This window comes from Fundulus heteroclitus, chromosome 20, assembly GCF_011125445.2.
Source record: "Fundulus heteroclitus isolate FHET01 chromosome 20, MU-UCD_Fhet_4.1, whole genome shotgun sequence".
In the NCBI taxonomy this organism is placed as follows: domain Eukaryota; kingdom Metazoa; phylum Chordata; class Actinopteri; order Cyprinodontiformes; family Fundulidae; genus Fundulus; species Fundulus heteroclitus.
The window spans coordinates 38,821,237-38,874,171 of record NC_046380.1 but is presented as its reverse complement, the minus strand read 5'-3'; the positions used below and the strand labels follow the sequence as shown (position 1 = coordinate 38,874,171).

At 45.5% G+C, this 52,935-nt stretch overlaps 1 protein-coding gene across 1 annotated transcript; it reads left to right on the top strand.

The window, feature by feature from the left end:
• The first annotated feature begins 17,482 nt into the window (after nucleotides 1-17,482).
• Nucleotides 17,483-38,229, top strand: rybpb (RING1 and YY1 binding protein b). Its single transcript, XM_012874435.3, has 5 exons — nucleotides 17,483-17,660; nucleotides 18,346-18,471; nucleotides 33,148-33,453; nucleotides 33,547-33,645; nucleotides 35,232-38,229. Exons 1-5 carry the CDS (start codon nucleotides 17,635-17,637, stop codon nucleotides 35,479-35,481), a joined length of 807 nt encoding a protein of 268 aa, XP_012729889.1. The 5' UTR covers nucleotides 17,483-17,634; the 3' UTR covers nucleotides 35,482-38,229.
• The last annotated feature ends 14,706 nt before the right edge of the window (nucleotides 38,230-52,935 follow it).

Sequence of the window (52,935 nt, the reverse complement as noted above, 5' to 3'; positions counted from 1 at the left end):
TGGGGAAAAAACTAAACAGGTCAATATTTCATCGTTTAATATATTAAGTGAGCCAAGAGCCATTTGTTGTGGCGCTTGAACTGCAGGTTGCTGACCCCTGATCTTATCTCAATACGCTGGAGAGCTAAATGTGAAACAGCTTCATTTTTAAATTATTGTTAGAGTAAAATTGTAAAGGTAAAAAATACAATTGGTCAAACTGACCAATCAGTTACGGTATCTTTGTTAGCATATATCATCGTAAGAAATTATGACTTTAGTACAGGGGCCATAACAGGGCCCAGGACCAGTTCTACAGGGGCACTGGCACCTGTTGGCCCCTGTCTAGAACCGCCCATAACTGAACTATTGAAATGTCCTGTGACCTTTGGAATAATACTTCTGTTGAGTTCATTACATTAATGTGGTGTTAGCTGTTTTCTAACAATTTTTTCTAGTAACAAGCCGATGCACATTTAATCTGTTTCTGTTTCTTGGTAGAACTGCATATCATTAAAGCACCCAACCCCTTTTACTGATAAAACAACAAGCTGACGTTATTTCTTTAATTAAACTCTTTGGAGAATTTACATAATTAGCAATATCAACTACATGACACGGTTTATGCAGTGATGTCATGGCACCTTTAAGAGCGGCCAAGTCTGATGGGAGCTGTGTCACTATAAGCCACCATACGCTCAAACATGCTCTACATTGATTTGTCTTGCTGCCTGCTTCATTAATGATGTTAGCTGTATTTACATGGCTGCTTAACTCAAGTGTAAAGTGTTATCAGTAGCCTCTTAATTAAATCAAATGCATTGTTGCACTCTTGTCTAAATATCCCCCAACAGACAGCAAAGGGCAAACTGTCACCCAGGGCAAGGAAATCAGGTGCATTAACAAGTCAATGAGAAATTCATGTGTGTATAATTTCACAGTGAGCACATCTGACCTTTGTTAATGATGCCACTCAAACCCCGCAGGTGGTGTTTCTCAAATAAACTCCCGAGGGAGCAGCGTGCATCACTGGAGCTGCACGCTGCTCCTGACGAGAAGGAGGAAGGAAGAAAACACGCTCCTTTTAAAGGGAGGAGTGGGAAAAAAAAGGGAAAACAACAGGAGAACATTGTCCAAATCACTTCTCAACAGAAATCAGCAGGTGTTTGCTTTGTTTTTTTGGGGGTTTTTTTGCGGTTGCCCTCCCAACCCACCCACCCTCCTTGCAGCATCAAAATGGAAACGTTGTGGCAGCAAATTCCTGTGTGGTACGGAGGCATGTTTTCATTTGAGAGAGCTCATGCATGTTTTTTTTCTTCCTCCCAGCAGCTAGAAAAGAGAGAGCTGAAGAGTGGGGGAGGGGTGGAAGTAGCCGCCCATTCACAGGCTGGCTTTCTCCTCCGCAGAGAGACGAGAGAAAGAGAGCGCGTGCCCAGGCTCCTCCATTCACAGTTGCTTAGATTCACTCTTGTGCTTCCGCTGTGATGGATCGCTCTTGAGACCCCCCCCCCCCCTGCCCCCCCTTCTCTTTGGAAATCACCCTCATATTGTGTCTACTCTTCCCAGAGTAGTTTTTGAGCTCTTTTTAAGGGTGTGGTGGTGGGAGGAGTGGGGGTGGGTTGCAAAGTCCTTGAAAAGCTATTTATCCTCTTCCATCCACCGTCTCATCCTACTTGCTTCCCTCTTACAGTCATTTCCAACCATCTTCCTCTCTCATCTCCTGAAGCCCCGTTACTTTATCTTCATTTCTGCTGCTTTCATCACCTGCTGACTCACCCCCTCAACTTCCCCTCCTACTCCCCCTCACCTCCACCATCAGCTTTTGTATCTCCTTTATTACTCCCTTTCTCTGGAGCTGCATCACGCACTTATCACATCCACTACTGTAAGAACGAAATGTGAAGGCCGGCCACGTTCGCGCTGCCTAAATCTCCCCATAATGGAGCCCAAGGGTGTCTGAAATTGAGTGTGAAGACCGCATCAAGGTCAGTTACTCCACCCTACAGGATCATGATGGATGTCTTGTCTAATAGCATGATTTGGCAGCCTTATTTGAAGAGGTGGGAGGGAAGCATACCCCTGTCCGCTTTTGCAGCTTGTTGCTTTATCAAGGTAAAAGGTCATTTCTCCAGCGCCTTGTAAAAAATATTCACACTCCTTGAACTTTCCCCTCTTTTTTTTTTTGGCAGGTCAAGACGACACATCTATGTTTACTACTGAGATGTTTTGGGAATGACCAACACAAACGACTGCAATGAAAGTAAATGTGCATTTGATACAGCCTCACCAGATTACAAATTAAAGTAGATATATCATGCAAAATCTGCTTTTTTAGCTCTTAAATACATTTTGTTGTGTACTTTTAGTCACTAGGAATGCAGAAAAGTTGAATTTAGTATCTCCAGTTGCTGTGTAGATATCTTTTTTATATTTTGTTGGGGTCATATTTTTCCAGCCATTTAGTTTTTTCTATCCTCTATTACGTTTTTATGAACCATTATGTCACAGTATTTGCTGTGGGGGTGCTACACAAGGTCATGGACCTCTGGCTTACCAATTTTGAAAATCTGCCCTTATTATTATTTGCTGGTATTTTGTAGTCCAAGCTGAACAATGTTGATGCTACAAGTGGATATGTGAAAATGTTTGGTTTTTGAGTGTATTAACCCACACAGTTCATTTTCAATCCAATTCATCTTTAATATCTTTAACATTAGTCTGAAACAGGGGAGATTACTGCAGCTGTGGAAAACCTCCTGTGGTGTACCGGTGTCCAAGACCACACACCCCAAAGACCTCAACAGTTACAGGCCAGTAGACCCTAGGCTGATTCTGAACCATCTTCACCCCCTGGTGAGGTCTTCTTTGGATCCACTGCAGTTTACCTACCAGCCTGGCATCGAGAAGGATGACTCCATCATCTACCTGCTGCATCGAGTTCTAGCCCGTCTAGAGAATCCTGGGAGAACAGTGAGGATGATGTTCTTTTATTTCTCCAGTGCGTTCAACCTGATCCAACCAGGACTCCTGAAGGATAAGCTGAAGAGGTCAGGAGTGGACCACCACCTGTCCCAGTGGATACTAGATTACCTCACTGGTCGACCGCAGTATGTGAGGACATGGGCCAGTGTTTCTGACAGGCTGGTCTGCAGTACAGGTGCTCCACAGGGAACTGTGCTGGCACCATTTCTGTTCCCTTTCTACACCGCAGACTTCTCCATCAGCTCACCAGAGCAGACTCTACCCGCTGAGGAGACGAGGTCTTTTGGACTGCAGGGGGCGCCTCTGAGGACCTTCTTTGACTCTGTGGTACCATCAGCCTTCCTCTATGTGGTGGTCTGATGGAGCAGCAGCTTATCGGTGGCTGAGAGGAAGCAGCAGGATAAACCCACTAGGAGGACCAGCTCTGTCCTGGGATGCCCCCCTGGACCCAGTGCAGGTGGTGGGAGACAGGAGGACTGAGAAACATACCATCACTGATGGACAATGTCTCCCACCCCATGCATGGGAGCTGTTGCACAGCTGGAGAGCTCTTTTAGTGACAGACTGCTGCACCCCAGATGCTCTAAGGAGTGTTTCCGCTGGCCTCCTGGCTGCTGGTAGACTTTACAATCTCTGCTGCCCACAACAGACTGGAAAGGTGTTTACATCATGCTAATGGTTGCACGGGTTCTGATCTGATCATGAATTGTTTGCACTGTCTCCCGGCTGACGTGCAGTGTTGGTTTTCTGACTGCCACGCGTAGCATTTTGCAAACAAAGTGACATTTTCTTCCCGTCCTATTAATAGGACGTTTTACTTGTACGACGTGTTTGAAGTTCAAGAGCAACAAATCTTTTGCCACGGCACTTTAAAGCCAGACGTTTAAAGACAGAAGAGGAGACGAGGGAGGGAAAACCATGCGGTTGAAATAACGGACGATTCTCATTCCAGAGGATTGAAATAAAACCTATTGATTGCAGGATGGATGGCCGGCCATCTGTCAATACACTAATCTAGCAAATTGACAGAACCTCCCAATGCGTCGTGTGGATCCAAACAGCTGGATTCACTCACAGAAAACCATAAACTTCAGCCTTAGTCAAGCTGAAAGCTTTTCCAAGTCTCTGTGATTTACGGCCCCTGAGATCTGGTGTTTGTGCCCACATGTGGGAAATAACACAGGCTGTGGTTTGACATGTAGCGCTCAGCCCATTCACGCAGCTGTGAGGAGGAGGGGAGAGGAGACTTATCCACTCAGATAAGCAGGAGGACGACTAAATCGTGTCTCTGTGCTCGGTCCGTCCGCTTTGTTAAAACACAGCGGAGAGCTGGGAACTGGTGACCCTGGATGAACTTGTCATTTAATCTCGATTGTTATGGCTTTTTGTGACCTTTCTTGACTTTACTGAGCTTTGTATTTGTTTGATTATCATAAATAATCTAGATTAATTTTTGAGTGTCATTAGAATTTACATTTTTAATGTAAAGATATCCTTTAAAATCTACAGCTAAAATCTTTATCTGTAAATGAATTGAGCAAAGCAAGAAAAGCCTAAAACAGTATTTTCCTTAAGTAGTTGCGTGTGCATGTACTTCGCATCTGCCTACCAGCTCCACAAGCTTTGCAGAGGATTCTGTGGGCCAAAGAAGTTTCAGGACTCCCGACCTTCAGTAGCTTTCTCCTTTTGTGCGTTTGGTCAGCAAATAAACTGCTTTGTGAGATAAAACTGCAGTTTTATCTCACATCGCTGTGGCCATTAGCTGCAGCGATAGTCAGCCCCCTGATTGGGATTATGTGGGTGCAGATAATGGATGGCTGCAATTTGGCAGCGGCACTGTCCGGAGACCCAAAGGTGCTGTATAAACCCAACAGTTTCACGGTTACAAACAATACAGCGCTCACCGATCTGGTTTTGATCCAGGAACAGCCTGGTGATGCTGGACAAGCCGTGTTGGGTTCTGCGCCAGCGCTTCACCTGGGCAGAGGAAAGCTGCTGTGCTGCGGAGTAGAATCTGTCACATTCAGTATCGGAAATCTTCTCTCATAATCCACATTCAAAGATGCTGGCCCAGCATTCAGCCCCGGAGAGACTGCTTCTGTCCCACCTTAAGGGTAACCAGTTGAGAGCGTCTGTGTATCTGGCCATCCTGGGGTTTGAAGATGGCCGGCAGCAGTAAGGATCACACATTTTGATTTCAGTTTAGCTGTCAGGTTGGGAGCAGGGGAAAATCCAGATGGATTGTGGTCGCCTCCGTAAGAATCTGGACGTTAACCGTTACTCCTCACGCTGCCCGTCTCAAGCTTCCTGTGATTCTCAGAGCTCTGCTATCAGCAGGAAAAAGCTCATTTTCTGCAGATAACAGTTTAAGCTGTCAGTCGGCAGGTAGACAACAGGAAACTGGAAGCCGTGCTCCTTTAATGTTTTGCAACAGGTTGTTCCAGAGGTCTGTTTGGCCAGTGGCATCAGGACAAAAAGAGCCTGAATGAAAGGAATAAAAAGGCTTTATCAGTGCTAATGAAGATTGCTCTAAAGCTGAATGTTTCACAAGTCATGGTGAACAAACATTAGTGTCCTCCGTTGGCTGCTTCATCAGCTCAGCAATGCAAGAATTTGCTCTTTGCAAAATGACTTTTGCATTAATGTTTGTTCATTTCCAAATTATTCCTACTGTAACAGTACTTTTTTCAGGATTAATAAAGTTTCTTTCAGTCAAAACTTTATTATTATTAATAACACATATTTCATGTTGTATTTACAGAGTGCCTCTCCCCTCTGCAAAAAAGAGAAAAAAGAAACACATTAATAATCTCAGTTTGGGGTTTTGCCACTGCACGTCGCCATGCATGATGCTGTGGGGATGCTTCTCTCCAGCAGGGACAGGGAAGCTGGTCCGAGCTGATGGGAAGATGTACAGAACCAAATGCTGGGTGATCCTGGCAGAGCACCCATTGGCGGCTGCAAGGGACTGACATCTGGGTGGAGATTCACCTTCCAGCAGGTTAACCCTAAACAGCCAGAGGTACAACAGAATGGCTCAGATCGAGGCATATTCATGTTTTAATGTCCTAGTCAAAGTCTGGACACAAATCTCGTTGACAACATGTTGCAAGTCTCAAACATTGCTGTTCATCTACACTGTCAATCCAGTCTGATCGAGTTTCAACTCATTCGCAAAGAAGAATGGACACTTTCAACTTTCGCAATTCAGCAATTAATATCAAAACCATCTAAAACGAAAGCTTCGACCATTTTCTGATGTTTTTTTGGGTCAACATTTAATCCAGCCAGCTGTTGGCTCGCAGAAGCACCAGGTGTTTCCTGTCACTCTGTGTGGCCGTGCTGGCGGAGAGTAACTGAGACGCCTGGTTGTAAAAACTGCAGCCACCTCGCTCTCACGAGACCCAGGCTGTCTGCAGCCGAGAGGCGATCCGAAATCTTCCTATACCCCGCGGTTCGGCCGGCGGGGCTCCCGCGTGAGGCTGGAGCCGCTCTCATGCGCGAAGCCTTCCAACCGAGGTGGTGAGCTGTCGGGGTTTTCAATCAACAGGCAGGTAATTGACAAGCGAGGCGTGACTGTCTCGGTCTTTATTCGGTGTTATGTTTGAGAGTTAACAAAGCGTGAGATTGGGTCGTGCCCAGAAACGCTGCACATTCTCAGCTTGCAGGCCTTTTGTTCTGGATCTCTTTGTGGCGACTGCCCCGGATTCATTGAAACTCCCCACTGCTGAGTGAGCTGAAGGAGCTGCTTCTTTGCACACACACACACACACACACACACACACACACTCACAGATATGCACATATATACAGGCACGCACAAAGGGTGACGCTCTGCCAGCATTTCGTGGGATAATCTACCTTCCTGAAGGATTGCTAAAGCGCCCCTCCCATCTTCTCCTCCCCTCGCCCCTTCTTATCAGCCCCGCTGTAAGGAGCATGTGGTTTCCTGCCAGCTTCTGGGAGCTGTGAGTGGCCCCTCCAAACAGGAACACGCAGGAAAACATTCCACAGCTGAAGGAAACTGTGTCCTCAAATGTCCCCCGTCCCACCCTCATCTGCCTATTTTTCCTCACAATGTCCCCCCCCCGGAGAGGTCCAAAGGTCTTGTGCTGCACCTACTGGAGCTCCGGTATTGGCACGAAACACACAGAGGCACACAGAAGACGGCACCGCCATGGATGGGACGCGTGCCTGCATGAGCCGGATGGAGATGGACAGAAACGGTGTGAAGCAGACTCTCAAACACCTGGAACCTTTCTACGATATGTAACGTTACAATCCAGCCATCCATTCTCTACGCCCGCCTGTCCTTATAGGGTGGCAGGTGCGCTGGGGCTTATCTCCAGCGGTCACTGGTCGATAGGCAGGTTACACCCCGGACAGGTCGCCCATCCGCCACAGGGCAATACGGAGACACACAGGGCAGACAGCCATGCGCTCACATCCCTAAGGTCAATTTTAGAGAGGCCAGTTAACCTAACAGTCATGTTTTTGGACTCTGGGCGGAAGCTGGAGAGAACCCGCGCATGCACGGGATAACCACGTTACTTTCTCAAACTTTAAAGGATTATATATGAAATAAAATATTTAAATGGAAAAAAAAATCTCTTCATTTACATAATGCCCATTCAGAAAAAAAAAAACATTTTCTCAAGGCACTTTACAAAAAATGTCCATTCAATCCAATCCTATAGACAGATTCAAAGATTCTTCAAGGTCAAGGTTATTTATTATCCAAATTGGTAACAAGATTCCAATCTAAAGAAACCCAGCCAATTGCATTGAGCCACTACCTTACAGCAATCACTCCTGAACAAGCACGCAGCGACAGTGGACCCAGTCATTAAATTAAATCAATATGAAGAGTGCGGTGGGCATTTGTATTTGCGCCCCCCCCACATTCTTTTATACCACTAAATAAAATTCAACGCAAACAATGTTGATAGGAACATCTATTTGTCGTGCACTCAACACGTTTCGCTTCTCCATTTGCACTTTCAACCCCACAGCGCTCTGCTCTGCAAGTTACCCGTCGCATTTCCACAGAACCCACTGGTGACTGGAGCTTTGGCTTTAAGCCCCACCTCCAGCCATCCGTGGTGTGCGCTCTGCCGTGGTTAAGCATCACTGTGTGACATTAACACTTCAAAGAAATCTGGGAGAAACAGGTAAATATGCTGGTGAAGATTCTCAGTCATCCAGGTCATGGTCATTCCAAAAAAAGTAAAAAACAAAGCAACTGGACTTGTTTTCCGTAGTTGAAGATGTTTCGCTTCCTCTCCAAGAAGCTTTCTCAATTAAAAAAATAATTTAATTGAGAAAGCTTGAAACAAAATGCAAAAAAAGTTTGTATTACTGTACATGCAAGAATGTCTTGAAAATTGTTTTAAGGATAAAATAACCCACTGGGATAAATATGTGGATCACAGTTCAGCCTGAACTAATAAATAAGGCCAAGCTTCTCTCTGCCTGCACAGGTGGGTGGCAGAAGCAGAGAAGAAGAAAAAAAAAAAAAAAAAAAGAAGCAGAGAGGGTTCGATCTGCTCCAAAGTTTGCCTTATGGAGTTAACATTCAGGACTTTATGAGGACATGCCTCAGCCAAGGGGAGAACGTTAATGTGCAAAACCACGCACTTTTACCCCGCATTGAAATTATTTTTATAGGTTTCACATTGGATATTTGCGCTGCGTCGATTTGGCGGAGTGTTCTTTGATTTAGATCTGCTTGCAGGCAGTCTGCTGCGGTGCCTTCTCGTTTCTCCTCGTCCCTCGGCCAATCAGTGAACGGCAGTCTGTTCACGTCACATTTCAGCACTACCTCCTGAAGAGGGATGGAATGAGCCGAAAAATAACATAACTGGAATGCTCGCAAAGCAGGCAAAGCCAAGTAGAGCCGGACCAAACGGAGCTTGTGGAAAAGGGGCAAAAGAATTGGCCTTAACACAGGATTGGTAAGAAGAAAGCCATTGTTGAAAGGACGCCACAAGAAGTCTTGCTTTTAAAAATTACCACAAGTCATGTAGACAGCAAGGTTTTAGCCTACATGTAAAACACTATGTGTAAAGCAAAACTAAATTGCACCCAGAACACAACATCCCTATGGTGAATCATGGTGGTGGCAGTATTAAGCTGTGTGGATTTTTTTCTTTAGCTCAGACAGGAAAGCTGGTCAGGTTTGATGGTTGTTTGGGGCGAATGAGATCGGGTTGAAGGTTCACCTTTCAGCAGGACGACGGTCTTAAACTCACAGCCAGATGTACAGCGGAGTGGCTTAGATAAACCTGTGCTCACTTGTTAAGGTTCAGACCTGAATCTAACTGGGAATCTGCAGGAAGACTTGAAGATTGCCTTTCTCTGTCCAATCTCAGCTTTTGTTTCGCCAACGAAAACGGAGACAAATCAAGATTTGCAAAGCCTTTGGAGATATTCCTGAGGAGACTTGAAGCTGTAATTGGAGCCAAAGGCGCTTCAACAAAGTGTTGACTCACAACAGCTTTCAGATTTTGGTTTGATTTTTCACAGTTATGCATTACTTTGTGTTGTTGGTCTATAACACAACCCCCCCCCCCCCCCCCAAAAAAAAAGAAAAAGATAAATACTGGGAAGTTTGCATTTGTAACCAGATGAAATGTGGAAGTTCGTGGGATTCGTTAACTTTTGCAGAAAACCGTGTGTCATCTCGCAGCGTCTGCTCTCCAGTCAGAATCTGCTCGGTGCAGCAGAAGTGGAACGCTTCCCTTTAGTGTACCTGTTCGCCCCACTTGTCTTTAAGTTGTTGGAGAGCTTGTTTGGAACTGTAGGGGTTTTCATGGAGAACTGAGCAGAAAACGGCTGTTCAAAGCTGCCACGGCAGTGAAGAGGAGCGAGTTTGAGGGCTCCGTTTGAAGAGTAAATTTGTTTAACATCACACGAGCGCTCTTTGAAACCAGACAGCAGGTGTGTGTGTGTGTGTGGGGGGGGGGGGGGAAGCTTAGTAGGCAGAACAAACAAGCATTGAATGCTGCTAATTATGTGAATGCAGCGACTTCCAAGGACAGCAGACAGATTGGGCCTCACGTAGTAGACATTATCTGCCGGGGAAAAGGTCAAGTAGATCTAACCGTGGAAACGTAACGGTGCTGGAGAAAACATGACAGGAGTCTGGACGCTGTCACAATAAAGCTGACAGCTGATTCCTGACGACGAGGCTGTCATCGCCGCGAAAAGAAACAAAGCCAGCCGCATCAAAGTCAATAAACAGTCGGTTTCATGTCAGCATGCAAGCTCCGCACAAACCGGGTAAATCTCTGTGGTCTTCTCTCTTGGCATGCCAGAACGGGCTGGGAAACGTGTCAGGGAGTTCTTGTGAAAGGTGTTTAATCACAACTCTCTCTCTTCCCTCCAAAGTGTGCCAGAGATATAAAGATGTCTTCACTCGGCGTCTGCATTTGCAGTTCCCTGATCTCCCTCTCGTTCATCCTTTTGCTGCAGTTTCTGGCGGATCTCCGGGAGCAAAGCGAAAAAGAAGCAGGCGAAGATGGAGAGCAGCCGGGTTCTACCGCCGTGTTCCCGGGTTCAGCGGTGTTCACCAGACGACGTCGTGCCGCAGCATCTTCCCGGGCTCCCACATAAATGATTCAGCTGCATATTGAAATCACGCAGCGTGCTCCTCTGTTTAAATTGCAGAGGAGTCTCCGCAGCTCGCTGCTCAAGTACTTGAGAAAAGAGGGCTTTTAGAAAGGGGAACAGACTCTTTGCTTTATTAAATTTAATTGCCAGACAGTTTGCCGCTTGGGCTGTAAGTTACGTCCTAGTGGAAATGTTGGTCTAGCATAAAAAGCGTCCAGCCGCTAGTACAACCTTCTTGTTTTCACTCCGCGAAGCCTATCAAAATACAGTTTTAAATTGGCTCCCACGATTTAGGAAAGTGACTTCTAGGACACACAGAAACACACAGGCAGCGTCCTCCAGCTCGACATCGCTCGAGCTTCTAAATCCTCGGAGTTCAGTAGATTGTTTTGTTTTTTACTTTTTTCTTTAACTCTTTTTCTGAGTTTTTAATGGGACTAGTGGCTCATTTTTACACAGTAGGCTGACAGGAAAGGAGGTTTGAGAGAAGACATGCTGTAAAGGACCTAAGGCCAGAATTGGACACGGGTCAGCCACGTTGAGGACTAAGCCCTCTGCATATGGGCCGTGCTCACTACCCCGCACCATCGGAGCACGTCCCCTTTTTTACTCTTTTTAAGTTTTTTTTCCCCCTTACACTTAACATCAAACCTCTGTTGTTGTGTCTCTGCTCTGTCTTCTGTAAACCCCAGTCGGTCGAGGCAGATGACCGTTCATACTGAGCCCGGTTCTGCCGGAGGTTTTCCTTCCCGTTAATGGGGAGTTTTTCTTCCCACTGTCGCTTCATGCTTGCTCAGTATGAGGGATTGCAGCAAAGCCATGTACAATGCAGACGACTCTCACTGTGGTTCTACGCTTCCCCAGGAGGGAATGCTGCTTGTCGGGACTTTGATGCAATCAACTGGTTCCCTTATATAGTAAATTTTTGACCAATCTGTATAATCTGACCCAATCTGTATAATCTGACCCAATCTGTATAATATGATTGAACTTGACTTTGTAAAGTGCCTTGGGATGACATGTTTCATGATTTGGCACTTTATAAATAAAATTGAATTGAAATTGAATTGAACATCTGGAGTAATCCAACTTGGGCACCTTCATTTATTCCCCTTAAATTTACAACAGCAAGCCTCTGTGTATTTATTTATTTTATGTGATGGGTCAATACAAAGTAGAGCATATTTTTGAAGTGGAAAGACACTTGCACACGCATTTCAATATTTTGTTGTAGAAATAAAAATCTGTATTGGGCGTACATCTTCAGCCATCTTTACTCCATTACCCATAATTACAGGTCACCAATAAAAAAGGTCCGGCCAAATAGCCTGACTGTTCTAAATCATTGCGATGGCTCAAACCATAGATGGAAACAGCAAGACAGCTGATTACCTTGGCCATGCGTCATTACGAGATTTTAAATAGTTTTCTCTGCCGCTTTTTGTGAAAAATGTACGATTTTAACAGTGAGAAAAAAACATGAATGTATGAATAATTGATTTAATATTTATTTATTTCATAAGTGACCATGATATGAGTAGGATCATTTCCTTTGAGCTGTCCAATATCAGAAATGATCAGAAAATAATTAACTTATAATTAACTGATAATGGACAGCTCGTCGGGCATTATCCCTTGCATAAAATTCAGTGCATTTGCAACGTATAGTATGATTTACAGTCAGTTGGAATCAAGTTCTTCTGTGAAGGTTTGCCAGAGAGTATTAGTGAGCCAACAACACTGGGACGGCCAGGAAAACACAGCAGACACCAGGAGCTCTGTTGAAAGCAGTTCAAGTTCTACAACCAAGCCCCCAAACTTTGACCATCTGCGAGAGCAAATGTTTGACGATACAAAGAGTGTGGCGCTACCGCAAAACTAGCCAGACCTGGACGTCCCTCTGAAAGGCCAAGAAAGTCGAAGATTTTAATCAGAGAAGCTGCCATGGGTAACTCTGGAGGAGCTGCAGAGATCCACAGCTCTGACGGGAGAATCTGTCAACTATCAATCGTGCACTCATCAAATCTGGGCTTTATAGACTAGGTGAAAGGAAGAAAGAAGATGTTTAATTTGCAGTTTACCACAAGTCAGGTGGAGGACACGAGGAACTCTGGTCTGAAGAGACAAAAACTAAACTTTTGGTCCTACATGCAACACAACATGAATGAACCCTGAACACACCACCACCATAATAAAACACGGTGGTGGCAGCATCATGCTGTGGGAATGCTTTTCTTTTAGTAGGGAAAGAGGAAGTGGTCAGAGTTGGTGGTAGAATGGTTGGAGCTAAAAGAAAGTGTCGCAGTTCTTGCCGTTGTTACTGTGAGTTTTTTCCTCCCTCCTCAGTGCTGTGCTGCTCCACGGTGGTCTGTGTGTGTGTGTGTGGTTTTCCTACTGGCTCCTGCCTCACACCTGACAGTCATTACCCCATTAACTCATCCGCTTGAAAGGCCCGGAGAAATGCTGATTCATCACCACGCTGTCAGCGAGCATGATAATCTTCTTCTCTAGCCCTCCATGTCACCTACCTCCATGTCTCCTAGTCTTCTTAGAAACCTGTAGGAGTCTAACCTCCCTGAAGACTCCTTGTTGGAAATCGTTACTTCCAAGTTCTGACCTATAGAAACAGTGACTTTACCTAGAACCCTAGCCTCCACAAGCACCCTCGAAGGTCCTCACCAGCCGTGCATGCCAGTCTGGGAATATCCACCTGCTGCAACCACGAACAACCCGCAACATCAGCCCTCCTCCAGCCAACCGAACATCAATACCCAAGACTGCCTAATTAAAACATTTCAAAGCACTGCTAAATACATCGGAATCATCTTTTCCTCTCCTGCCGCTCAGTCCGTCCTGAGAAGCTGCTGGTCCTGAATCAATTAACCATTCAAACTCGCTTTTGTGTTTGGGTGCTCCGTCCTGTGGATCCAAAAGCTCCAACAAACCAGAGGCTGCAAAAGGCCTGAGGCTGAGGAAGACGTTCATGTTCCAGCAGAGCAACGACTTTAAACATGCAGCCAGAGCTAAAACCGAACGCTTTCCATCAAAGCAATATTTACGTTTAAGAATGGTCCAGTCAAAGTAAATCCACTTGAGAATCTGACATGCCCCAAAACAACTGCATTTTTACCAGGAGTGAATGGTGATTCCATAAAGATTTTCATACCAGTGACTGCCACACCTTTTCAGATTTTGTTTTGCAAAACATTTTTGATAACAATGTATAGATTGACATCATAATTATACTCTTCTTTGTATTGCTCCATTACATAAAATCCCAATAAAAGACATTGATGTTGAAAAAATGTGGGGGAAGAAAGTTGACTTTTGCTTTTAACCTCTATGTTCAAACCCTCTGTTTGATTTCTGAGAACAGAAAATGTGAGTTCCTTTTCCTTGATGTAAGTGCGAACGATGTTATCTTTTTTAATCAAACCTGTTTTTTTTTTTTTTTAACACACGTAGACTCATTGAAAAGCGAGTTCTCGTTTACAGGACAGATCTGTTATGCCTGTGTTGTTTTCACTCTGCCATGTAGAAGCACCAATTAGATTTTTTTTTTTTTTTTTTTTACAAACTCCTTAATTTCAAGCATCAAGACTGTTTTAGGTTTAGCTGTGAAGTATTAGGTTTCGAAAGTGAAAGCGAGGTTACTCAAAGGTGAAACCACAGGTTTAGTCTAGTTTGGGTGCAGACTCTGGTTTCAGAGAAAAGTGTTTGCTGACTAGTTGGAAAGCCCCAGAACAGCCCGTTTGGCTCTGCCGTTCAAACATGCGCCTCGGATCCTATTTCATGGTCCTACCCTCGTGTGAGCGGTTGGGACCGGCGCCTTCTTTTTCCAACGTGTCTGGACACCAGCGACACAAAGCAGGGCCCGTAAAGAGAGAACTCGACTGGCCGGCACAGAGTCCCGACGTCGTCCCAACAGAACGCCTGTGGGATGAATTGGAGCGGAGCCAGGCCTTCTCGTCCAGCATCAGTGTCTGACCTTACAAATGTCCTAGAAAATGGTCAAAGAGTCCCACAAACAGACGCCTAAAGCCATGTTAGAAGACGTGAAGCTGTTACAGCTTCAAAGCACGAGATCATGTTAAACCCTATGGATTAAGAACGGGCTTTAGTTCATATGTGTGTGAAGGCAGACAAGCAAATACTTACAGCAAAACAGCCTAATTCCTGGGGGCCACTGAGCTGCATCTGTCTTATAATGCAGCGATGATGATGTTTGATCAGCGCCTGGTGCTGCAGCAGAGATCCAGGCTGGGATCTCCGCGCGGTAGACAGATTTAACATCTTCTCGCCTGCAGCTGCACGAGACCTCAATCTTGGTCGGCCAGACACTCGGCAGCAGCAGCTCTCTTGAGGTATTGGACTTCAGGCCCGCTCAAGATGAGCGACGCACTCAGATCGAGAGGGAGCTGAATTGTAGATAAACCAACAACCCTGACAGCTCCTTGAAGCCCCAGGGGAATTAAATTCCCCACTTTCCCCACCAGCGTGAATGGGACTTCAGTCATTTTGCATCACAAAAAAAAAAAAAAAAAAGCAAAGCCTCTAAACTTCTTTCAGCGCAGGCCATGAGCTCCTTGTTTCACCGTGTTGCCTGAGCTTCACACCTCTCATAAATAATGAATGAGGACTAACTGTTTGCCTTGTAAAATCGTCTCCCGGTAATGTAAGCGCCCGTGCTCAGGGGTGCAGTCAGCCGGGGAGGAAGGTATCTGCACTTCTTTCACCTTTGGACCAGCTGTTCTCAATAAATGTTTCTAAATGCCTCCATTAATATGCCTCCCCTCCCTGTTGCACCCGTGAATTAATCAGTCTGCTCAGATATTTTGCCGTTTCTCAAAAAGAACAGAGAAGACGCGTAGCTACAAGGGCCGTTTCGGAGAATACAAACTAACTCCGCTTCCTATTTTACCGTAGCTTGCAAGTGAAAAGCAACAAAAAAGAGCCCAAAAAGCTCATTCGGGAACCAGTGAGGCGAGGCATTATGCTGTTTTGACTGAATTGTAGTTATCAGTAGGCTACCGTGATGAAGCTCAATTAGAGCAGCACGAAACGAGCTGAGCCAAACAGGGAGCTCTCTGGGCGGAGGGCAGATGAACGTGGATGAGGAGGTTGCATTAACACTGAAACGGAGGGGAGAAAGGCGATGGATCCGCTGAGCAAACCCGGAGTCGTGGAGAGCAGCTAATGAGCCGACATGATTCACGCCTGCCCCCCCGCAGGGAGCCCGGGCCTGGGCAGAGAGGAAAGGTGCAGTGTTTTGGCCAACAACACATTCCATGACGCAGCCAAAAGAAGAGCGGTGCTTGTGGATGCAGGGGGACCTTAAGTCATCTGCATATGGCTGAATAAAACACTCTCTATGAGCAAACAGAGAACAATGGGTCCATTAGGCTATTCAGAGACATTAATGATGTTCTCCAAAGTCTTTGGGGAGGAAGAGCTGCACTACAACTTACAGTTCCTTCCTAAAGTATACCGGTATGCCCTGAACTTATACACATTGGGTCACCATACAGCCACACGCCTGGTGATCTTCAGCGGGTTGCTGTTGGGATGTCATGTGATAACTTTAACACGATGTGTATAACTGTGAAGTGGAGGGAAGAAAATATCTAAAGCTTGGATCAGACTGGATGGGGGGCGTCAATAAAGTGCACATTTCAGATCTTGCTGTAGATTTTCAATTGATTTTGGGTCTAGAACAGGGATCAATCCAGCCCTCCAGGGCCGGTGTCCTGGATCCTTTAGATGTGTCCCTGATCCAACACACCTAAATTACATCCTTTAGAACGCAGTCAAGTTCTCCAGAGTCCTGCTAAAGAGCTGATTATTTGACTCAGGTGTGTTGAAGCAGAGACGTATATGAAGGTTTCAGGACACCGGCCCTCGAGAACTGGAGTTGATGGTCCCTGGTCTGAAGCGTCCAACGGCTTTTGTGTGATTGATCAGACATTTAAAGTAAAGCAAAGAATTTGAAATCATTCGATTCCGTCAAAGTTCTCCATTCCACCAGCTCTGCCCTTCGTTTTTATTCTTGCTACCTTGAGTACAGGAGCAGCTGACTGCACTTTGTTTTATTTAGAGACAATTGTGGGTGGACATGCACAAAACATTTTTACAATAGTTGTGAAAACTTTTGTGGAATCGTGTGTCATTTATCTCTTTACTTCATAATCATGCACTAGTTTGTCTTCGTATATCGTCCCTCACAAGGTTCTTTGTGGTTTGTGCTTGTCATATGAGGACATGTGAAAAAGGGGTGGAAATACTTGGACAGGGCACTGCATAACCTTTTTGAAATCCTTACGTCGGTACAGGTCCATGGAAATCAGGCTGCAAACCTCCTGTTTAAACAGAGTGGGAAGATAAATGGCATTTACCAAATGATCTGCAATCACTTTGCGATAGTAAACACGCTGATCTTATTCTGGAGATGCATTGCAGGGGAACTTGAAAGCTGTGGGTTTCCCAATGTTTGAACTGCAAGTGGCAGAGAGATAACAGATATTAAACCGTGGCTGCAGAGACTCAATGGGGTATTAATCCTGCTCGTACGTAACTTCTTGCCTTTCCTGGTGGACATGCTTCAAACTGAGTGATAAGTCTGTTTTAAAGTTGCACTTTTGACATACCGTTTCTTTACTTTTCTCGGTGTTACCGCACTGTTTATTTCTTTTTTTTTTACTTTCGACTTTTAAATCCCCTCTCTATATCATTATAAGCTCAACAAACATTTAATTCATCACCAGAATTGGGCACAGCATCTGAATAGCAGCCCTCCCGTCTGCGTGCAGTGTCTGTCAAATATCTCCAGAAGTTATTAAAATATATTCTACATGTCCTAGACTTTTAAAGATTCGGGGACGCTGATTGGCCGGCGCCCGGTCACATGACCGAGTGCAGTCAGTCGCTGTGCCGTGCCTCGAGCCAGCTCTGAGTGGAGCCTGTCTGCCAACAGCTTCAGCAGCGGCTCTATCTGGATTCTACTTCACTCACTGACAATTAAAGGAGGCCCCCTTTTCTTCTCATTTTCGAGGATTATTCGTCACCATGGGCGACAAAAAGAGCCCTACCAGGTAACGCGATCAGCCCCGGTCGGTTCGGGTTCGGTTTGCGCGTCCAGGGCTCGAGATTCGGATGCGTTTCTCTCACGCAGGGATCGTTTCTCCCCGTTTTCAGTTGGTATGCCACAGCTAGCTAGAATAGTGCAGTCACTATGGCGGGCGGCTTCTCGCTCCCCGCGAGCCAGTCACTTAACAGACAAAGAGAAATTTTTCCGAGGAGACGCCTGGCATTCTCCGCAACGCTCCTCCGCTTCGACAAAACCTTTTGGAGGGTCAATGTCGAAACTGGCTTTGTTTGGTATCGGTTTCGCCAGCCGACCCACCGAGCTTCGGTGCCGATTTTTTTTTTTTTTTTCCTTTTTTATTTATTTATTTATTTATTTTAGCAGCGCTTCCCAACCCAGCTGCTAGCCTAGCTGGCGATACAGCCGGACGGCGTGGATGGTCGCCCCCGGTTCGCCGCCGTGGATGCCAAAGCCCGGGGTAGCCGGGACTCGAACCCGGCGCTAATGACAACCCCCGCCATGCTTTGTGCCGTTTCGAGGCAGCTCGTTTTTTTTTTTTTTTCGTTTTTTTAATCGAGCGGCAGGTTCCGTGTGCGGCTCGGGCTCCTTTTGCTCCCAATTAACCGAGACGCGCCGGTGCCGTTTGTTAACCCCGCGTGACCCTTTTTAATTGTTTGTTTTTGATCCGCAAGGCCGAAAAGACAAGCCAAGCAGACCGTGGACGACGGCTACTGGGACTGTAGCGTGTGCACCTTCAGGAACACCGCCGAGGCGTTCAAATGCAGCATCTGCGATGTGAGGAAGGGCACATCCACAAGGTAACGTAGTGCTCCCTCTCTCCGTCTCTACCTCCTCTCGCCTGAGCGTCTCTTCTTTCCCTTTCTTTCCTCCTCCTCCTCCTGCTGCTGCTTTGCATCGCTCTCCGCGGGAATGACAACTTTGATGGACGTGGTAGTCTGTCTGTGAGCGGATACTTGTTGATTGCGCTAATCCGGTGGCCGTTGTGCGGATTTTATTTTTTTATTTATTTTTTTGGATCTGCGCTCTCTCACATTTAAAAAGGCGATGGAAACCGCGTCGCTGTTGTGGACGCACGGCTCAAGAGACCGAGAAGGGAATATATACTTGATGACTGGAGTGCATTTTTTCTTTCCTCCTCTCGCCGTGGTGTGAAACAGTGAATAGATGTTTTCCTGTGAGATCGCTGAGGTTATTGAAATCTGGTGGCAGGTGGGATTTGTTGGAGGCACGGGAAGCGTCCAGATGTGCTTTTCTGGGCATGTCCTTCAAACCTGTAGCCTAATATTAGGTATGTTTCTCAGATGTGGCTCTTGTTCTGCCTGGATGTGAAGTTTTATTGCTGAGGAAAATATATTTTTGCTTAGAGCTGTGTGTGTGTGTGTGTGTGTGTGTGTGTGTGTGTGTGTGAGAGAGAGGGAGGGAGACGTATTGGAAGTTACAAGTTGTTAAAAGTTCAGATTTAAGCTGTTTTTGCTGTGGCATTCAACTTTTTAATGTTGGATTGAGATTTTTCAGGAGACTCTCCTGCATCGGGACTTACTGGGGTAAAGGTTGGATAAATGGTGATCTGGTTGTAATCCAGCAGGTGATGTTTCTCCACGTGTCCTTTTTGTAACCTTTTTGTTTGTTTGTTTTATCTTTATAAATGCACAGTTAAGTGACACCTTTCTACGCAAACTGTTCGTTTTATCCCCTCACAGCTTGTTTTTTTAGCTGAAAACCTGCCTGATTCCCAGAACTGTCTGTGGTCACAGATCTATCGCTGCGTTAACTCAGCCTTTGGACGTCCCAGGCCTCCACCCACCCACCCTGAACCTGACGCGGAGTAAACCCCTGGTGACGTCTCTTATGGGAAGCCGGGCTAAAAACACGGCTCCTCGCCGCGGGATTCCCTTTCGTTTCTCTTCACGCCGGCGCTTCCTACTCACTCCGCTGTGGGGAAGGTTTCTGGTGACGGGCTGCTTGTGCCACGCTCGGCTCGCCGTCGTCAGCCGCGCCGTCAGAGAGAGAGAGACGGATGACTCATTTGTGGTCGGGCTGACGAGTCCCCCCAATGCGCTCTAACCTTTTCTCAGCTGCGGTTTTTACAATAAGTGGCTTGACTGACAAGCCTGTGACTGTGGCACGGACCCACGCAGCTCTGCTTCAGGGAGAAAGCTGCGGATGGAGTCGAGTCTCCCCTCCCCCTCTGCCGTCTTCCCAGCAGCGTGTAGCTTACGACCACAGCTGACGGCGGAGGCTGAAACACGCTGCAGGGAAGCAGGAAGCATGAACTAGCGCGTCGTGGCCACCTCCTTCATGCTATTCTGCATTTTTATCTTTATTTTGATAAACAGGGACGCGTGACATCACTGGGGGTGCCTCTCACAAGTTGCCGTTTGATCTGAGTTGTTAACTTGTGATCAATGCGGTTGTGTCGTCGCAGGCCTGCCTCTTATTCTAATGAGAACTAATTAGCCAGGTTTTTTCTTTCTTTCCCTCACCGTTGATGTATTCTAGACCAGGCGAGATGCTCTCAGCTAAAGCGACTCGCACTTAAGGATATTTTGTCCTCCTGCTTTTATCGGAGGCTCCTCTTTGAGTCTGGATTTATGCACGGAGCCACAAGTGTTCTGCTAATTAAACTTCACCGGGGATCAGTGCAATCACCGTTTCAGGACGTTTTTCATGGGAGATTTGCTGCCAGCTGGCCGCGGGATGAAAAAGGCGCGTCTTCCTTTTGCGTGTGGCGCTCACAAACCTGTCCGCCGTCACCACGGGAAGAGAGAGTCGTCCTTTTTGTGTCCTGGAGAGACGGCAGTGACTGTATCAAAGACGAGAGGGTGTGCGGCTGAGGCCCGTGGCGTCGTCACAGCCCTTCGTCTGTTCCCGGGTCCGGTGCTCGCTCTTTGCAGTCCTCCGTCTGCCAAACGCTCTTTTTGGTCCCGTTCTGTTCCAGGTGAATATTTTCCATCTCGTTCCATCCATTCGTTATTAAAACGCCATCTGTTTCCAACGGGGTGGATGACGGCGACGAGATGCGGGATTATTAACAGACCTGTGGCTGGAGTCGTACCCCTAGATGAACTGGGTAGCCGGCGGTCCTGCTCTGATTGGTGCTGACGAAGGCGGGAATGTGATGATGAGAGAAGAACGGCATGCTGGGTGATCAGTGATGAAACATGATGCCCAGTGATTCTGCTTTCTGTTGCGTTGCATTTTCTGCAGACACTAATCTACAGGTCCACGCAGCCCCAGAGTCCAGCCTCTGCCTTTAGAGCCAGCTTTTTTTTTATATTGAGGGGAAAGAGCTTAAGTTTACATCCCCAGCGAGGCGTGCTCCATCATATCGAACTTTCTCTGCCGCCTGAACCCCGGCGCTGTGTCATCGTGCATCGGCTCGCTCTGTGCCACTGCTTGGTATGCACCTCTGGCAGCCCCCGGGGCCAGAGGAAAAACCATTAAGAGAGCTCTGAAGCTGATTGATGGTGGGGATCACAGGAAGTTTAGACGCACCTCCGTCTTTGACTGCGGCGCTTTTTGTCTGCCGCGCCGTCGTCGGCCGTTTCAAGTGGCTTTCATCTGCGCTGGATTTTAAACAGAACAGATTCTCTTCTCCTCGTCTGTCTGAGAAGCCGAGCGCCGGGACCCGAGGAAACGTTTTAATTAGGGATGTCCTGTTCACCATTTCTTTTCTTTCTTTGTCCATCAGTATGACATGGTCTACATTAGGATTAAAAGGTTTGCTCAGGTCATTCTTTGATCTGACAGTAAATCACCTGAAACATAGCTGCATCGTAAATCTTTCCATGACTGTGTGCCATGCAGCTACAGCCCTCAAACCCCCATGTTGCTCCTGCTGACAGAGTCCTACATGCAGCAGTTCCCTGAGGCGCTAGGATAACGTTGGCGCATTTACTTTGTCTTAACAGCACTTGTTGTAGTCTCTCTCTGAGCGCCATAGTGTTGGGTGGACATTTTTGGATCGTAAGAGGAAACCCAGATTTGTTAAATTAAAAACAGAATGATGCGTGAGCCCATGATAAAGTTTTTACCATTTGTGCACGCCACAATGGGCCATGTTCAGTAAAAGGGGCCATGCTTTGCCTCGTTACACGGCTCAATCAGACCTTATACCCACAGCAGGTATTTGCAGCGGTGTTTTCTCAGGGACCTCCAGTTCAAACTAATGTGAGACGCTCCAGATCATAAAAGTATAACGTACAGATCTGGCCTCTTCTTGATGTTTTTATCTCTTCTTTTGGTCTGCGCCTTAATAGTAATAATTAAGTAATAACCTGAACCATGCTTTTGGTTATTGGTAAGCATGTTGTTGTTATAAATGGTAAATGTCTTGTTCTTGTATGGCGCTTTATCAAGTCTAATGACTCCAAAGCACCTTACACAGTAAAGTCCAGCCTGGGCGCCCAGAAGACAGACAAACTCGTATAATACTGCTTTGTTTACTATTTTTGTTGTTTAGCAAAGATGGACGTACATCTTCTGTTGTTTGTGGTAACTGCACATGTCAGTGGTTCTGTTCGGAGTAAAGCCAGGTGCGTATACACGCACATTAAGATCGGATTAATTGGTTGTGCGCCCATATAAACGGTACAATCCGGTTATTTAATCCGAAAACAGTTTAATCTGATGGGGAAATTTCGTGCATGTAAACATAGGTAATGATTGAGACGGTCGGAGTAGGGGGTTTGAACCAGCAACCCAGCAGTTACAGGACAAACTCCCTGCTCCTGGGCCACTGTCGCCCCAGTGAAGGTTCCAGTTCAGCTATAACTGCAGCGGTGGTAGGACTGAAACACGCTTTAGTAATAATGACAGCCAGATCATTTAGGAAAGGCAGACTGGTTAATAAAATCAGTTGGAAGCAAAACGTTGATCAGATATTTTAATAAGTGGAGTTGTGTCCACATGTGGATGAGAAAAAGCTTTTCAGTGTTAGAAGTGGAACAAGTGGGCTGAGCAAAGGTTACCTGTAGCTCGTCTACACGGATGTTAAACCCGACCCTTCCAGATGGTAGACATATGTAGGTCAGCTTTATTCTCCCTCTGTAAGCATCCACATCCTTGATGAAGCAAAGCTAACCTCCTTGACACGCTGGACTGTGGGGGCCGATAAAGCTTGAGCAACACGCGCTGTATGTGCGGCAGCAGTGGTTAAAAAGCGACGGCATGTGCTTGGCGCGTCTTCCCCGGTGCTGGAGCAGAGTCGTTATAATCCGTGGATTGTGCCGCTGTCACAACGGGGCAAATTGTCCGGGATAATGGAATTACATAACAGGGACACGCCGGCGGTCGGTTTTTAGACGCACTTCCTACGCTGCAGACGCTGCAGACGGCAGCCCCCACCTAGAGGAAAGCACTTCTGCTTATCCAGCATTATCAGCATCTGCATTAAAGTCCTGGGCACGGGCGGCTAGGCCTAATCTGTGTGTTAATTGCTGCCTTCAAAACTTCTTAATTACTGCATGGGATTTGGCTGTGTGTGTGTGTGTGTGTGTGTGTGTGTGTGTGTGTGTGTGTGTGTGTGTGTGTGTGTGTGTGTGTGTGTGAGAGTGATTTAATACAATAGCCAATTTGGCAATCTGACAAAAGGAGAGGAATGTTGAGAGCTGCTCTATCCGGGCTCCGCCCATTTAGGGGCAAACAAACGAGGCGAGCGAATGAGTGTGACAGGCAGTGACGGCGGTCTTCATGAAACACAGACGGCACACCGGGGGGGGGTGGGGGGCTGATTTGCATGTAGGCTGAACGCTGTCGGACGCGTCCAAAGGAGAGGACTCAGGAGGAAAGTGATGAGAGCGGTGACGGGGTCTTAGAAGAGACGGGGTGAAGGAGGAGAGGCGCGGGGCGCTCTGTCCGCCCCGGAGCAGCGCTCATCATTTCATCATCGCCTCTTCCGTTTTCCACCAACACGACAGTCCAAGCCTTGGGGAAACACGGCCATCTTGCAGGCCATTAGCTGCAGATGAGACGTAAAGATATCCGTCAGGTTCTGTGTACCAGAGGATACTCTGTTAGGAACCAATGGAATCCCTTTGGTGCGCACGGATCCTGCCGGCCGGACTATTTGTTGAACCGATTCCAAAGCAAAAGTAGTAAACAAACAGGCAAGGGTGTTGCGACGGAGCCGCAGAGTTGTCTCTCTGTCAGATCGCTCAAGCAGGACAGAGGCGCGTGGGATTCAGAAAGGAGCTGTAACGCTAATTCATGAGACGGAAACGGTTAACGGAGATGAACGGCACAGCCAAACAGGAGGGCGGCTGGTCTGGCGGTGAAACGCTGGCTTCGTTTTGTTTCCTCGCTAAGATCCGTCTCGCTGAGATCAGACAGTCTGGCCCCGTCTCTTCTCCGGAGAAACGCAGACGGTGATCCCAGCAACCGGCTTGTTGAATAACACGGATGTAGGGTAGAAGCCGGCGTATCTCTGACGAATCTTATCTGCGTAAATATATTTGCTCCTTCCCGTGCGCCCGCTAACGGCAGCCACTAAATATCCAGTCCCCATCTTCCCCCTTCTCTGGCCTGTAAAGTTCAAACGGCGTGCCCACCGCCGAACGCCACGTGGGTCAATACAAACAGCGGCAACGCCAACAGGGCGACGTGTTTTAATGTAACCGTAATCTAAAAACCACCTACCATGACGGAGGGGAGGAGGATGTTATGGTTAAACTGTTTATGCCCCACAGGGCCTGCTGGTGGAAGGGGTCAAATGAGTTCACGTTTGCTGTTGGGATCTAATCTGATCTTCGCAAAGGCAACTAAATGATTTAGTAGCTACCATTTAAATGGTAACATTTGGCGCTCCTCGTTGAAGGCCGGGTACGGCAGCAGAGGAGCGACGGTAATATTAAGCCTTCTAAATCCTGACTGCAAGGGGCAGATGAAGGGAACAGTGGTTAATGCCTCTGGGCAGCGGGGATGATTGAGCAGAGCTTACCGCCCCAGGCAGCTCTTTAGGTGCTGTGCTCAGCCAGCCTCTCTCCTCCTCTCCTCACTCACTCTATTACTCTCTCTCTCACTCTCTCTCTCACTCTCTCTCACTCTCTCTCTCTCTCTCTCACTCTCTCACTCTCACTCACTCACTCACTCAGTCCCCCCACGCATGGCTGGAGCTGACAGTGCTGCTCGTCTGACCTTTCAGAAGTCGCTCATTGAGATCTGCAGCCTCACAGCGACACTTTGATTTGCCCGTTCTCGGCGTTCCTTCCTCAGGAAATCGGAGACGCGTTCCGACGTTTCGCTTTGCTGAAGCATCGGGTTGTCGGTTGAAAACTTCTGCCGTGCACGGAGGTTTGGTGCTCTCTTTGGCTAGTCGGGAGTTTTTGGACTTTGGTGAAGCACAGGTTTTGCTGAATGTCGCACAGTTGTGTCGTTTGTTTCCAGTTATACCGCAAATGCTTGATTCTGATTGGCTGCTGGCTGTCCGTTAAAGTGTTATAAGGCAGCTTGTGAAAGGGGTCCGGTCAAATAGCCTGGGCTGGCTCAAACCTCGGCAACACGTCACAACGAGAGATCTCCACCACTCCTTATAAAAAACGTACGATTTTAACGGTAAAAAAAACATAAAAGTATTAATAAAGTCTTTGATATTTTTTTTTCTTTCGTAACTGACCATGGTGTGTAAGGGATGATGGCCTTTAAGGCGTCCATAATCAGAAATGAATGGACTTCATATCCCTCCCTCACACAGACGTCGTTAACCAGGATGAAATTATACGGATGTTTTCCCCCAAACAACTTCCTTACACCAGTCCTTCTGTTTAAAGTCCCTTTAATGAGACGCCAGAGGACGAGTGGAAGGCACTGGAGTCCTCAGCAGCGTCCCAGACCGTAGAGTAAGACGGCGTGGCCCCTCCCCCACCTGTTGCTTTGCACTGCGCCTCAGTTGGCTGGAGGAAGGCTGTTAATCTTCTCCCGCCAAGACAAACGCAGCTGAAAGGAAACGTTTCTGGTTGCAAAAGACACCAAGCGCTAGAGATGGTGTTCTAAATACTATTATGACGCAGAAGTAGTTGTTGCTTTGCTGTTTTGAAATAACCATCAGATCAGCGGGTTTTCTTCTTAATTTTGTGTAACACCATGGCGGGAGACTTGATTCATTACTAATGAAATATAGTGAATGTTTATAAAACCTGGCCAGCCGTTATGTTCCCTGTTGTTCTCACAGAAAGTTTACCATTAAGATGTGGAGCTCCATCTAAAAAGATAAAGGATCGGCGGGGGCCTCGTCTCCGCTCTTCTCCACGTCCGCCATCCGGAGCAGCGGAGCAGCGCAGATGAACAAACGGGCCGGCTGAGCCAAACCAGAGCGGCACGGGCAGCTCTGGGCTGCGCTCCATTCTCCTCCTCGCTGTAGGAGGGGGAGGGGGAGGGGGGAGGGGAAGGCATCATGTGTTTCTCCATATTGACCGAGGCGTAAAGCGAGTGTTGACACAGATGAACGCGTGTTGATAGTCAGTCAGAGGCTTGGCAGCGCGTCGCAGGGAGCCGCTGCGATCAAACCCGAGCCCCGCGGCACTCTCGCATGTCGCGTTACGAGACATGTGCTCCGGGCCGAGGCCGCATTGTCCTCCGCCGGCGCAAAGCAGATTGCGCCAGATTTCTGCAGACGGGGCCGGGCCTTCTAGACAACTGTTTTTGATTTCTGTTTTTTTTTTTTTTCTTCTCTCAGATCTTTGAGGACGGAGAAGATTTTCTTTCGGTGCAGATTCTCAAAACGTTAACGCGGGTTCCTCGCCGGGCTCTCTCTCCTCAGGTGGAGGACAGTGTCGTCTGTCAGCTGTCTCCCGCTCTCTCCTCTCCACTCAGCCGTCTGCGGCTGCATTCATTCAGCCTGGCAGGAAATAATTGCTCGTCCTCCACACAACACTTCAAATAAAAGGGCCGTATTAATGAGGGCTTTCCTTCGTCTCCCTCTCCCTCTCTCTCTCTATCGCGCTCTCCGTCGCTCGTTCACACTCCTCCTCGCTGCGTTTCTCCACGAAACACTTGAGCTCATTGTTTTGGCCGCCGTAGGAAGGAACAGCAGCTCCGGCTCTCATAGCCAGGCCGAGCGGGTCCAGCGCCAGCGGCGTGGAGGTACGTCTGTCTCAGGCAGGGAGGAGCGCTCTAACCACGGGTGTCAGGCCCACTGAATTAGGAGCTTTTAGCCGTGATGATAGTTATTTCGGGGGCGTCCCGCCGATGGAGGCTCGTCTCACCCCTACGTGGGGTGGTGGGGTGGTGGGGGGCTTAAGGGCGAGCGTTTGAGGAGCTGTCAATCCGGCTCTATTGTTGTGCAAAGGGAGAGGTAATAGACTGTAAGCCCTCACAGTGGGAAACGATTCAACAGCAGGACACACACACACACACACACACACACACACACACACACACACACACACACCCCCCCACACACACACATCCAGTAATATTTTGGCAGCAGTGGGAGGTTGCTGCAATTTCAGCAATTGTGCACCGGGGTTCACTTCTGCTCCGGTATCGTTTCCCCGCACTTCATTTGCTCCATAGGAGGCTCTCATCTGATTTCTTTCTTTCTTTTTTCTTTCTTTTTTTATTGAAAAACCAACGTTTCTGCAGCTTGTTGCTGTTAAGCTGCGTTGAATTCTTTTGATATAAGCTGTAATTTGAAATTTGTAAAGCAGTGAGCATTTCAGAGTGAGAGGCAGTTTAACGAAGACAAAGTGGAAGACGGACGCAGGGCCGGATGCTGTAGCTGTGGTAACGGCTCACATGGACCGTGATATGCGGTCGGTCGGTAAATACCGGTGGCGTTATCAGGGGAGCTGTGAGTCGGGGCCGACCGGGCCCTGAATCACAGCCCGGTGGGCAGCGAGGTCTGAGGCTCTGAGTGGGCTGCTGCTGATCAATCACTCATTCACCCACTGCCTCCACCGCTAAGCAGCGCTTCCTGCCAAACAAAACTATGGCCGGTCCTGTTGGCTGATGGCTGCTAATTCACACGGCTGGTGTGGAGAAACATTTGTTTTTCATGTGTGTGAGAACTGCTGCAGCCTGGCTGTAGATTTTCCCTGTGGTTTAAGTTGCCTCTGAAAACCTTTATGATGCTTTCTGATATAGAGTTGGATATTTGGGTTTATTTATAATCTAATATAGTATCTTCATATCATCACAGCCAGTTGAAAAGAGGACATTATTTGTTTTTTTGTTTTTTTTGTTTAAATAGCTTCCATCATTAAGCATTCTGTTTACTCGACCTTGAACCCTAAAGCTTTTTCGCATCTTGTCACTTTTCCGCCTCCAGCTTCATGTTTAATTGGGGTTTCATGCGATGGATCAACACAAAGTATTTGTTTTAGTTCTAAATTGAAAATAAAATGAGAAATAAAAAAATCTGAATACTGGAATCTGCGTTTTGTATTCAGTGGGTGTGGGGATACTTAATCACTTCAACGTTTGATTATGATATAGTCTACAATGTGACTGTAAATCGATGTTCGAGAGTCACCACTGGGGCGCCCACCCTCGCACCCACACACGTCCTGACACCCCCCACTCCCACCTCCTTTTAGTTCAGCAAACATAAACAGATTAAATGCCTCAGGCAAGACAAAACTATGACTATTTAATTATGTGTTATTATAAGACATTGACAATAGGTAAACACTACCTAGGTCTGGGCCTTTATCCCATTGTTTTATCATTATCATGAAACATTTCTTATAAGAATTTGGATTTATCTTGACAACGATAAAATCCAATTATTAATGACTGAAAGCGCCCAAAACTGCCAATATGGTCAGGATAGTTATTTTTGCTATTTTCTCCACTATTGGTTTATTGAGAGCATCAATAAATTAAAAAAATATGATTAAAAGCAGTTACTGTGTGCAGTTTTGTAATAAAAAAATCACATTTCTTTATGTAACTTGAGATCTAATGAAACATATTTAGAATTTTGTTTTAATATATACATTTTTAAATGTTTTTAAGGACAATATTACTGGGCAATAATTGACATGCAGTGCAGTAACAGCTCCACGGTTACCTGAAAAGACTCTAAGTAGCTGTAAATAGTCTTTTATCATCACTTTTATCGTTATCACAACATTACTACAGTGTATCGTGATAAGTTAAAGTCCATTTTGCCCACCCTAACACCAACTATAGTCTTACAAAAAGACACTGATGAAAAACTTTTCTAACAATACAATTATAAAACATAACTTGTTTGCACTTAAGTTGAATTCTAGTTATGTAACCAGCCAGCAAATCTGTGCGGTTTAGCACATCCTGCCTACAAGTTGTAAAAGTAACTTCAATACAGACTGATTGACGGTCCTGGCGTTGCCCGCTGGCGGTGGTTATGACTCATGACAAAACATAGCTAAAACGCTACAAAAAAAAAGTTTGGATTTTGATAGCTCCATTTACTTTTAAACCATCACAAAATTAGAGTGTGTGATTATCCTCTAAATTTAAGATCACCTACCATTGTGGGTTACAACGGCTAGTTGGACGTTTTCCCAGGAGGCTGCGCTGATGACGTACTAGCATCCATGCTAGCTGGCTCACGGCGGTGCAGTCCCCTTGGTCAGCAGCTAGAGAAGCGCGCTCATCTTCTCCTCCACTGCTCCTCGGATTTTGCAAAAAGGAGCTACGTTTTCATATAGTCCAGTCAAATTTGGACCTGTGTGACTTTCTCTTATTACCGTGGTTTTGCTAAGCCAACATCAGCATCGCATCCATCCATGCGTCACAAGCTAGCGCTACCCTACCTCCTTGTGACTCCATCACTTTTTTGCGGTGTTGTTGTTGTTGTTGTTGTGGGACGTAGGAGTCGCCCCAATTCCCAGCGAGTCTTCATGGTCACGGGTCCAGCACCATAGCGGTGCCTGTGGACTTTGTAGTTTGCCTTTATTCTGAGTTAGGAGGGAGCTCTGATAAAGCTAGTCCAACGGTCTTCCAGCGTATGGCTGCAGGGGAGATCAGCTTTTCTACTTCCACCTCCAGATGGAAGCGTGTATCACGGCTCCTGGTGTTTGCTGTGTTTTCAGATATTTCCTTTTTATTTTTGAAAAGGGTTAATAAGGTTCTGGCTCTTATCCAAGTCAGTTGTGTATGCGACCTTATGTGTTCCCCATAAACTAGGTCCCGTTTGGCACTCCTTATAATTTGAGCGCTAAGATATTGAAGTTCTGGTGTTTGACACCGGTCCCAATGGGCCATGTCCGCGCCTCGATGCGTGGAAGAAACAGATTTTTATGTCCCAACCCTAGTGTTCAGGGAGGCTGAGCCCACTGAGGGCTCACTGCATTATTCAAGTATGTCTCCACACATCTAGAGAGGGACTTTTTTTTTTTTATCTAATACTCTTGGCAAAATAGCGCAGTGTTAGTCAGATTAGATGGACGTCATCAGTAAACATCTATTTAAGTTTATCTAGATGATCCTGCGCGTGTCCCTGCTCCAATCTACCTAAAACCAAGCAGCAAGCTTGCCTCGTCGGCCCGCCACCGATTCTGAAGGAGTGTGGTGATCACTAGTTCATGTGGGTCGGGTGTCTGGTTAAACCGAAGCGCACGGAGGACCAGGGCGGCCCTCCCCTGATCTACACCATTCAGCGTTATCCCAGGAATGTTATCACTGTCCTGCTGCAACGTTAACCCCCCCCCCCCCAGCTTCAAGTCTTGTGCAAAAGGCTTTCCTCCATATCCTAGCATTTAGTTTCAAGTTTGAAGCTTGTTGTAGGCATTCAACAAAAGGTGGGGGAGGTTCAGGGGGCATAGACATGTTTGCATCTTGGAACAAACGGGTGTTTTGGACATACACATTTTATGAGTGCTTATATAATCATTGTTAAGGTAGTAGAATGGCTACTACTCAGCAAAGGGTGTTTCCGTCGGTCCAAACTGAACATGAGCATGTCTGATGAGAATAAAGAGTCCAGGATAGATGGTTCCCACGCTCCTAATAGCATCCGGGGGGGGGGGGGGGGGTTCCACACAGGGCAACAGGTAGAAAAACCCGGGGCAACAGCGCGTAATGGATCAGCAGCCACGGGCTCATCAGTATGCGCCGCAGCTCGTTTATTGATCGGTGTGCAGTGTGAGCTCAACAACATGATGCTCTATTATACCCCGATTGATCGTGGTCTGATCAGCCGCGTGTCCCACCCACCCCGGCAGGAGGGGGGACCAGAGCAGCTCCGGGAGAGACGCCGGGGGGCGGGGGGAGTCGTTTGTGAACGGCTCCATGAACCCGAGAAAGACGTTTTTTTTTCGAGCGCAGAACTGAGTAACTGGAGGCGAACACTGAGGCTAACCGCTGGAACAGCTGTGTGAGAGCAGCTCCTGGCAGCAAGCCTCACAGAACGTGGAGCTGCACTTTTATTTCTTTTAGCCCTAACTCTTGTTTATCTGGAGTGTTGCTGGTATGCGACGAGTTTCGGGGGGGGGGGGAGAGACTAACGAGAACAAGGAGCTGGGATATAGGCGCGTTCTGGCTGACATGAAAGCTAAATTGGGCGTAGGAAGGAGCTTTTATATGCAGCTTTACGTTTGGCTCTCCTGATAAGAGGCTACCTCAGCAGCCCAGACGGCTTTATTTGCATGCTAAGCCTTTGTGGTGCATGTTTGCATGTTTTCACGGTGCTCTGCCAGTCGCTGGCTGCAGTTCGGTCTGTGCAGTCATCCTTTCCCCTCCCCTGAGGAGCTCCGCAGATGTTGCCAGCTGGTGTCCATTATGTTGCAGGTGTGTGTGTGTGTGTGTGTGTGTGTGTGTGTAGCCCAGATGTCTGGATTAAGGAATAGTATTCCTACTCTATTTGTACATTTTGCCGCGAATGCAACCTCAAACCTCGACGTATTTTAGTGGGATTTTATGTGACCGACCAACACAAAGCGCACGCGCCCATGTGGAAAGGGTTTTCTGCGTGTGTATAGTTCAGTATAAATCCAGCCGTGACGCAGCAGAGAGGTCAGGGAGAAGTAGGAACCAGATGTCGTCATCTGAAAAGCCTGCATACACCCGGCCGTCCTGACGGGTCGGTGAAGGAGGCCGTCGATCAGGAAAAAGGCCAATAAGCACACGGTGGCTCTGAGGGAGCTGCAGAGATGCTCCAATCTAGTGAGACTAAAGGGGAAACTTTATGGCTTGTTTTCAAAGCATGATTTGTGGAGGTGACTAAAACCACACCACCTTGAACACACCATCCCTGCGGTGAAGTGTGGTGGGACAGAATAGCTGCTCAGAGTGGATCTGGAAAACGGACGGAGCCAACGCTGCCTTCCATGTACCTCTGAAGTGGCCAGAGAGGCCGTGCTCTCTGCCGTTAGGCAGACAGTGGGGAAAAACATGGACACTTGTGCATAAGCCATTAAACGTACAAATACAGCCACCCTGAGTGTGTTTTTAAAGTGCCATTTAATGGCAAAATCTTTGTTTTTTTTTAAGCCGTGCTGAGCATGAAATGTTAAACAGTAGGTGGCAATCCTTCGTTGCTGGTTTAGCCGCTAAAGCTGCTGCTGTTAAAACGATGACAGTAAGGCTGTTCTACGTGCGTATAGACAGCGCTGAAACATCTCCACTAATCAACACAGAAACATAATGTATGGCTGACTGAATGCTGCAGAAATACTGAAAAAGGAAGAAGTTTCACTCAGTGTTGCTGCCAGTAGCAGAAGTCGGGTAGGGTCTCTTTGCGCCGACCTTCTGAATCATAGTCCTGGCTTTAGGGGCCGTTCCAGTTGAAATCGCCGACTCGGAGGTCGAGAACGATGAACGGAGCTCAGCATAAATACTGGGAAACGCTGAAAGAAAAGCTTTTCAGAAGCTGAGAAGGACGTGGCACGGGGAGGTCAGCTAATAACACACAGCCAGTCTGACTCTGAGTTATTTTAGAAAGAGGAATGGGCAGATGTGGAAGATTTGCAGCTGTAATTCAAGCTGAACGCAAATGTCGCAAAAGCAGGCAGAACGTTCCATCGGATCCTCTGTTATACTCCTACTTATTGTGAGTCTAGCACATAAAATCCCTGTACGATACACCGAAGTCTGTGGCGGTAAAACGTGAAGGGGGTGCGAATACTTCTGCTCGGCGCTGGACTCCCCAGCAGTGAGGCTCGTCAGCGCGGGAGCCCGGACGTTTGTGACGGGCGCCTCCGAGTCGGAGAGCTCCGCGGTTGCTGGAAAGCCAACGGCACGTCTGGCTGGGTCTGAACGTGTGACGAACGGGGTCAGCCCCCGGCGTAATCAGATTAGAGAAGCTCGGCGACGCGCCGCAGACGTTCCACCTTCTGATCCCGTGCGCTGGTTTTTATTCCAGCCGCGGCTTAATGAGATTAGGCTCCCAGACAGAGGTGCAGCGCTGGGAACAGACCGTTAGAAGCCACAGCAGCGGCAGCAGCTGGGACGAGCTACCTCTGTGTTCGCCGGCCCTCGTGTGTGCCAGGGTCGTCTCACCGTTCCGCTACAAGAATAACCCGTGTTTGTGCCTGGGCTCTTCTCCGCAGGAAACCCAGAATAAACTCCCAGCTGGTTGCCCAGCAGGTGGCTCAGCAGTACCCCATGCCTCCCCCGGCCAAGAAGGACCGGAGAGAGAGGAGCGAGCGCACGGACAAGGAGCGCCCCCCCGGCGAGGGGGAGCGGGCCGGCGTCGAGGGACCCCCGGAGGGCGAACGTCCCGAGGGAGTCAGGCCAGAGGCGGAGATCCCCGAGATGGACAGCGGCGAGAAGGAGCAGCCCGTCAAGGACAAACCCGACAGGGAAAAGGACATCAGCCCAGCCGTCACGAAGAAGCCCAGCATCAAGAAGAGCAAGTCAGTGTCACCATGTCGGCCTGTTACTCCCGCCTGGAAGTCTCCCGTTGCGCCCTTAATGCTCACCCGCTTCTGTTTTTTTTTCCCCCGCAGACCCAAATCCGACAGCCATCAGAGTCCACCGAGTGACAAGCAGAGCATACAGTCTGGGAAGTCAGCCACCAAGTCCAACAAGAACTCTCACATCTCCAGGTGAGTAGGAGTCCTCCCCTGCTCAGCGTTTTCTCAGGCACGCCACACCACTCACGGCACTTCTTGTTAATGAAACTCATCCTGGAAAGAGTCGTGGGAAAACTTCAAATGAATCACAATCGATCTTTTACACTAAACGCCCACTCTGTTTGTCACGCACTTGTTCTGACTCTCGGTGTGTCACCCAGTACAGCCTGCATGATGCTGGTAAGCTCGCCCTCACTCTGTGACCCACAAGCGCCGCTTACAGCTTCTCTGGCTCATTTCTCACCTTTAGGAAAACTTTTCTGGTTTTTATGATGAGGGGAAATATGATCACTAGCAGTTCTCCTTACTTAAAAAGTTAATTTGACTTTGTTCACAAAGTTGTAACATAAAACAGGACCGAGTTACAGAAACAGCTCTGTGTGCATAACTTAAGACTTATGAATACAGAAAAATACAGATTCTATTTTTTTATATATATACAATTATATTTCATTTTTATTTTTTTTGGACACAGAATTTGAGTGTGCCACAACCCAAGACACTTGTCCTGTGATTTCCAATTAGCAACTACACAGCTACACAGGCCTTAAGGAAGCGTTTCTGTTCTTATCCATGAATGTTTTCTACTCTGACACCAGAGTGTCTTAAAACAAAGCCCCACATTAAAGGGTAACTCACCCTCAAGTTAACAGTTTTTTTTTTACCAATAAACTGCTAACGCTGTTGTCTTATAGTGCTGGCCACAAATTCTGCTCATTGTTTTGACATATTAGTGCACACTTGTTGAAATCCTGCTTTTACGTCTAAACTCATCAGTGCGGCGCCCTCCTAGGGTTAAACGGTGGTCTTGCGTTGAATTTTGAATCCATTGCTATTGGTTCAAAAGTCTTTGTGACGAAACTAACGTCAGTAGCTCTACCGCTGTGGGATTATGGCAAGCCTTTTTAACATTTAATCAGGATTCACCATTATACCTTTCTATAATGTAATTTTAAATAGTCGTAATGTCACTGTGTATCAAGTTTGATTTAAGATCTGCAACGTTATGTTGCAGATATCAGTCATTTAACCAGTCTAGCTATTAAATGTTAAACATCTTGCCATATAGCTGTCTGACTGTCTGGATTACAAAGCGGGAAATAAATATAGTACAAATGGGCAGATTCTGGCCTCCACTGCCTCGGCAGCAGCAGCTTCGGGCATTGCTGAGTCGGCGCCTCGAGCCAGCAGCTCAAACCGCTAAGGCTCTGACCCGCTGGGCTCCACAAGCCTCCCTCAACCTCCGGTGACGATGGGGGTGAAAATCCTCCACCGAACCGTGGCGTAACTGCCAGCATAACTCTGCTCACTCCCCATGATCAGGTGAAAGCTTTGTCTGCTACGGCGACACCTCAGTGATGCTAGAAATGGCCGACCCTCTAGTCCTCCCTCAGTAACAGCTTCCACTCTGCAGAGTGTTGTCGGCACAGTCTCAGTGCTTAGGGACGCTGCCTTCGCTGGGAAAAGACCACAGAACAGGACCAGTGGTCCGATCCCACTCAATTTCTCGGTGCACGGGTTTCTGAAACGTTGTTTTTTGTTTGTGTGTGCACACTCAGGCCCAAACTGAAGAACGTGGACCGGAGTACCGCCCAGCAGCTGGCCATCACCGTAGGCAACGTGACGGTGATCATAACGGACTTTAAGGAGAAGACCCGCTCCTCATCCACGTCTTCGTCCACCATCACGTCCAGCGCGGGCTCCGAACAGCAGCATCAGAGCTCCGGCTCCGAGAGCATGGACAAGGGCTCGTCACGCGCCTCCACCCCTAAAGGGGAGCTCTCTTTGGGGCACGACGAGTCCTTCTGAGCTCCCTCTTTGTTTTTCCTCTTTTTTTTTTTTGCTTTATCCCCGTTCCTTCCCAACGCTTCACTCCCCTCTCTTACTCCGCCCATTTCTGGACACGATGGATCCCATGGGGGGGTGGGGGGGGGGGAGTTGTCGCCCTTTCCCATGGCTGCCCTGCCCTCCATTCCATGACCCCCCCCCTCCCCCCTGGATGCTGAGCGGAGCCGGCCGGATGAGAGACGCTGTGCGTGGCACCTTGTTAGGGGAACGCTCTCCCTGAGGAGAGCCTTGCTACAGGGAATAACCCCCCCCGCCCCCCCCCTCACGGTAGCATCCAGACACTTGTATGTATTGTTTTATATTTGTACGTGGATGTGAGGCCAAGTCGACTCTTTTTTTTTTGTTTTGTTTTGTTTTGTTTTTTTTCGTTTGTTCTGTTTTTGTAAAGAAGAAATCTCCGCTGGGCACAATAACCACAACCATCTGAATAACTATTAATCCCCTTATTTATTACCTGTTGCACCTGTATATTTTTTTTTTCTCTCTTTATGTTCAGGCTTTGCAGCATAGCTCTGCTGATCGAGCGATCGTTCCTTCAGTGTTTTCACTACATGGAAAATGTTAGGATCTCACACACACACACACACACACACACACACACACACACATACACACTGGTGCTAGATACACTGTGAAGTGATTCTGCAGATTTGGGACTAGCCATTTTCTCAATGTGACGAAGTGCTTATGAATCAAATTCTCCTTCACTTTTTCCTCAACAACACTGTTAGACCTCCACGGCAGGTCGGACCTTCGTTTTCCAAGCGGCTCGACTCCGAGGTGGTACGCTCCGGCAGGTTGTGCAGTACCTTCTGTCCTTTGACTGTACAGTGTGGGCTGTCGTGTAAAACACTAAAAGCTGTTGATATTTTATTTTATTTTGCATTCCACGGTCCAAACGTTGAGTTTGGCGGCTGAAGGTCGGAGCCGTCCCCTCCGCTCCGCGGCCAGAGGTTTCGTTTTCGAACCTTTTTCTTTTCTACTCCTTGTGACTGAAGGAGGCAGTTCTGCTCGGTGAAACCAAGTCGCACTGTAAAACAGACCTTGTTGCGTCAACCTGTTGATTTTTCTTTCTTTCTTTTTTTTTCTTTTTTTTTGTGGTGGTCCTGAAGGCAACGTTGAATCCTTGTCCTCTCCACGGCGAAACTGCATGTAACAAAAGTGAACGATTTGCAAAGAATTGACAATTCAATTGACTTGTTTTATATGTATTAATTTAAGACTCCTGTCAATGAAGGCAAAAAATAGTACAGTACTTATTAGAATGCAAATAAAATTTTATAACAGCGAGGCTTATGTAAGGGTTTTAAGTAACTTTCACCTTAGCTGAGAATAGACCAACATAATTTCCTTTTTAACTGTAAGAAATTGTATAAAGAATAAATGTGTATATGATATCTTAGTTTTATTTATTGAAGGACCAAAGGAATTTCATAATGACATGATACATAGACAGATGAATAACAATTTGAAATGCAATTATCTAATGTGTGAGATGAATAACATTTTAAATAAAGACTAATATAATCCATGTAAATGGTGTTCTTATTGTGCGCTCGGTGTCTCTGCGGGGCTAAATCAGAGCGCAGGCTGCTGCACTGAGTGGGCGGCCGGCCGGCGGCGGCTAACACCCCCTCCTGGGACAGTAGCAGGGGAGGATGAAGTCTGCTCTTTTTTTTTTTTTTTTTTTTTTTTCTGCAGATTCACACGTAGGGGCGATAATCACGTAAGCGATATTTCGAGTCCAGGAGTCATGCGTTGACTTTTTTAATTTAACATTTTTTTTTTTCTGTCCCCCCCTGCATTTTTAGCTCCGGCTAATGTTCTGTGCTCCATTAACGTACAGATCCAGGATCAGTGGTTGAGAAATGAGGCAGAGGAGGAGACAGAATTAGGCCCATTCCTGTCACCCGCCTCGGTCCGTGGCCATATTCACTCCACAGAGCACTCATTGTTAAATTGCTAGCGGACGGTCCGCTTGCCGGGCGCGTGAATTATTGCTTGTAAATAGAATTTTAAAAAGGTGCAAAAGGCAAACACTACGAGCAACGAAGCTGAGGTCTTTTTTTTTTTTTTTATAAAAAAATTCATTTGAATTTTTTTTTTTTTGGTTTTACCGTTTCCCTCCCGCGCAAGCAGTTCTGTTCTTGTGTGCGACCAGTAACCTTAATTTACTGTGTAAAGATGGTTACATATTTTAGCTTTGTTTGTTCAGAGACCTAAATGTAGAATGCTTGTTTATTTACTGTATAACCTTTTAAACGTGAACTTCCAGCTAAGTGTGTGATACAAACTCATTTTCTTCCTAGAAAAAATGTCTTGTACAATGCTTTTAAAGTTATTGCTTGGTTTTAAGAGAAAAACATAGATGAACACTTAGGGAGAGTACAAGTATCCATTCTTTGTTTAATCCACTTTCCCTCCTTTTTTTTTTTTTTTTTTTTTTTTTTTTTTTGACTTCCAGCTTATGTGTCTTTGTTTCCTTGTGGACTGGTCACCTTATGTTCCTGGTGTGGAAATGTATGCAGCATTTTCAGCAGCTCACAGCTCCCCGTCTAGCTAATGATGTTGACTAATACATGTTTCTGGCATGTGCACGACTTTGCGCTTCTGAGCTAACCTGATCATTTCTCCCCCTCCGCTTCAGATAGAAATGTCTATTTATGAATTTTGCTTGTAGTTTTTCACAAATAAAACTGTCAAAAGTTATGTGCCCCCCTGGCTGCCTCGTGCCTCTCATTGACGCCTCTCGTGCCGCGTGTATTTAAAGGATGCTGAGCGAGGCTCTGGTAACGGGTCGTGAGCCGCTAATGTTTTGCGTTTGGATCGTTATGCGGAAGCCAGTGAGCGCTGCGTTGTTGAACTGGAAAAGACGTAACAACAGGGTCCGGTGTGTTTTAACAAGTCGGATTTAACCGTCCCGCTGGTGCTAACTGCTATTAGCGATACAGGCCAAAAGCAATCTCTCCATTTTTATGCATGCTAGCAACAGAGAAACAGGTTCACCCATACATATATTGTAAAAAAAAAAAAAAGTTACACCTGTGTAATTTTTACTGTCTGACGTGCAGCAGCCGTGTTGGATGCTGAACCTGGTTCACCTAGGCAACCTTTGACCTTCCCTGTTAGAACTCCTCCTTCAGGGATTGCTTTCAAACTGCGTGGCGTAGCAGTAGGGTGGAGAAGGGTCTAGCTGCGGTCTGCTCCTACAAACCTTCAGAGGTCACCTGATGAGCAAATGGTCCTTTTCAGTGCTACTAATAGCTTATTTTGTCAATAAATATTCCCCGTTTTTAACCCTGATGTATGCCAGATAGTCCTTTTTGTTTAAAAGCAATATCTCGCAACTCCCATAAAACGAAACACAACCAACAACAAAATCTATAGTTCTGGATATATTATGGGAAAAGGAAGGAGATGATGGTTACGGAGCTTCACAGAAGAATCTGCATATGAGAGCCTCTGTTGAATCCGCTGTCACATTCTGCAGCTCACGAATCAGAGCGGAACAAAAGCTGCAGCGATACTTAAACGGGAAGAAAACGCAGTAGATGATAATTTGGACAATGTTGGGGAAAAAAAAGTTTAAAAAAAAGACGTGTGAATAAAACCAACATGCGTATGACCTGAAATGCAGTATTTATCTGTGAAATAAATATACATTTAGTAACATTCTAACTGGTACAAATTTGTTGATCTTCCTTTTTTTTTCCATCTGATTCTTTTTTGGCTTACCCAGAACAACTTTCTCTGGTCGGAACAGGCTGTACTGCAGGTGCGTGCAAGTCGGAGTGGACTGGGAGAACTGGGCCTATTATAAGCCTCTCTGCCTGGTGATCATTGTCAGCACAGTTAGTGGATGACACAGCGCTTTGTAGGAATTTGGTTGATATTTCTAATCGTCTAAATAGGATGTATGCAACGGACTGTATGGTCTTTATTACTACTTGGCTGTAAAGGATCACTAAAGGACTAATATGGAAATATTGACCTTTCAGCCTGTCTGGTCTGTTAAAAAATACGCTCACATATGTTTCATTTATTCATATAAATTCGCCTTGCTGTACTTAACGGAGCCCTGAATTTTGATCTCTATGAGAAAGTGTTGAAGGAAAATGTCCGGCCATCAGTTTGTGACCTTTTACAGGAGCAATGAGCAAAATTTTACCACTTAGTGTTTCTGTTGAACACTGTCTGCAACACTGTCTTGTACACAAGAGACTAGAGACCAACACAGAGAGATGGTGTGTAACGTCATACCATATTCCATCTAAAACGATACCTTTAGTTCTTCACAAGACTATTTTTAGTTCTTTCTATCTAAAATAATAAAATTCCACTCATTGCTCCTTTAAGCTCAAGCTCACTTGGGTTATACAGCAAAGCAAACTACACCAGACAGCTCATCACTGACTGTCTCAAAAAACGCTAAGTGAAAGTTTGGGAGTAGCCTAGTGAAAGTCCAGACATAAATCCATTTAAAATATTTTTATTGAAATGCTTTGATAAAGCAAAAAACCAACATGAAATGACCACCTTTTCTCATTTTATGAACGAGCATAAAACAAGATAAACCGGCAAACAAAAACAAAACCAAGACAAGGGCGTACAATATAACATTTCCGTCCTCCCTCTTAACCAGCCCCTCCCAGTGGGTGTTACCTAGACACAGTAAGACTACCACGCATTTAATATATTCTAATTGTGCTTCTTTTCCATAAGTGAGATCAACTGATTGAAGAGTTTGTCAGAATCCTGCGGTCTGTTTGTGAGGATATACTGAATCCTCTCTAGATGCAGGGTATCAGAGTTAGGACGTCCTTCTTTTTTCAGAACAGCAGGATAAACTTCATCTTCTATTTTGCACTGAGGAGGCCGTAAGTGTTGTTATGACTCCTTCAGTGTATCAAATTGTTCTGAAACACCCAGTATAACCAAAAGCGCATCCTGTCTGATTTTGATTGTGAAATCTTCTGATAAGAATGAAAATAATGAATTCCAAAATTCCTGAAGCCTGGGACGTAGTACAACACGGTGCAATAAATCAGCATCTGTTTGATTACATTTTCCATATACAGGTGATACATCTGGGAACATTTTATGTAGCTTTACCTTAATGTCCGGCCTTAAATCCGACTAAGAAGCCGTGGCGTGACCTTTAGCAGAACGCTCATGCTTGAAAAGCCTCAGATGAGGCTGAATTTAAAACCAAAGAGCCGAGAAGACTGGGCCAAATTTCCTCCACAGCGATGTTCCCCTGTCGTCCTAAACCCTTGATAGCGGTTGTTGCCTCCAAGAGCAGCACAACTGGTTACTGGGTTTAGGAGGCAAATGCCTTTTCACACAGGGCCATCTTGGTTTGAAAAGCTTTTTTTTCCCTTCAGAAACAAAATCATTATTTAAAAACTACACTTTGTAATAATGGTTATCTTTGTTTCATGTTGAAATCATTAAGTATTTGATTGTTTGATAGAAAAAAAAGCACAAAAAAACCTAAAGAAATCTGTAAGGGAGCAAACAGGTCTTTACTGCACAGTAATTGCGTGGCGTATGCGTGCTCTGCTTCTATCGAGCATATTAAGTCGACTTTCAGCGCCGTCTCGCTGCGCTTTCTGCCAAAGAATAAACTTCTGGCATCGATTTCGCCGCTCCGTTTTTCTCCCCTTTGTGTTTCACAATAAGCAGATCTCATCCCTGTGCCGCGCAGCGAGCAGGTAATGTCAGAGAGGACGGTTCGTAAAACTGGGCTGCTTTGAACAAGAACCGACTATAAAGCCACGCGAGGTTCAGAAGATTTTCTTCTTTTTTTTTCTTTACTCCCGCGGTTTATCTGCAGCGAGCCGACAAGATTAAAGTGTCGAAGCTCTGGACCTGGTTTGCCCTCTGGTCAGATTTCACTGAAACATCTTTGAGGCCTGATACTTAACCTACCTGCACCAGAGAGACTCTAGAGGGAGCACGGAGAATCTCCCCCTTTGAGGGATAGATGAACTACATGACCAAAAGAAAACTGCCTTCAGGTCAGTATTCAAGCAGCAAGGGCAAAACCCAGACATAAAGGCAGCTTTCAATCCATAAACTTAAACTGCTGCTTGATGTGATGGTGTGAAAATGGAACTTTTTAACAGCCTTAATGTTTATTCAGACAGTCATTTTTTTTTAATTGTTGTTTTACTGACCCTGGGCTCCAGAAATAAGCTTGCCGGGGGATCATTCTCATTCATGTCCATCATCTCTATTCAAGAGCCGAACAGATGCACGCCTTCCGCTAGAGTTCACCCATCTGCCTGAAGCGAAGCCGAAGGCGGCGCAGTGTGACCAGATCCGTATGCCGAGGAACGCTCGAATACCTGCAAATAAGAAACTAGCGCTTCTGAAGTGAAACGAAGGAAATCAAGGCAGCCGATGCTGAAAAAGCTGCTGCATGTGAACGAGAAAGTGAAGCCACACTTCCTCTGAAACCGCAAACTCTGTGATGTTTACAGTTGAGGCTGTGCTCGTGCTGCGGAAGTCCTCAGGAAGCCTGAGGTTTTAAATAGCTGTCTAACATCTACAACGTCTGCTCGCTGAGCTTTAAACTCATCACTGTACTCAGAAACAACAAGATTCACACAAGTACATCAGCCTAAATCCTCATTACCACACTAGCTGTGAATGATGTTGGCAATGCTGGTGAATAAGAATTTTAGACGTTTGACAATATGAGCCAGCTTTGTTGTGAATCGCCACTATGTACATAAACTAAACTGAACCGAAAATCTAAAAGTTGTGGAAATGCGTGCTAACCCTTCATCTCCACATTGAATTTAGCCCACATTGGCCAGAACACGAGTCGTCTTTCCACGGATTTTGGACGGTTCCTCTGGGTTGCATCAGTTTAAAACAAAGTATGGTCATGTCATGATATCATGCAATAGCGCATCAGAGTTTCACAGCTAGTTTGGGCATGCAGAAAAACTTTGGTGGTATCAGAAGGGAGAAGCGCACACACCTCCAAACTGCGCATAGAGGCAGGGAGACCAATAGAGTTTTTCAGTCTGCAGTTCAAATTCAAAATGTAATTCTTGCGCTGTAAAACAGAAGTGCTCAGAATGTATTTTAATTGATAAACGAAGAAGAGAGGAAAAACACAGAAAGCTGTTAATAGGGTCTTTTTATCTTTTTATGTAATCTAAAATAAAAACTCTGGGTTTGTTATGACGAGCAATTTGAAGTGTATGACTCCTCATTATTCACTCATTCCATACTTCCTATTCAATTGGGAGTGTTAATGCACTTTGAATCATCTTATTACTGAAAAGTGCTTTATTAATAAACGTACCTTGTCTTGCCTAAATTCAGATTTTTTAGCAGGAGTTTCTTTTTAGGTAGGGCCCACATAAAGCATGGAGTTCCTCTGGGGTCCCTCCTGGTCCCTGCCTTTTTCTTTCTAAAAAAAACACAAGATTTCTTGTCATTGCTGCGCTAATCCTTTCTAAAAACAGTTGTGGAAAAAATAAGGGCACCTGATTGAACATTCAGCTCTTTCCACGGCATTATCTGTTTGCTCATTTGCCTCTGAAAAAGAATGTGATTACATTACAGCTCAACACCAGAAATATACCTTTTTTTTTACTAACCGAACAAAAGATAGCAACAAAAAAGTTCTTCTCAGGAAAATCTCCCACCTGTCTGTGAAAGGGTTACCATACTCCTTTCTCTCAGCTCTGGGATGGTTTCAGCGTGAACAGCCCATTCCAAGTCAACCCATATCAATGACATCAGGTTGGGCTGGCGTTTTAGGAGACTTCTTTAAGCATTCTGCTTTCAGGGGGAACTCACTTGAACGGCCCAGTCAGGGCACTAGACTGTTGCTAGGAATGTCCTCCACTTGTATTTTTCTCACAGTGGAATAGCAGATTTCAAATTCTTTTGAGAGGACTTTAAATCTGTTACCCACAAGCTCCTTCAGTCCTCTTTCTGAAGGCCTTCCAATCCTACCGAGGTTTTTACTTTCACTTCAACAGTCATGGCACACCAGACTAATTGCCTAAGGTTAAAAATGGGCAAACCCCCCTTCAAAATGCTCAGTAAATTCTCATTTATGCTGCCATTTTCACATGTGATTAGGTCAATGAGTTTTAACATTGTGAAGACCCGTTGCTTTCATGCTTTCAAAGCATTTATCCAGCCAGCGTGGTTGTTAGGCAGTGCAGCCAGTAAAAGGCAGGTTAACGTTAACTTCTGAATTCACAGGAAAAGCTTAAACAACTACAAACTTGGCATTGGTTGAAGAAATCTTAAAAAATTAAATATAAAAAGAGGCATTGCACTAGATGAAGGCGGTCTGTTAGGCCATTATTTACATTGTGGCATCTGCAGGGATGAGATCCATCATTTCTGTTACTCAGTTATCTTCTTTGTTCCTTCCACTAATTGAACATTAGCTATATAAACTCCACAACACTGCCCCCAACTTTACCATTGGTATTGCACCGTTTGTGGCGCCTGGATGGCGCACCCACTGACTCCCTGATGATGGATTAAAATAGGCAGGAAATGGACAGTGAGCCTTAAAGATGTTCTCATCTGTGTGTGAATTTTGCCATTTGACGCAGGGATAAACGTGAGGGTGTCCTAATTTAGTACTCACTTGAAAATTTAATTTTTTTAAACTTACATTTTATGAAACGTTCTCTTTTTATGTTTTTATTGTTTATTTTTTTTTAGTTTATTTTCTCAGTATTGTTAAAATGTAAATTATGATTATATACACATGTCCAAATACGTTGGGCAACACACAGGCTGTCACAATGTTATATATATGATTAATGTATAGCAATAATGTGTACATTTCTTTCGCTAACTTCCACACATGCCCAATCTGTGGTACGAAGGCACAGATCAGTCTTCCCTGTGGGTTGTGGCTGGTACAGAATGCTGCTGCTGCTTGACTTTCACCAGGAGGGACTGAGCATGGCCACACCTCGGCTCTGGACCTACAGTACCTGCTAATCCAGATAAGAACTGCTCAGACCTTGAACAGTTTCAGCTCTTTTCATTTGTAAGGACTTCGTGGACTGCTCTCTCTCTCTCTCTCTTTTGACAGTGTAAATATTAGCATTTTACTAGAATACCTTTAAGAACTACAGGTTCGCCCATCACTGATTTTATGGATTCAAGGTTGATTACAGACCAGACCACAACAGGCCCTCCTAAATTGTTTTAAATCAAGTAAGCCGGTTTTAAACACTGGGCTCCCTCAAGGCTGTGTTTTATCTCCTGTTTTGTTTTCTGTGTACACCAACAGCGTTTCCTTCAACAGTGAACGTATGTGAACTTATGAAATATGCAGATAATGACCCTGGTAGCTCACATGCCAGGCTCTGATGCTCTGCCCTGGAACCAACAGGCAGTTGACAACTTGGTCAATTTCCTGGGACTGAATTTCACAAAAGAGTTTCGCTTGGGGTCAGAGATAAAGATGGCAGGCCGTCTCTCTTTCAGCCACTCGGCATCCTTAACCAGCAGGTCTTTTACATACGTTGAGATGGAAATTGACATCCAGCGGTCTTTTGAAGTGCACACAGACTTCGTTAAACAAAAGCACAACAACGTCTCCAGTTGCCAAGAAATAAGCAATTCTTTAGTATCAAGAAGGATATTTTTACCACTGGTTTATAAATCACTCATTGAACCTGTCATCACTTTCGCTATATCATCCAGATACAACTTTCTCGCTGTGAAACACAACACCAAAGTGTCCCGGAATCACAAACCAGGCCAACAAAATAATCGGTTCACCCTGCCTCTGTGATCAGGAAGACCGCCCTGGTCACAGAAGACCCTTCATACGCCCTACATCTCTCATCCCAGCTGCTCCCATCAGGTAGAAGGTTTAAAGCCCCTCTTTATTGTCTGTCACTATCTGGGAATAGGCAATGTTTATATTTTCTATTCTAGGGTTACATCCTGATGTATCCTGTTCTTTTTGTGTAATTTGAACATGAATTCTACCTTTTAAAATCATGTTTAGATGGTTACTAAACACAAAAAAACAGGTGGTTACAACGTTAGTGACGCATGTATTTGGTTTACCTTATTTTGGTTGAGTGGAGTGGTTTTAGACGTGCTTTATTCGTAGACCCGTCCTCACATTGACATGGAAAAAAGAAGCTGGAAAGAGTGCTCCAGCCCTTGTTGGACCAGAGGTAAGAGCTGCTTGGTCAGTTTTCTTATCAACCTCACGTGGGTGTGGATAGTATCTGACTGACACCTGAAGTGCAATGCCCTTTGGGTTTTAAAAAAAACGGCATCCTGAATCAGCTGCACGCTACAGAAAATGGACACCAATTCATTAGCTTCTAATTTAATTTGTTCCAATCCATTTTAAACGAAGACAGCCAGGTCCAGTCAGATGAAGCTTCACAGCAGAGGTCGTGTCTCATTTCAAGGAATTAATCAATGTACTGACAATCTGATGTGTAGGAATTGTCAGTACAATTGTCAGTAGGCTTGATGGGGTTTTTAGTAAAAAAAAAAAAAAACAGAAGTGTCACAAAAGGTAGTTGTGTTTCCATTCTCCATCATCACGCTCACCTCTGATTTTAGTAGAAGTGGAAAACAACGGCACAAACTGCTGGCACGTGTGGAGGTTTTGTCAAATTTGGTTTGCAGAGCACAGCACCTCTCCGTGGTGTCTAAAAGACCCGTTTGGTCATTTGACTTCAGCTTTTCAACTGTGTACAAAGATTTTCATGCCCAAAGTTGAGAAATATGTTAAAAAGTATAATAGGAAAAAAAAAATACAGCCAAGAGTGCAGGCAAGTTTCCCGACAACACATTATCCAATGGCCACCCAAGATGAGTGTATTGCAAAGTCTCTAGCTTGAATGTGGGCATACACGGTTTTATATGTGTGTTGATAGCAATTTTCTTATGAGGAGCATTAAGTCAGGAGAATTGTTGTCTAGGAGCAATGGCCTGGTGACCGAACAGACTGGAAACATACTCAGAAATGTTAAATCTCTCAGTGAGGGAGCTGTCTCGCTACTTTTTTCACAGTGAAGAATGTTCACTTGTGATGAAAATTGTTTTCCAAACAAGTAAAGCTCTGTTACCATCCAGGTAGATGTAGTTTCTGGTCCAATTCTGACTCACACTGTTTGCTTTGATGTCAACACTCATTTCTTTGAATTCTGTCACCAGGAAACTTTATATTACCGAGCTGTGTGAAGGTTGTGTACAATCCAGTTTCAGTGGATGAAAGCAGTTAAAAGTTTCACTTTTCTGCATATAGTCTGTTTTACCCATAATGAAAGAATAAAGCTGCCGCAGTTTAATTCCGGGAACGCTGACTGTCGCATCCCATAAGCTCTGTGACTCCCTCCCACATTGTGTTAGTCAAAACTACTGTTTCCCCCTAAAAAAATGTAATTTCAGGCTAATCTTACTCATGTCCATGTTGATGTAAAGTCAGTAACAAAAGTTATAAAAACGTTTCCACAATTGCAAACATATCTTTTAGAGCAGAATAATACAAAATAAAGGGTAAGGATAAAACAAGCTAGACAAAATAAACTACCAAAAATGAAATAAGTTGCAAAAAATTAAAAAATTCAATAAAATGCAAAAATTTCAAACAGCTTCCCACTGATCTCTACCCTCGTTTGTGGGTCCCAGTACAACCGTTTTGTTTTGGTAAGACGTGGATAGACATGTAGAAGCTCACTCCAAAGAACCGCTACATTTGTGCAACAGTTGCGTCATGTTTAAAGAAGCGAGATTCTGAATGAAGCTTATAGTTAGAGTGGCTCATGTTACCCTGAGCTATCTCTATAGTTGTGCTGTGATAGGCCTAGGCTGCTGGAGGACATCAGGGTCTAATTTTCTCACTCTACTGAGTTCTACTGTTCTTCAGTTTTGCATTGTATTACATTGAAATGACTGTCGTCATTTCAGCTTTTAACATTTTGCTCTCTCTCTTTTTCTTCATAGTAGGTACACCTGGTCTGGTGTTCTGTTAACTGTGACATCATCCAGAGAAGACAAATCACCTGCTACTACCATCTAATGTAGAACAGATTACTAGATCAATGTGTGCTTCTGTGCTTTTTTGTCTCTCTTGTTGTGTCTCTGCTCTGTCTTCTGTAACGCCAGTCGGTCGAGGCAGATGACCGTTCATACTGAGCCCGGTTCTGCCGAAGGTTTTCCTTCCCGTTAATGGGGAGTTTTTCTTTCCACTGTCGCTTCATGCTTGCTCAGTATGAGGGATTGCAGCAAAGCCATGTACAATGCAGACGACTCTTCCTGTGGCTCTACGGTTCCCCAGGAGTGAATGCTGCTTGTCGGGACTTTGATGCCATCAACTGGTTTCCTTATATAGGACAATTTTGACCAATCTGTATAATCTGACCCAATCTGTATAATATGATTGAACTTGATTTTTAAAGTGCCTTGAGATGACATGTTTCATGATTTGGCGCTATATAAATAAAATTGAATTGAATTGAATTGAATTGAATGAGGGCAACCACGTAGACAGACAGTACAGTAAGAGAGTTTATTGAAAACAGGTGTGGTTTGTTCTGAGGTGGTTCAGGCAGATTGGACAGTCCGGGTTCTGCTGGGAAAAGATGAGTAGACTGGTGAACAAGGGATGGTGCCTGAAAGAATACTGGGGGGCCTTTGACTCAGAGGTTGGGGCTTGGTTTTGTCTTGGAAGGGTGGTGTCCAGGGTCCAGGGTGTAGGTGCAGGTCCAGTGAGTTCTCTCCAGTATGGCAGCGTAAGAGGGTGGACAGGCGGGTGAGCTCAGACAGGAGGAATTAACCACGTAAATGATTCGAAGTCTTTCTCTGGTTCTAGGAAGTCCGGCTTGGCGTCTCCTGGGCTGAGTCCAGGTTTCACGCTGGAGACGAGAAAGAACTGACGCCGTCCTGCTGGTTTCAGCTCCTTATGAAGGGCTCCAATCGGTGGTGATGTGGAGCTTCTGCCCGTCGCGCCCTGCAGAGGAGGAGAGAGAGAAACCCAAACGTGCACCCAGACCTGAGAGTATGACACATTGAGGGGTCTGGTTTGCCTGACAACTTCTTCTTTTATTTCTCTGTAAAAAAAAAAAAAAAGGTGGCGGAGCTAATCCACTGGTTTTGGTTTCCCAGATGGCTTTGGGAGGGAAGCCTTCCCATTGTGGCACAGGTGGAATGGTTCTCTTTTTCCAGTATGTGATCCCTCCCTGCTTCATCTGTAGACACTAACAACAAAAATTGCTGTATTTTTAAATCACAGCAATTGAAAGAATTATGAAACATTTAGTTATTTTTTGGCCTGTGTTACTCAGGCACAGAAACTAACTTACTCTCACATTCGCACATTGACACAACCATGCACAGACTTCTGAGGATGAACTATCTAGTACTTCTACCTGCTTCCTCTGGCTCTGTGTCTGACTGATTCTGAGCTGCCTCTTCTCTCACCCAGGTTTACATCAACCTCGTCTTCATCACTGTCAGTCAGCTCATCCTCACTCTCCTCTAGTGGAGCAGCTATTTTGGCCTTGTTTCCTTTCCCTCTACTCCCCTCTGAAGTAGATCTTTTATGGAGGAAATGGGTCAATATTTTACAGATAACCTACAAAATACCTTAAACCACAAAATACGAAAAAATATAAAAAACGTTTTTTACCTTTAAAATGTAAGCAAAGGTTGTAGATATAGTCTAAGTGTAGTTTCATGCAATGCAAGGCAATTGGCCTCAATTAGGTTGAATGCAGCAGGATGTTTCCACATTTGTCTACAGTTGCCACATGGCAACAAATGGATTTTAGCATATTACAAAAAACTTTTAATCTCAAAATGAATTTAATTTTGAGATTAAAATGTTAATGTTACAATGTTAAAGATGTTAATGTAGATGTTAATGTTAAAAAGGAAAGTTTAATTACCTCAAATAGTTATTAATCTTGTTTATTTGATTTCCAAAATTCTGAATAATTTCAATCTTCTGGAGCTCCAGATTGATGATGTTCACATGTCAATCTCCATAAGGAAAAAGAACTGGCAAACAGGATATCCTGGTCATGTGACCTCATACACTCCGTTTCCATCAAAGTACAAGCCCGCTTTTTACAATAAACTGTAAAAACTGAGATTTTATTACACATCTTTTTTTTTTTAGAAAATTAAGACAAAATAATTGTTGCCATTTGGCAACATTATGCAATAGAGGGATACGACAAATATGATCTCTCTTTTTAATTTTCATCAGAACTGTTGCTGCAGCATTTTGGATCAGCTGAAGACTTCGAACTGCATTTTGTGGACTTCCTGATAGTAAAGAATTACAATAGTCCAGCCTTGAAGTAACAAATGCATGGACAAGTTTTTCAGCAACGCTCCTGGACAGAATATTTCTAATTTTGGCGATATTCTAAACTTTTGGCAAAATTCCAGAAGTAAAAAAAAAGGAAACCCTAGGAACCTGTTTAATATGGGATTTAAATGACATTTCTTGGTAAAAGATAACAAGATATTTTGCTTTCTCACCAGAGGACAATTTAATGCCATCCAGATTAAGTGATTGATTAAGAATTTTATTTTTTGAGGACTCTGGTTCAAAGATTACAACTTCTGTCTTAAAGTCATCCAGCTTTTAATGTCATCATGACATGCCTATAGTCTAAGTGATTGATAATGAATATAGCTGCCACATCCAATGGCAATTCCTATATACATTACATGCAGCAAAAGCCTATGGGCCAGGAGTCAAAACCCTGGAAGGCCCTTCATGGATTGAGACCTCTGCACATGCCGCGCTCACTATCCCTGTGCCATCGTTGTTTATTAGTTAGTTTATGCTACGCATCACACAGTGCAACACAAGCTTGGCTGTGCCACGGCTGCACCAAGGGGAAAATAAACCACCGTTTGTTTTAAACTGACCAAATTCCTTGTGTGTGACCACTAAGTTCGCTTGTGCATTGGGCTGGCCCCGGTTGTACGCGTTCACATGAGTCTGTCACCCAATGGGGGGTGTATACATTTTCTTTCAAGTGCTACCCTCCTCCGACTAATCATCAGCTCTCATTTCACAGCTGTTACTCTACTTTTAACATTTTTTTTTATTTCCCATATAAAACTTCACTAAATGTGTGTGTGCAAAGCTAAAAACTGATTACTTTCAACGGTCTTGGAGATTATAGAGACCATTTGACGTGTGTGTGTCTTTTGGCCCTGAAAACAAGGCAACTGCTACCGTTTGTGACGTTAGAGCAGACCAACACTCGTGTGCCTCAGAGGCGCCTCTCTTTAAGCGAGAGGCGCCTCTCACTTAAAGAGAGCACTCACCCCAGGAATAATGTTAGGTAACAGAAACACTTCAGCCTGCTCCTGCTGTTGTTAGAATTGATTTCCTTATTGCTTGTTGGTTGTTGTGTGGGTAAGACACGCTAACCTGCTTCTCCTGTTCTCCTGCTTCTGAAACAATAAAAACTGAGCAGGAAATATGTGTTTAATAGCCCTCTCTAAGACAGTATGACTGTTCCTTGCAAAAATGTTCACACCCCTTTGTCTTTTCCACATTTTGCCTGTTCACAACCAAAAACTGCATTTTCTCAGGATTTGATGTGGTACATGGTTTTCAAAACATGTTGATGGATAAAAATCTGAAAAAAATGTGGTGTGCTTTTTTTTTTTATTCAACACTCTTTACTATGATATGCCTAAATACAATATAGTTTAACCGTTTGCCTTCATCTGTCGCCAGATTAATGAATAGAATGCTGCAGTGTGTAATTTATTCCCAGTGCAAATGCAGCTGTTTATGTAAAAGTCTCAGATGTTTGACAGAGAACATTAGAGAACAAACGGCATCATCAAGACCAAGAAAGTTGTGGAGCCATTTAAAGCAGAGTTAGAAAATAAAACAATATATAAGCACCTCACAGAGCAAGGGAGCTCATCATTAAGAGGATAAGCCAAGAGGCGGACGGTAACCCCGAAAAAGCTGCAGAGATCAACAGCTCAGGTGGGAGAATCTGTTGAAATGACAACAAGTCTTTCCCATTGAAGAGTGGCAAAACTACAATAAATCCAGTCTGTAGTGGTGCAAAGGTGCCAAAGACACCCCAAATGACTTCCAGCTGAGACAGGAAAGGTTTCTCTATAATGCACTGACTGAGGGGGCTGGATTCAAAAGCCCTTCACACTTGTTAGATATTTGTTGGTAAAATAAAATGTAGAAGATCATTTCATGTTTGTCAGTCACATAAAACCCCCATAAATTGCATGGTTCGTGGTCGATGTCGCAATTTATTGGACATTTGCAGTTAGTTTTGTCAATTTAATCCCTGTATTTGTTTTCTTGGGTTGGGGAGGATGTGCTGCCCCTAGTGGAGGAGTTTAAATATCTTGGGGTCTTGTTCACGAATGAGGGGAAGATGGAGCGGGAGATCGACAGGCGGATTGGTGCGGCGTCTGCTGTGAAGCGGCCGCTGTACCGGTCCGTTGTGGTGAAGAGAGAGCTGAGCCAAAAGGCGAAGCTCTCGATTTACCGGTCGATCTACGTTCCTACCCTCATCTATGGTCATGAGCTTTGGGTCGTGACCGAAAGAACGAGATCCCGGATACAAGCGGCTGAAATGAGTTTTCTCCATAGTGTGTCTGGGCTCTCCCTTAGAGATAAGGTGAGGAACTCAGTCATCCAGGGAGGACTCAGAGTAGAGCCACCGCTCCTTCACGTCGAGAGGAGCCAGTTGAGGTGGCTCGGGCATCTGGTAAGGATGTCTCCTGAACGCCTCCCTGGTGAGGTGTTCTGGGCACGTCCCACCGGGAGGAGGCCCAGGGGAAGACCCAGGACACGCTGGAGGGACTATGTCTCTCTGCTGGTAACGCCTTGCAATTCCTCCTGAGGAGCTGGCCCAAGTGGCTGGGGAGAGGGACGTCTGGGCCTCCCTACTGAAGCTGCTACCCCCACGACCCGACCCCGGATAAGCGGAAGAAAAGAAGAAGTTGTTTTCTAGTATTTACGTCTCCTTGGTGGCTAACCTCCCTATTCTCACACAGCAATTCCTCATGGCTTCTCTTAATCGCATGTGTAACATTTCGGTAATCAATCTCCCAGGCATAAATTGTTCTCAGTCTATTCAGTCAGTGTCTCATCCAGTATCTGTTGCTTTCAGCCTGATCTCCTGATTTCTCCCGTTAAAATCCCATTGCCTTCTCTGGGTTTGGGTCCATTGCTGTCATCAAATGGAACCGTTGTAATCTCACAAAAGGAGAAAAGTTCAAGTGGCATCAATACATTTACAAGGTGCCGTGGATTTACAATCCACGGTCAAATGTGATTCAGATCAGGCAATCTTTAATAAGCCTTGTTGAAAAGGATTGTTTTAATGTTCATCCAACATTATGCTTGAGAGATTGGTGCTCATCAATCACAAT

What these genes read in the sequence shown, in the direction of transcription:
- rybpb (XM_012874435.3), top strand. Translation starts at nt 17,635, where the DNA reads ATGGGCGACAAAAAGAGCCCTACCAG. An exon ending in CCCAGCATCAAGAAGAGCAA is followed by an intron (nt 33,454 to 33,546) that starts GTCAGTGTCACC and finishes TTTCCCCCGCAG; the next exon opens with ACCCAAATCCGACAGCCATC. An exon ending in AAGAACTCTCACATCTCCAG is followed by an intron (nt 33,646 to 35,231) that starts GTGAGTAGGAGT and finishes GTGCACACTCAG; the next exon opens with GCCCAAACTGAAGAACGTGG.